This window comes from Apium graveolens, chromosome 5, assembly GCF_009905375.1.
Source record: "Apium graveolens cultivar Ventura chromosome 5, ASM990537v1, whole genome shotgun sequence".
NCBI classification, from domain to species: Eukaryota; Viridiplantae; Streptophyta; class Magnoliopsida; order Apiales; family Apiaceae; genus Apium; species Apium graveolens.
The window spans coordinates 207,923,316-207,993,128 of record NC_133651.1 but is presented as its reverse complement, the minus strand read 5'-3'; the positions used below and the strand labels follow the sequence as shown (position 1 = coordinate 207,993,128).

Genomic DNA, 69,813 nt, shown 5'->3' with positions numbered 1-69,813 from the left:
AATAGTAAAAGAAAGGTCACTAGAAAATGGACATTGGGCCGAAGAGGAGCAAAAATGAAATTCAGATATGCTGGTCTATTCTCAACTTCCATCATATGAATAAGTCCAATATCAGTATTAGCCAAACAGTCCAACAGAACTCAAACTCTTAACTTTCATCATATGGAAAATCCAATATCATATTAGCCAAACAGTCCAACAAAACTCAAACAGGCTTCAAGCCTGTTAACTTCAAAGTAAGGGTACCCAAACTGCTTAAACTAAATGATTGAGTTATAGTAATAGATTTTAGTTTCATACTTGTAATTATAAGAGATTATAAGTTGCAGAGAAGTTAGTTGTTTATTGATAGAATAGAACCCGTATATATACAACAGTTCTGTAGAGATAAGTGAGAATTGTTACAAACGATATTATCTAACTTTATCAGAAATAAGATATATACTACGTATTTGAATGTACAAACTGCCTTATCTAATCGTTAGGTCTTGATACGCCCCCGCAAGATGGAGGATCCATCAGAGACTCCAATCTTGGAAGCAATGATAAAAATTGACTTCGGCCAAGTGGTTTAGTCAGCATATCAGTAGCAATCTTTAGAGCTGACGTGAAACACATGTAAGAGACCACATGTTACTCTTCCCGAACAAAATGAAATCAAAAGCCAAATGCTTCATCTTGAATGATATAATAGATTTGCACATGAATAAACATCACCTGTATTATCACAGAACAGGGTAGGTGACCTGGGAATAAAAACTCGCAACTCATTCAGTATATTCTGGACCCACATGATTTCTGTTGCAGCATTGGCTAAGGCCTTGTATTCAGCTTCTGTTGATGAGCGAGAGACCGATTTTGACGGGCTGATCTCCATGAAATAATATTTGGACCTAGATATAACACATATGCTGTTGTAGAACGACCTTGATCATGAACACCACCCCAATCAGAATCTGAAAAAGCTGTTAGTGTCAATGGAGAATTGAGTGTCAGAAATAAGCCATGATGAAGCGTGCCTTTTAAATATCGCAATACTCTTTAACTGCTTGCCAATGAATTTCAGTAGGAGAGTGCATGGATTGAGATAATTTATTGATGGCAAAAAGAAACATCAGGACGGGTAATCGCCAAATATTGAAGTGAGCCAATTAACTTGTGATAAGGAGTGGCGTCAATAGGTCGTGAACCATCAACAAGAGTTAGAACTTCAGATATTAGAGGAGTACTAACTCTTTGGCCCTGTCATGTGAAATTGATCAAGTAGATCAATATATAACGATGCTGCGATAGGAGAAGTCCCATTTTAGTAGATATTACTTCAACTCCCAAAAAATGATGCAAGGAACCCAGATCCTTGATTGAAAATCGTCTAGCTAGCTGAGAAACAAAGTCATTAACAAAGATTGTTGTTACCAGTTAAAATATATCATCAACGTAAACCATGAAAAAAACCTGAACACCATCACGATCATAGATGAATAAACAAGTATCAGCAAGTGAAGTCGAAACCGATATCAAGCAGAAAAGCTTTTAATTCCTTGTACCAGGCACGTGATGCTTGCCTGAGACCATAAATTGCCTTTTTAAGTTGCAAATATAATGAGGATGTTGAGTATCAATATAACTGGAGGTTGTAGCATATAAACATCTCATGTAAAGTTCCGTGTAAAAATGCATTGTTGATGTCTAATTGGCGTAGTTGCCAATTACGAGATAGAGCAATACATAAGACAATACGAATGGTTGCTGGCTTTATCACAGGGCTGAAAGTATCAACAAAATCTCTACCTGGCTGTTGTAAAAATCCTTTTGTCACGAGACAAGCTTTATATTTTCTAGAGAACCATCTGGTTTTTTTTCACACGAAAAACCCATTTGCAACTAATAGGAACATGATTAGACCGCGGAATGAGTTCCCAAGTACCATTCTGAATTAGTGCATTATATTCATCATCCATAGCTTTCTCAGAGAGGGTCTTTCATAGCCTGGGCAACAGTGGAAGGTTCAAGGGCAACATGCATGGGGTGATTTGTGGTTACATTAATGAACTTATCATTATAGTATTTCGGATTGCGAGTGCGAACCGAGGGGGAAGAGAGTTAATAGCAGGTGGCGGTGATTTAGTAATCTGCGGAGAGGCGGAAAGTAATAGAAGGTGATGTAGGTGATGAAGTGGTGTTTGGTTGTAGTTTGTGGGGAAGTGAGTGGAGTGGATGGATGTTGTGACAGTGGAACATTTTGAGTAGCTGGTGGTAATGTAGGTAGGAGGTTGAACATGGGACTGCCGGTAATAATTGAGGAAGGAGCTAGTGGCAATGGATTCTTGGGAACTGGACAAGTACTTGAATCAAAATTAGTGGTTACACCTTGTGATGGACCTGCACAACAAGCATCTCGAACAAGGTTAGTGAACTCATGAGATTTATTGCGTAGCGAAGAGGAAAATTCTCTCAACAAACTAAACATGTCGAGACAAATAAAGACGATTTGATGTAGGATCATGTTAGGGCGAAAACACACGCTAATATTCACGCAAGTTTACGCTGTTCGCAATTAATATAGAATACTTTCTAGTTCGTTCCCACAGAGACTCAGACTAATTTATTGTCTAATAAACTCACTCACCAATGTATGATTACTTCTCAATGTTAAGACACTAACACTTAGAATTGTTGACTAAATATTAACTACAACTAACTACTTAATTAATCACTTAATTAACACTTCAATTTATCAATAATAAAACACTCATGAGATCACAACTTCATTACTACTTCCTTCAATAGTCATTGTTAATTCCTTTAGCATGTGACAGTGATGATATTAATCGAATAACACAAAACTGATAAAAGCCAACTTTCATTGTACTAATACCATTCTACCAAACATCCACAATTAAGATAGAAGTTGAATAGTCATTAATTATGTTGAGTTCCTATATGTCTACAGAAATTGACAACACAACGATTTAAGCACAAGTTATTCCTTTTGATTACATAAGGCAAATAAAACTGTTAGAGTTACCCACTAATCATGCACAACGTACATGAACCTATGCTAGCATGGCAAGTTCTAAATCTCAAGATCCACCGTCGCTTCACCAGAGATTAACACCCTATCTTATATGTTCGCGACGCACATAAGACGAATACGCACAACCAATACTAGATATCATACAATCATCACACACTAAAGTATTAAATAATTAACTAAAGAATTCCGTAGTAAATCCGTTGCAACCCCATGATCACGATTAGCCCATAATAGCACTTATCGTCATCATGGGTTCATATAAAATCATGATAAACAAACACAAGAAAATAATAACTAAACTAATTATATTAAATCAGAGTACGTCACAAGAGTAAATAGGTTTCAAAGTAAGAAAACTAGCATCCAACGTTACAACGAAACAAGAATCACAAGAAAATATGCTTCCTCTTCGTTGCTGTGTACTAAAACGGTCTTCTTTCTTATCTCCTTCGCTCCTTGCGTAATACCACAATCCTCTCTCTTAAAAACGTCTCCAAATCTACTTATATAATAGTCCCATAAAACTCAGATTACATAGAAGTGGAAGCCAAACAGAAATAGAAGTCCTAAAACAAATTATCTTTTTTTCCCGACCCTGCGCGGCCGCTCAGCATAGCTGAGCGGGCGCTCAGCATAGCTGAGCGGGCGCTCAGCTTTCTGCGCCGCTCAGCATTGCTGAGCGGGCGCTCAGGACCCTTCTGGAAAATTCCTGAGTTTGCTCCGTTCCTTCGCCGTAATCTGCCCATTTCTTCCCTCTCTCAATGATGAACACATGCCAAGGCTTATTCTTGATGATTACTCCTCCGAAATGCAACTAATACCCTGAAATGCATAAACACTATAAAAACGAATCAAATACACAAAATACTTAATTTCAATGCACCAATTTAAGCCATTTTAAGATGTTCTAAGTGGTATAAAATGCCACTTATCACACCCCCAAACTTAAATCGATGCTTGTCCTCAAGCATCACAGACTCAAAAACAAATAAAAACATGCATGAATGTAATCTATATGAAAATGCAGCGATCCCCCTTACTACGAACAAACCAACCAAATTGCAACATCTCAACAAATGCAGTTAGACGACTAAAGATCAATAAACTCATGCAAACGGACATACAGCCAGAAACGTGGTGTGTGCAAATGCTTAACAGATATGCTTCGGAACTAGACCAATTATTATGACTCGACTATCCTCAAGGCAATCACATGATTATACAAAGAATAAAAATTCTAGGCACAAAGTGATATACAACACTACAAGAATTCCTGGAGCTTATTACGGAATCATGCTTTTTATTCACAACACAAATGCTTATTTGACCGTGCAATGAGTGAGGTCCACAAAAGACTTATACAATGGTATCCATGTAACGAGCGTTAGGTTAGCGGATCCCAGACTCTAAAAGCCTTAGGTCACTAGGCACAAAGTCCCCTAAGAACTTAATAACTCGAATACCAAAGAGCCCACTCCTGATCAATTATGCATAAACACCATAATTTTTATTTATTTTTTTATAAAATTTCTGAGCAAGTGCGTTTCGCTCCATCTTGCTCAACCCTAGACTACTCGCACAACATGCGAGCCGGCTACTAGCCATTTGACACCTAGCCACAACTAGCAACAAATTCCATTATTTTACTCCAATTTTTTCTTTTTCATGCCTTTATCACTAAGAACCTATTATCGAATTCTAAGCATAATAAATAGATTAACCTCGAAAACAATCAAATCATAACAACAATCTAGCCCTTACGCATTCTCTAAGACTTAGTGGAATTACAAGTGCTTCTAGCATGCATATCAACCTACACGACTTAATATCACTTTAATGCTATCACTACACTCGCATCAATATCACAATTCAGTCGATAAATCATCGCAAAAGGGATCATGGTAAATGCATGAGCTACATGACATGATAAACAAATAAAGCTATATAAAAAAACTATATGGCATAAATTATGCAACTATATAAACTAAACTATCATGAATATGCAGCTATATGACCCACACACAGTATTCCTTAACTACCACCCCCAAACTTAAAATCTTCACTGTCCCCAGTGAAGGTAGTAGAAAGGAACACAGGGTATACCTACTCGGAGTCATCATCATCATCACCCTCAATGGGTGGAGTATCAAGCGGCGGGTATGCAGAGTCCTCACCAAAAACTGGCCACTGGATATCAGCTCCAAGGCCCCGAAAAGCAGTCCCTAACGCAAGGGTGAGCTCCTGAGCAAACCTGCTCTACGTCTCGTACATGGCATCCATCCGCCGTGAAAGCCTCCTATACTGGGTATCAGCCATCCCAGCACCCTCCTGAACTCTCGAAGAACCAGCCTCATCACGCCCAGGCCTAGCCATAGTAGCACCTCGTGCTGGACGCCCTCCTGGAAGACGATAACCCAGCCCATGCTCCTCGGGCTCACCACCGGTCCACTCCTGCATCCCATTCAGAGTCCCAGAATCAATTGGAGCTGCCGGCAACTGTAACTGCTCATGAGCCGGCCAGTTCACTCCTACTGCTTGGCACAGCTTCGTAACCGTGGATGCATAAGGGATGTTCATATGCTTAGCTCCCCTCAAAAACTTCAGAATTCCTTGGTAGATAAACTCACCAAGGTCCACATAGTACTCCTCATTAAGAATTCCCCACAACAACTGTGCTCTCTCAACTGTGACCTCGTGTGCATGCGAAGAAGGCAAAATATTAGCACAAATAAATGCATTCCATGCACGGGCATACCTGTTCATAGCGATCGCCGGGAAGTGACGATACTCATTAGTGCCGGTCTTGAAGGTCCAAACTGTGCCCGACCTACAGAGAGTCGCACAAATCAAATCCAAGTCAAAATCCTCAGCAGTCTTCTCATTCCAGTTCTCCTCCTCGGGCTTCCTCTCTCGCTGTCCAATCACACGGCGAATCGCCGCAGGGTGATAATCCACTGTCAGCCCTCGGACCACAGAAAACCCATTCTTTTCGGCCTTCGCGTTCGCATAGAACTCGCGAACCACGCTCATCGGCACTGCTTCGGGCGACTCACAAAAAGCTATCCACCCCTTCTCTGCAATCATGGGTAGCAACTCACCATCCCTCCCCGATGGTAAAAACCCTCTCTCCTTCAGAATCGGCTTCCCCAAAAGCCTAGTGTACTCCTCCTCCGCAGCTCTGTCAGTCAACCGAGGCCTTGCAGCAGTACCCCTTGATGAATCAACAGTAGGGACTGTGCTGCTGCTATCGATAGTTCGTGCTCTCTTGGGTGCCATTGATTCTCCAATAAAAGTGTTTAAGAACTGAGTTTTGGTGCTTGGGAGAGAGTTTAAGTGTAGAAAGTTTGTGGGAGATATGTAGGATATGTGTATGTATATATAGGGTGTGGAATAGGTTAAATTAGATTAGGGTTTGGGGATTAAGGGTTAAAATGATGGGGTAGTGGGAACAAATCGTGGGTTTATGGGCTAAAATTTGTTTTTTTTTATGAACTTAAAAAAAAAATTCTGGTAGTCGACCCCTGAGCGGTCGCTCAGCAAAGCTGAGCGGGCGCTCAGGGGGTCACTGGAAAAAAAAAATTCCAGCCCCGTTTTTCTGATTTTTTTGTGTTTTTGGATAGGTTATTAACTTCTAAGGGTTCCTGTAACAACAAATCATGGGTTGCCTCCCACGCAGCGCTTCTTTTTCGTCATTAGCTTGACGTTGCGTACCTTTCTAAAGTAGTCAACAAAATGGCACTAACCACTTCTCGGTTTGCCATGTCCCCATAGTAGTGCTTCAAATGCTGACCGTTAACCTTGAATGCTTGGTCCAGATCATTCTCAAAAATTTCCACCGCTCCATGTGGAAACACAGTTTTGACAATAAAAGGTCCAGACCACCTCGATTTCAACTTCCTAGGAAAAAGTCAGAGACGAGAGTTGAATAAGAGAACTTGTTGCCCCGACACGAATAACTTAGGATGTAGCTTCCTATCGTGCCACCTCTTCACCTTTTCCTTATACATTTTGTTATTCTCGTACTTGAAGTCGAAATTCATCAAGTTCATTAAGCTGAAGCATTCTTTTCTTACCAGCTGCATCTAAATCCAGGTTCAACTTTTTCAATGCCCAGTAGGCCTTATGCTCAAGCTCCGCAGGTAGATGACATCCCTTACCGTACACCAACTGAAACGGGGACATACCAAGTGGAGTTTTGTATGCTGTTCTGTAAGCCCAAACAGCTTCATCGAGCTTTAAAGACCAATCCTTCCTTGACGGACAAACAACCTTCTCTAGAATATGCTTGATCTCTCTGTTAGACACTTCCGCTTGACCATTTGTTTGCGGATGATAGGCAGTAGCCACTCGATGATTCACATTATAACGCTGCATCATAGAAGTGAACTTACGGTTGCAGAAATGCGACCCTTCATCACTTATGATTACCCGAGGTGTTCCAAACCTTGTGAAAATCTGCTTATGAAGAAAATTTAGCACTGCCTTTGCATCATTTGTCGGTAAAGCTTTGACTTCTACCCATTTTGATACATAATCGACTGCCAGCAAGATGTACTGATTATTGCAAGACGAGACAAAAGGCCCCATGAAATCGATTCCCCAAACATCAAAGACCTCGACTTCAAGCATCACATTTAACGACATCTCATCCTTTCTCGTCAAATTTCCCACTCTTTGGCAACGATCACACCTTAAAACAAACTGATGAGCATCCTTAAACAAAGTAGGCCAGAAAAAACCTGCTTGCAGAATACGAGCTGCCGTCTTCTCACCACCATAGTGTCCACTATAAACCGTGGAGTGGCAGTCTCGTAATATCCCCTCCGTCTCACAGAACGGGATACATCTCCTGATGATCTGGTCAGCTCCCTGTCTAAACAAATATGGATCATCCCACATATACCACTTCACCTCATGCAGAAACTTCTTCTTTTGAGCTGAGGTCAATTTAGGAGGCAGTACATTGCTGACGAGATAGTTTACAATATCTGCAAACCATGGTTCTTCCTCCTGAACTGCAAACAACTGCTCATCCGGAAAAGATTCATTGATTAATGTCCTATCTTGTGAAGTAGAATCGGGATTCTCCAACCTAGAGAGATGGCCAGCTACTTGATTCTCAGTACCTTTTCTATCCTTGATATCTAACTCAAATTCCTGAAGTAAAAGCACCCAACGAATGAGTCTCGGCTTCGAATCCTTCTTGGAAATCAGATAGCGAATGGCTGCATGATCAGTGAATACTGTTACTTTAGTACCAAGTAGATAAGATCGAAATTTCCTGAAACCAAAGACTATAGCCAAGAGCTCCTTCTCAGTAGTGGTGTAGTTCATTTGGGCCCCATTTAAAGTCTTACTCGCATAGTAGACCACATGGAAGAGATTTTTCTTGCGCTATCCCAGAACTGCACCTACCGTGTAATCACTCGCATCACACATCATCTCAAACGGTTCTTTCCAATCTGGTGCTGTAATAACTGGTGCAGTGATCAAACTCTTCTTGAGAGTCTCGAATGCTGCCAAACATTCATCATCAAATTTGAAAGGCACATCTTTCTCAAGCAAATTGCACAACGGCTTAGATATCTTTGAAAAGTCCTTGATGAATCGCCGATAAAAACCCGCATGACCAAGAAAACTACGGATTCCTTTCACAGAATTAGGTGGTGGAAGATTTTCAATGACTCCCACCTTGGCCTTGTCCACCTCCAGACCCTTGTTAGAGACCTTATGCCCAAGAATAATGCCTTCACGCACCATAAAATGACATTTCTCCCAATTGAGCACCAAATTAGTTTCCACGCACCTTTTGAGTACGGCGCGAGGATTATTCAAACATTCATCATATGAATGTCCAAAGACGGAGAAGTCGTCCATGAACACTTCGACATTATTTCCAATCATGTCAGAGAATATAGCCATCATACATCTCTGAAAAGTGGCCGGTGCGCCACATAACCCAAACGAAACTCTGTGAAAAGCAAACGTGCCAAATGGACAAGTGAAGGTAGTCTTTTCCTGATCCTCTGGTGTAATACAAATCTGATTATACCCTGAATAGCCATCCAGAAGACAAAAATACTCATGACCAGCCAACCTGTCAAGCATCTGATCAATAAACGGAAGAGGGAAGTGATCCTTCCTTGTGACTTTGTTCAATTTTCTATAATCCATGCATACTCTCCATCCTGTAACTGTTCGAGTGGGGATGAGCTCATTCTTTTCATTTGCTACCACAGTGATACCTCCTTTCTTAGGTACACATTGTAAGGGGCTCACCCACGAACTGTCAGAAATAGGATAAATGATGCCTGCATCCAGCCATTTCAGAATTTCTTTTTTCACCACCTCCTTCATGATGGGATTCAGTCTGCGCTGTTGTTCAACAGTCGGCTTACTACCTTCCTCTAGCAGAATTTTATGCATACAATATGAAGGACTTATCCCCTTGATGTCTGCTATGGTCCATCCAATAGCCGATTTGAATTCTCTCAAAATCCTTAAGAGCTTGTCTTCCTCACTACCTGAAAGGTCAGATGAAATAATAACAGGTAAAGTAGATGCATCACCTAAAAAAGCATACCTCAAGTGTTCAGGTAATGGCTTGAGCTCCAAGGTAGGTGATTCCTCTATTGATGGTTTGAGCTTTCCTTCAGCATTCTTGAGGTCAGAAGTACCAAGAGATTCAAACGGCATGTCCAGCTTTCGCTTCCAGGGAGAAGCATTCAGATATTGTAATTGCTCGTTGCCATCTTCATCATCGTTGTCAAAATCGCCCACTAAGGCCTTTTCCAATGCATCAGACATTAGCATGCGATCGAGTTTCGAAGTAACTGCAGAATCAATCACATCCACTTTTAAGCATTCCTCATCTTCTGTAGGGAATTTCATTGCCTTGAAGACGTTGAAGGTCACATCCTGATCTTGTACCCGCATAATAAGTTCACTTTTTGCACATCTATCAAGGTACGGCCAGTAGCCAAGAAAGGTCTTCCCAAGATTATGGGAATCTTCTTATCTTCCTCAAAATCCAGAATAACAAAATCTGCAGGAAAGAAGAGCTTATCCACCTTGACTAGCACATCCTCCACTATGCCCCTTGGGTAAGTAATGGAACGATCAGCCAATTGTAGAGACATGTATGTGGGTTTTGGATCAGGCAAATCCAGCTTTTTAAAGATCGACAACGGCATCAGATTAATGCTTGCTCCCAAATCACAAAGGCACTTGTCAAAAGTCAACTTGCCAATGGTGCAAGGAATGGTGAAGCTACCTGGATCTTTCAGTTTTGGCGGTAACTTTTGCTGCAGAACAGCGCTGCATTCTTCCGTGAGAGCAACGGTCTCAAGGTCATCCAGTTTCACCTTCCTTGAAAGAATACTCTTCATAAACTTCGCATAACTAGGCATTTGCTCCAGAGCCTCAGCGAAAGGTATATTGATGTGAAGTTTCTTGAACACCTCCAGAAACTTACCGAACTGACTATCCAGCTTTTGTTGCTGCAATCTCTTAGGAAAAGGTGGTGGAGGATAGAGCTGTTTCTCCCCTGTATTACCCTCAGGCAGAGTGTGTTCAACAGTAGTCTTCCTTGGTTCCGCCGCTTTCTCCTTTTGCTTAGCTTCTTCATCTCTAATTTCAGCTTCTCCTTCTTCAGCATCAGCAACTTTTCCAGACCTTAAGGTAATAGCCTTGACTTGCTCTTTAGCTTCCTTCCTGCCTGGTACTTCCGTGTCACTGGGAAGAGTGCCAGGTTGACGATTGAGCACTGCATTGGCTAATTGACCGATTTGATTTTCTAAGGTCTTGATAGAAACCGCCTGACTCTTGCATAACAGCTTAAGTTCCTCAAAATCAGCACTAGTAGGTGCAGCTGCACTTCCCTGTTGAGGATATGATTGCCTTTGAGCATACTGCTGTGGTTGCTGGAATCCAGGTGGGTTAAACTGTTTACTCACTCCTTGCTAATATGGTGGCTGAATAGCATTCTGATTATTCCCCCGGCTGAAATTTGGATGATTTCTGTTATTAGGATGATAGGTCGCTGGCATAGGCTGTTGTTGTCGCTGATAATTATTCACATACTGAACAGATTCGTTGACAAGAGAACACTGATCCGTAGCATGAGAACCTGCACAAAGCTCACAAACCATAGCTATTTGATTAACTCCATATGTAGCCAAAGAATCAACCTTCATTGACAGTGCTTGAAGCTGTGCTGCAATAGCGGTGGCTGCATCAACTTCCAGAATACCTGCTACCTTACCAGGCATCATCCTCTGAGTTGGGTTTTGATGCTCATTTGCAGCCATAGTCTCGATAAGATTATAAGCCTCAGTATAGCTTTTAGCCCATAAAGCGCCTCCAGCTGCTGCATCGAGCATGGGCCGAGATTGGGCCCCCAAACCATTATAGAAACCCGTGATCACCATCCAATCAGGCATTCCATGATGTGGACACTTTCTCAACATTTCCTTGTAGCGTTCCCAAGCTTCGCACATAGATTCTGTAGGTTGCTGCGCAAACTGTGTAAGAGCACACCTCATAGCAGCAGTCTTTGCCATTGGATAAAACTTCACCAGAAACTTTTGCGCAAGATCTTGCCACGTAGTGATGGACCCAGCTGGTTCAGAATGTAACCAGTCCTTAGCTTTGTCCCTTAGTGAGAATGGGAAAAGCCTCAGCTTGATAGCCTCATCAGTCACGCCATTATACTTAAAAGTGCTGCAGATCTCGACAAAATTCCTTATATGCATGTTGGGGTCTTCAGTCGCCGCTCCTCCAAAAGAAACAGAATTCTGCACCATCTGAATAGTGCCCGGCTTGATTTCAAAGGTGTTGGCTTGATTTCAAAGGTGTTAGCTTGAATGGCCGGATGAAGAATGCTTGACTGAATGTCATCAATTTTTGGCCGAGAAAAGTCCATGAGAGCTGGATCAGCTTGAACAATACGATCACCCATGTTTACTGGTTCTTTCTGCTCAGTTCCTGAATCCGAATCTTCAAAATCTAACTTCTCCGGAATATCAAGAACTTCGTCTGTCTCCTCAGCTGTATCTAAAGTCCTCTTGCGAGTACGAGAACGAGTTTGCATAAACGCTCGCTAAAGTACCTGAAACACAACCGAAAACAATAAGTAACTACTACGTCCTAATCACTGAGTCCTAATGACCAATGATGGTAAGTACATAAACTAAACAAATACGCCGAGTCCCCGGCAGCGACGCCAAAAACTTGTTAGGGCGAAAACACACGCTAATATTCACGCAAGTATACGCGTTCGCAAGTAATATAGAATACTTTCTAGTTCGTTCCCACAGAGACTCAGACTAATTTATTGTCTAATTAAACTCACTCACCAATGTATGATTACTTCTCAATGTTAAGACACTAACACTTAGACTACAACTAACTACTTAATTAATCACTTAATTAACACTTCAATTTATCAATAATAAAACACTCATGAGATCACAACTTCATTACTACTTCCTTCAATAGTCATTGTTAATTCCTTTAGCATGTGACAGTGGTGATATTAATCGAATAACACAAAACTGATAAAAGCCAACTTTCATTGTACTAATACCATTCTACCAAATATCCACAATTAAGATAGAAGTTGAATAGTCATCAATTATGTTGAGTTCCTATATGTCTACAGAAATTGACAACACAACGATTTAAGCACAAGTTATTCCTTTTGATTACATAAGGCAAATAAAACTGTTAGAGTTACCCACTAATCATGCACAACTTACATGAACCTATGCTAGCATGGCAAGTTCTAAATCTCAAGATCCACCGTCGCTTCACAAGAGATTAACACCCTATCTTATATGTTCGCGACGCACATAAGACGAATACGCACAACCAATACTAGATATCATACAATCATCACACACTAAAGTATTAAACAATTAACTAAAGAATTCCGTAGCAAATCCGTTGCAACCCCATGATCACGATTAGCCCATAATAGCACTTATCATCATCATGGGTTCATATAAAATCATGATAAACAAACACAAGAAAATAATAACTAAACTAATTATATTAAATCAGAGTACGTCACAAGAGTAAATAGGTTCAAAGTAAGAAAACTAGCATCCAACGTTACAACGAAACAAGAATCACAAGAAAATATGCTTCCTCTTCGTTGCTGTGTACTAAAACGGTCTTCTTCCTTATCTCCTTCGCTCCTTGCGTAATACCACGATCCTCTCTCTTAAAAACGTCTCCAAATCTACTTATATAATAGTCCCATATGTTAGGTCACACTTTCACTGTAGAGGGGGTGAATACAGTGTTTATTACAATCAAATCAAACTTCAAGAACTTATGTAACAGAAAACAAACTTTATTTAAACAATAAACTCTGTTACAATCTGGAACTGTTATCTCTCAGTGATGAACAAAATATCACGAGAGCTGCTAGGGTTATATTAAATAATATTCTCGATAATGATAACACTTATAGTGTAAACCCTATGTCTGTGTTTATATACTACACAGTTACAAGATAATCGCTAATTGATATGGAATATAATTCTGCTTCCTAAAATATATCAATCAGATATCTTCTATTCCAAGTATTCCATTCTTCACGGAATTCCTTCTTCATGCATATCTCTTCTTATTTTTATCTTGATCTTCTTAACTTTAATCAGCTACTGTCCTTATCTGATCGTCCTTCAGCACTTAAGTTCTGATATCTATCTCCTGATAACATAAGTACTGATATCCCTTAAGTTCTGACTTCCAGTATAAGTACTGATCAGTTAAGTACTGATTTGTTCTGTTCAAATAAGATCTGAAATCAATTCATAAAACATATTAGCCATGACATTATCAAATATATCTAACAATCTCCCCCAACTTGTAAATTAACAAAATATACAAGTTTAACAGATATTTGATGATGTCAAAAACATTAAGTACAAATGCATGAGAAATAGACAAGATAACTACAACTTACAGTCCTTAAAGTTTTTACCAATTCAACTTCTGATAACAACTTCAATCTGTATAAATATCAGAATTTAAGCAGTTGTAGATCTTCGACTTGGCTTCATCATTTTCTGATCTCTCTGATGTCAGGAGTTGTTCTGAGATAATTCTTCAACAAACATTTCTCAGCATATCTGAGTTCATCAATCATTCTCCGTTTGACATCTTTAAGCTCTGCAGTATCTTCACCAGTTTGAAATATTGCAGCTCTGAGATCATTAATCTTTGCTTTTCTCAACTCCCGATCTAGTCTTATGACATAAGCTTTATTAGACTCTAGATTGAATTCAAGCCCCTTAATACCAAGATATGTTCTGATCTGTGCAGTATTAGGCTTCATATCAACAATATCACCATTGTGATTTCTGTACTTTGGAACATATCTGCTGTCAGACTTAACAGAATAAAGTCTTTTCTGTCTCTGAATCTGTTCCTTTAAGTAGTTTGCAGCAGTCTCTGTTATTCTGTCATCCACTCGAAGTAAGAATAATACATGCTCCAATTCTTCAAAATACTTCAATGGAATGGCATTTTGTCTTATATGATAAACCCTACCATCTGTCATGAAATACAACATGATGTATTCTTTCAAGAAGGTATGGTAAACCATCTGTACAGATTCTAGTTGATTTAATCTCTCAGGAGTTGCTCCAATACCTGGTTCACTCAAGGAAGTTGGATCATCGGTAGTGTTGTGTACTCTTCTTTCATCAGCACTTCCCAATCCAGTTTTATCTCTAGCTTCCTTTCCAGTAACTACTCTTGCTTCAAAACCACTTGAAGTAGTCTTCAAAGATTGAGTCTGTTTTGCTTTAGTGAATCCTGGTAGGAGTGTTTTAGATTTATTTTCTGATATCAAGTTAACTTGAGCACTGTCAGAGGTTACTTGCTTCTTCTGAATATCAGAACTTACAATTTCTTGACTCTGAACAACTTGAGCCATGTCAGAGGTTGTTTTAAGAACTTTTCTTGAAGTCAGAGCAAGATTATCTTTTCCATCAGTAATTTCTTCTTCCTCAGGAGGTACATAAGGCTTGATAGGTTCACCAACCTTTTCTTTACCCTTGGATCTTGGATCTATCTGTGGTTGTGATCTAGCCAAAGTTTCTTCAGTATGTATCCTTTCTTTGATCACAATGCCTTTAGGTTTTGGAAGTAACTTTTTACCAGAAGCTTCAGATTTAGATGTGACTTTCTCTGATTTAAGTCTGGCTTCTTCTTCCTTTAAACTTTCCAAGTCCATCCCTGGATTTTCTTGAAGAAATAACTGTCTTGACATTTCCTCATCAAGATCTAGAAGTTCATCAGAACTTATCCTTTTACCAGCAGCAGAACTTATTCTTTTCCCAGTATCAGAACTTGTTCTGTGACTAGCTTGTCTTGATGTAAACCTTCTACCTTGACTATGACCACCACCCATTCCAGAGTTTCCTTGGTCATCTTTTCCATCATCCTTTCCTTGCAGTGACTCGTTGGTTTTGCATTTGGACTTAATTACCTTCTCCCCCTTTTTGGCATCAGCAGGTAATAAAAGAGAGATAAGTAGTTCCACTGAGGTCTGGATTTCAGTAAGTTGCGATTGCTGAGAAGCTTGATTTGTCAGAATTTGATCAATTTGAGCTTGTTGCTCCTCTTGAGTTTTCTCAATATAAGCAACCCTGTCAATGGTAGGTTGGAAGAACTTTTTCTTATCAAGTTTCCAAACTTGTTCCTGTTTAATAAAGTTCTCCTGAATCTTGTGTAGCTCTGCATGAGTGTTGGAATGAAGACCTTGTAGATGTTTAGTACTCAATGCAGTGACTCTAAGCTGGATTTTAAAATCATCAGAATGTAACATTTCATCAGCTTTAGTCAAGTGCTCAGCAAGATGTAAAGCATTTGGAACACATGAAACTGAGTTCCATTCCTTAGTCCACTCCTGACCTGCAGGAGTTTCACTCCAAGGTACTGGTGCATCCCTGATAACAAACTCCTTTAGCAGTTCAGACTTAGGAAGAGTCAGTGGAGGAGTATATCCTGAAGGACCTGCTTCATCAGCATCTACAGTTGTAGCAGCTTCACCAGTATCTCCAACATTTGCAGCATCAGAACTTAAAGAATCAGTATCTTCTGATAAGACAACTGTATGAGTAGCAATGGAGGCTTCAACATCCTCTAATTGCTGATCTGATACTAAGTTCTGATCAACAGCCATATCCTGATGCTCACCTAAAATCTGATCATCATCTTGATGCAGAGAAGGTGTTAGTGATAACTCAGGAGTTTGAACAGCATCAGTAACAGGTGTTGTGGAAGGATTATTTGTTGTTGGAGCTTCTAAGAAAAGTATTTCAGGCACAACCAAGTTCTGAATATCAATTTCAGCACTTGTGCCTGGATCAACAAGAGATATAGAAGGTGAATTAGCCTTGTCAGATACAGGTTCCTGAGATGGAGTTGATGGAGAAGAAGTGACTGGAGCAAATTCCTTGTCTTGTGAGATCAGAGATTCCTGATCCCCTTCCTTAGCTGCTTCCTCCTCATCATCTGAAACTGGCCTCTGTGCCCTCTGTTTCTTGTACTTCCTTGTTGATTTGGATTCCTTGGGAGTTGCAGGAACCGTCATACGTCTAAGCCTCTTGAGAAGCCTAGAACCCCCAATTGCAGAATCCTTCTGAGAAGTTGCCTTCTCAGCTTCATCTATCATAGGTTCTGAAGAGGGAATCTGATCCTCAGAATCTGATTCATCTCTCAAAGTAATCCTCCTCTTCTTCTGAGATGTTTGAGGAACAGTCTTTGTTCTCTTTGGCTTAGAGGATGTAGGCTTCACAGTAGGTGCTGAAGAAGAAGGTTGAGCAGTCTGTGAAGTGGAGAGATAGGATTTGAGATAAGTTCTGAGGGTAGGTTGAGTGGAATGAGAGGTAGGGACTGAGGTTGATGGATTTTGGTTATGGTGAGTTGGTTGAACATTTGAGTAAACAGATTTGTAAGTAGCAGGATCAGCATTTACCAGAATCTGTTTCACAGACTGAGGAATCTGTAATTGTCTCACCATTGATTTCTTTGTGTCAGCATTTATCAGGTCGTTAAAGTACCTTTTTGCAACCTTAAAAGGTGGGGTTTGAGTGCTGACTAACTGGGGTTCAGCAGTACAATACGTATAAATAAGTTGACAGAATCTAGCAAAATAAACAACATCTCGATCCTCTGTCATCCTATCCCCAATAAAACCAATTATTCCAGTTGCAAAATCAAAATGAGTTTGATGGATAATAGCATACCCTATGTGCTGACTCAGAATTGGGATGGCATCAAAATTTGAACACTTGTTGCCAAAAGCCTTGGTGATGCAATCGAAGAAGAAACTCCATTCTCTTCTGATATTAGCCCGTTTCAACTGTCCAAGTTTCGTCAGACTCTTTTCATATCCCAAATCAGTCATTAACCCCCGAAGTTCTGATTCCTCTGGTATAGAGAAGGTACAATCTTCTGGAAGATGTAATGCTCTTCGTACTGTACCAGGAGTGACTACATAGGATGAGTCACCCACTTGGAAGATAATACTGGGAGTTCCTCGTTTACCACCATCATCATAAACTCCAGTCCTCCAGAACCGCAGAACTTGTTGACTTGAAAATAATTCAGGCTGAGTTAAGGCGTACCCAACCTCACTATGTGCAAGAAGATCTTGCACAAAATGCAATTCAGATGGAGCTTCAGCATGATCAAGAATTGCAGCATAGTTGTTTGGAACAAACTTTGCTCCATCAATGATTAAATCCTTTGGTGCCATGTGAAAAAATATTGAAATTCAAGTATGCCTGTTAGGTGTGTGAGATAATGTCGTTGGACACCTGTCAGACATGCAGTAATAACGGATAGTTACTGGGCTCGAGAAAACAGGAATGATTACTTATCCAGTTGCCTTGATTCAAGGAAAAACCATTTCAGTTATCAAGAGACACTGGTTTAATTCAAAATTGAAACCGTTAGCACTGATTGAATTGTTTTTCACTGCAACATTAATATTCTGAAAATGAATCATGTTAAAAATGACCGAGATAATTTCGATGAATAAGTGCTGACAAAGAATCAGAACTTAAATAAAGACAAAATGTAAATGGTCATCAGAATATCAAGCAGGATTTAACAACACAGATAAAATAACTTAGAGACAAAATCTTGAAGTAAAAACAGTTTTTATTAATATATCAAGTCAATACATATATGAAATAGAAATTACATCAATACAAGATTTTCCCTAAGCTTCTAATCCTAACGTCAACAGCTTTAGTCTTAGCTAAGAAGCCTGACAAAGCTGAGGATGAGGAAGAACAGGAAGAAGACGAGATTAAGTCATCCTCCTCTTCCTATCTTCGACAAACAAGATAGCGAGTCGAATGATTCGCTCTTGCTGACGGATAGCTTCCCGCCTTTCCTCCTCCAGGCGCTCCAGATGGCGATGGTAATCCATCTCGAAGAATAGAAGGTGAGCCAGCACCTCCTGTGGGACAGAGTCCCAGATCTCCTCAGGAATGGCTGTTATATGCCACTCCTGCTGCCACTCGGCACAACTGAGCTCCATTGTGAAGGTTTGTGTGTTCAAAAACATGTTGTATCGAACCATTGTGTTTTTGACAGAAGAAGGAGGATAAGTGTGTGAGAAGAATGTGATGGAAAGACTGATGTGAAGTGGTTGCATATATAGGCAAGAGAATGCCAAGAGACACAAAGATATTGAATGCAGACAGGTAGAATTAATTCTACCTCGTCTCCCTAGACCTTGAAAAAGAATAACAGTCATTGGAAAAGGAATGTGCACATGTAACAAGAGTGAACTGTTCAAGGACGAGTGCCATTATGTTTTAACCATAGACTATTAATCTTCCACTTCAACATTTCGAAATTAATCTGAGACTGTTACCAAATTTTATTCACAGATAAGTCAAGTAAAGGGTTAGACTGAAAAATCAGAACTTAGACCTATACCAGAACTTAACAGTCATCAGAACATAATGTCTTAACTCGAACAAGGAATATCTATCTTAGTAAATACTCATACAAGTTCTTAGTTATGAACGTCAGAACTTAATCATCAGAACGTGTAACTAGAACTTGTCCTCAGAATTTGTGCAAAAGTGACACAATGACTGTTGATCTAAAATAACATAGACCACCACAGAAATTTCATCATTCATATGGAGTGATGTGTGTGTGCATTAAGCTAAATAACAGACAAAGAGTAAAGTCTGATCTACTTCAGTACATCTTAGAAATAAGTCATAATTAAAATTTTGCTAAAGAGCTGCCATTATCCTGAAACCTACTGATAAATGAGTTCATGCATGAGTTCACCTCTACTGTTTTTGTGCTAATTTTATGCATCTTTTGAAATTCTATTTTACAGAGGCTTCTCAGTGTAAGTGAGTCACGACTGTTTATCAGAATTTATGCTATTATCAGAGTATTTCTCCAGTAATCATAGAGTGTGAAAAGTCACCAAGAAAATATTTTGCTTTTCTAATGCATATTTACTTAATACCAGCAATGCACTTGGGTCGTCCCTTTCACATTTTTACTCTAGATCTCAAAGGAGTACCTGATATTATTCTTTGATTATTGTTCTTCTTCTTTTGATAAGTGAGGTTTATCAGCACTTAGTACATTCAGCAGTTTTACTAGAATCAGAACTTAAACAGATGAGTAGCATTATTCTAATTTGTGACTTAGTAATAAGATATACAAAGTAAACTTAACTAAGCTCAGTTATCAGAATTTGCTTGTGTCATAAGATTTCCACAGAAATAATTACTTCTTTCATGGGATCATTTGTTTATTGAAGACTAGTAGGTCAGTATCTAGCACAGTTATCCTCATAGGATTGAATAGTTACTGAAACAGACATATCACTTATCAGAGTTTAGAAACATATATCAGACAACAGTCAGTACTTAAAGACATTTATCAATTAATGCACAGAATATACAAAGAGATTAATTCTGTAAATACTGATCATAAAGTCTGATAACATAGAACAAGTTTAAGCAGATTTAGAGAAAGAACCTGAAATCATTCCAAGTTCATTTACCAATTTTGAAAAGGTAGCTTCACACAGTGGTTTTGTGAAGATATCTGCTACTTGTTGATCTGTGGGAACAAAATGCAATTCCACTGTACCTTCATCCATATATTCCCTGATGAAATGGTACCTGATGCTGATGTGCTTTGTCATAGAGTGTTGAACTGGATTACCTGTCATAGCAATAGCACTTTGATTATCACAGTAAATAGGGATTTTGAAATACGTTAACCCATAATCTAGTAACTGATTCTTCATCCAGAGAATCTGTGCACAGCAGCTTCCTGCAGCAATATACTCTGCTTCTGCAGTTGATGTGGAAATTGACTTTTGTTTCTTGCTATACCAAGAAACCAACCTGCCTCCAAGAAATTGGCAGCTACCACTTGTGCTTTTCCTGTCAATTTTGCAACCTGCAAAATCTGCATCTGAGTAACCTATTAATTTAAAATCTGATTCTCTAGGATACCATAATCCTAGATCAGCTGTTCCTTTAAGATACTTAAAGATTCTTTTTACAGCTGTTAAGTGAGGTTCTCTTGGATCTGCTTGAAATCTTGCACAAAGACAGGTAGCAAACATGATATCTGGTCTACTAGCAGTTAGATAGAGAAGTGAGCCAATCATACCTCTGTAATCAGTAATATCTACTGAATTACCAGTATCCTTATCCAGTTTTGTTGCAGTGGCCATGGGAGTGGATGCACTTGAACAGTCTTGCATTCCAAATTTTTTCAGCAAGTTTCTGGTGTACTTAGATTGACAAATAAAAGTTCCTTCTTCACTCTGCTTGACTTGAAGGCCCAGAAAATAACTAAGTTCTCCCATCATACTCATCTGATATCTTGACTGCATTAGGTTGGCAAACTTTTTGCAAAGTTTGTCATTTGGAGACCCAAAAATAATATCATCAACATAAATCTGGATCAAAAGTAAGTCCTTGCCATGGTTGAGATAGAACAATGTTTTGTCAATAGTTCCTCTGTTGAATCCACTTTCCAGAAGAAACTGAGCTAAAGTCTCATACCATGCTCTAGGAGCTTGCTTAAGTCCATAAAGTGCTTTATCAAGCCTGTAGACATAATCTGGATGTTTGGAATCTACAAAGCCTGGAGGTTGTTCAACATATACTTCCTCTTCCAATTCTCCATTGAGAAAAGCACTTTTCACATCCATTTGAAAGACAGTAAACTTTTTGTGAGCAGCATAAGCCATGAATATCCTTATGGCTTCTAACCTAGCAACTGGAGCAAATGTTTCATCATAGTCAATTCCCTCCTGTTGAGAATATCCTTTTGCAACCAGCCTTGCCTTGTTCCTTACAATTATGCCATCACTGTCAGTTTTGTTTCTGAATACCCACTTTGTACCAACAACCGATCTATTCTTGGGTCTTGGCACTAAGGTCCAGACTTTGTTTCTTTCAAATTCATTCAACTCTTCCTGCATTGCTTGCACCCAATCAGCATCTTGAAGAGCTTCTTCCACTTTCTTTGGCTCAGACTGAGAGAGAAAAGAATTGTAAAGACATTCATTCAAAGTACCTGTTCTAGTTCTGACACCTGCCTCAGGATTTCCAATTATTAAATCAAGTGTATGTGATTTTGTCCACTTCCTTGCAGATGGAAGATTTTCTCTAGAACTGGATGCTCCCCCATGATTCATGCTGTCTTCGGTTTCATTTTCTGATGCTCCCCCTGAAACTATGCTCTCTGAGTTGGATCCTTCAGTATTTAGATTTTCAGTACTGTCAGTACTTGGCTTATCAGAACTTGACGAATCAGAATTTGAAGAGCCAGATGTATGTTCTGATGCTTCTTGAGATGTGATAATATCTTGAGTATGCTCCCCCTGCATTGGTGCATCTTCCTTTGACGTAGTCACCACAGTTTCAATAACATCAGAGTTTAATCCATCAGAATTTACAGTATCAGGACTTAGACTGTCAGGACTTGAGGTATCAGAATATGAATCTTCATTTTCAAATCTCAGCTTATCATGATCAATGCAATCTTCAAGTCCAGTGATCTTCTTGTCATCAAAAGAGACATTGATAGATTCCATGACCACTTTTGTTCTCAAATTATAGACTCTGAAGGCTTTTGTAGAAAGTGGATATCCTACAAAGATTCCCTCATCAGCTTTTAGATCAAACTTGGATAGCTGTTCAGGATGAGTCTTGAGAACAAAACACTTACATCCAAATACATGAAAGTATTTGAGATTTGGCTTCTTGTTCTTCACCATCTCATATGGTGTTTTTCCATGCTTGTTAATGAGTGTTGCATTTTGAGTAAAACAAGCAGTCTGCACAGCTTCAGCCCAGAAATAGGTTGGAAGCTTTGCTTCTTCAAGCATTGTTCGTGCAGCTTCAATTAGAGTTCTATTCTTCCTTTCAACAACTCCATTTTGCTGTGGAGTTCCAGGAGCAGAAAATTCCTGCTTTATTCCATGATTTTTGCAGAACTCTTCCATTATCAAATTCTTGAATTCAGTGCCATTATCACTCCTCAAAATTTTCACAGAATCTTTGATCAATTTATCCAGATGTTTGACATGATCAATCAGGATAGATGCAGTTTCATTTTTTGTGTGCAAGAAATACACCCATGTGTATCTGGTGAACTCATCTACTATGACCAACGCATATTTCTTCTTTGCAATAGACATGACATTCACTGGACCAAATAGATCAACATGAAGTAGATAATAAGGCTCAAGAATTGATGATTCAGTCTTGCTCTTGAACGAAGATTTTCTTTGTTTAGCCTTCTGACATGAGTCACAAAGACCATCAGGAACAAACACTGATTTTGGCAGTCCTCTCACAAGATCTTTCTTGATCAGTTCATTTATCTTGTTGAAGTTTAAATGAGAGAGTTTCTTGTGCCAATTCCAGCTTTCTTCAGTTGAGGCTCTACTCACTAAACAGATTGCAGAACCATCAGAACTTGTTGAAAGCTTAGCTTCATAAATGTTACCACGCCTGAATCCCTTCAGAACAATTTTTCCTTTAGATTTACTAACTATTTCACAATGTTCTGCAAAGAAATCAACATGATAACCTCTGTCACAGATTTGACTTATACTCAGTAAGTTGTGTTTAAGTCCTGAGACCAGAGCTACATCTTTAATAATGACATTCCCAAGATTGATATTGCCATATCCCAAAGTTTTTCCAATGTTGCCATCTCCATAAGAAACACTTGGGCCAGCTTTCTCCACAAAGTCTGATAGCAGGGCCTTATTTCCAGTCATATGTCCTGAACATCCACTGTCCAGAACTAAAATATTTTTCCTGTTGCCCTGCAATCAAAAAGACCACTAATTATTAGTTTTAAGGACCCAGACTTGCTTGGATCCTTTGGCCTTTTTAGGTTTGTTAACATTTGCAGCGGATTTAACATCAGATTTTATGTTAACAGTTTTCTTATCAGAACTTATACTAGAAGGAACAACAGAAACTTTCTTTAAAGAAGGTTTTATTTGATAATAATCATAGTACAAACTATGATATTCCTTACAAGTATAAATGGAATGCCATAAACTACCACAATGAAAACAAGGATTTTGTGGTTTGTATCTAACAGACTGACTCTTAACTCCTGACTTTGTAGATAAGGAGTTAATATTCTTATTCTTCCTGCAAAAAGAAGCCAGATGGTTAGAACTTCCACAGTTATGACATGCTTTCCTAGGAGCATTAGGAACAGATTTATAGTTATTGCTTTTATTCACACCTTCCTTTCCATTCCTGTTTTTCCTAGGTGATTTTACCTTGTTTGCATTCTTAACATCTTTCAGCTTATGCTTAAGCTGCTTCTTTGTCATTAAGCCTATGTTAACTTCAGCTGTCTTTTCCTGTTTTAGTTTGTCAGAAGCTAATTCCTTTTTAACTTCTGATTTCTCATTTTCGGATTTTTCAGTTACAAACTTAACAGGTTTTAACTTCGGCTTTTGCTTATCAACAGGCTTAATTTCTACAGTTCCTTTTTTATTTTCTCCATAGCCTAAGCCCTCTTTCCAGTTTCCACTGCTTAGCAAATTTTGAGTTGTTTTGCCAGAGTTAGTCCAAGTTCTGATAATCTCTCTCTCCTTTTCTAACTCAGTTTTTAGAGATTCATTCATTTTTAGCACTTCATCCCTAACATAAAAAGCATCATCTCTATCCTGCTGAGTTTGATGAAACATGACTAACTCTTTTTCTAAGAAATCATTTCTTTTCCTAAAAGCAAGATTTTCAGAAGTTAATCTTTCACATGTTAAAGTTTGATCTCTATAACTAACAAACATGGTTTTAAGATATCTTCTCAACTCATTAATATCATCAGTATGAAAAGCATAAGTAGTCTGAGGTACCTTTGTTTCAGCAGCTTCAGAACTGCTCTCAGAACTTGATTTATCAGCATTTGCCATCAATGCATAGTTCTCCTCACTTTCAGAGTCTGAGGTGTCTGTCCAGCTTTTCTGCTTTGTGACAAGAGCTTTGCCTTTGTCATTCTTGGTCTTCTTGCAATCAGGAGATATGTGGCCTTTCTCACCACAATTATAACATTTAACATTAGCGTAATCTCCTCTGTCAGACTTTCCTCCTCTTCCTTCAGATCTTCTGAAATTCTTCTTATCAGAACTTATGCCTTTCCTGGAAAACTTCTTTCCCTTCCTGAACTTCCTGTATGCAATCTTTGTGATTCCTTTCACCATAAGAGCACACAGCTTCATCATCTCCTCATCAGCATCAGTTTCAGGCAAGCTTTCAGAATCTGAGTCATCATCACTCTCAGAACTTGATGACTCAGTATCAGATTTTATGATAAGAGCTTTACCCTTATCTTTCTTTGAGGAAGGTGGTTTGGGGGATTCCTCTTCAACCTTGAGAGCAACTGTCCTTGACTTTCCTCCTTTCCTCTTGCTTCTTTGTTCCATCTCAAGTTCATGAGTCTTGAGCATTCCATAGATTTCATCAAGAGTTGTTTCATCAAGATTGTAGTTGTCTCTTATTGTTGTTGCCTTCAAATCCCAACATTCAGGAAGAGCTAACAGGAATTTGAGGTTTGTATCTTCAAGATCATACTCCTTATTTACTAATGACAAGTCATTCAAGAGTTTGACAAATCTATCATATACATCAGTCAATGACTCATTAGTCCTAGAGTCAAAGTGTTCATACTCTTGAGTGAGTATTGTCTTCCTGTTCTTCTTAACTGTTTCAGTTCCTTGACACCTTGTCTCCAGTGCATCCCATATCTCCTTAGCAGTCTTGCAGTTGATTACCCTGTTTGACATTACATTATCAATGGCACTATGCAATAAGTGACGTACCTTGGCATCCTTAGCAATAGATGCTATATCTTCAGCAGTGTAATCATTCTTTTCCTTTGGTACGGTCATTGCTGCTTCACCTGCAACTACAACAGCGAGCTTGGTAGGTTTGTGAGGCCCTTCCTTGATTCTATCAAGGTATTCTGGATCTGTTGCTTCCAGAAACATGGTCATCCTTACCTTCCATATGGGATATTCAGATGGTCTCAATATGGGAACTCTGATAGTCTCATATCGACTCTGAGTTGATGTCTTTGATGATTCCTCAGTTTTGGTAGGCTTAGTTGGAGTTTCTGTGTCAGACATGATTGTGTTTGGATCTTTAACTGTATGTGTGTTAACAGAAAGCTCTGATACCACTTGTTAGGTCACACTTTCACTGTAGAGGGGGTGAATACAGTGTTTATTACAATCAAATCAAACTTCAAGAACTTATGTAACGGAAAACAAACTTTATTTAAACAATAAACTCTGTTACAATCTGGAACTGTTATCTCTCAGTGATGAACAAAATATCACGAGAGCTGCTAGGGTTATATTAAATAATATTCTCGATAATGATAACACTTATAGTGTAAACCCTATGTCTGTGTTTATATACTACACAGTTACAAGATAATCGCTAATTGATATGGAATATAATTCTGCTTCCTAAAATATATCAATCAGATATCTTCTATTCCAAGTATTCCATTCTTCACGGAATTCCTTCTTCATGCATATCTCTTCTTATGTTTATCTTGATCTTCTTAACTTTAATCAGCTACTGTCCTTATCTGATCGTCCTTCAGCACTTAAGTTCTGATATCTATCTCCTGATAACATAAGTACTGATATCCCTTAAGTTATGACTTCCAGTATAAGTACTGATCAGTTAAGTACTGATTTGTTCTGTTCAAATAAGATCTGAAATCAATTCATAAAACATATTAGCCATGACATTATCAAATATATCTAACACCATAAAACTCAGATTACATAGAAGTGGAAGCCAAACAGAAATAGAAGTCCTAAAACAAATTATCTTTTTTTCCCGACCCTGCGCGGCCGCTCAGCATAGCTGAGCGGGCGCTCAGCTTTCTGCGCGGCCGCTCAGCATTGCTGAGCGGGCGCTCAGGACCCTTCTGGAAAATTCCTGAGTTTGCTCCGTTCCTTCGCCGTAATCTGCCCATATCTTCCCTCTCTCAATGATGAACACATGCCAAGGCTTATTCTTGATGATTACTCCTCCGAAATGCAACTAATACCCTGAAATGCATAAACACTAGAAAAACGCATCAAATACACAAAATACTTGATTTCAATGCACCAATTTAAGCCATTTTAAGATGTTCTAAGTGGTATAAAATGCCACTTATCAGATCAAGACACTTATAAGCAGACTGGGAAGTTGAATACCCAACAAATATACAAGGAGATGACCGTGGCTGAAGTTTAGATGTAGTGTACGGACGCAACCAAGGATAACAAAGGCAGCCAAACGGTTTAAGTTTGACATAGGGCCTGTTTGGCTGATCACTTATAAGTCAGCTTATGACTTATAAGTTCAGAATAGCTTATCGTGATTGTTTGTCGACCCAACTTATAAGTTGAATTTACAACTTATAAGCTGATAAGTGGAATGTTAGTAACGACGTACTTTTTCTTAACTTATTTTGATTTTTTACCTTTTTATTATGTAATTTTAAAATATATGTTTTTAAATATTTTTCTAATTTAAAATTCAGGAATTAAGATAAAAATATTTAAAATTTGTTTATTTTAATTCATTTAAGAATTTTTTTTGACTTATAAGTAAATTTATCCAAACACTTATATAACTTATAAGTATTTATCCACTTATCACTTATAAGTCACTTATTCATTTTAAGTCATAATTTACTTATTTTAAGATTTCCCAAACGGCCACATAATTAGGAGACTTGCGAAACAACAATTCAAATGGACTGTGAAAGTTAATAATTGGCGTTGGAAGGAGATTTATTAGGTATACAGCAGTCTGAAATGAATAAGACCAGTACTGAGATGGAAGAGAGGCATAATGAAATAAAGAAAGGCCAGTTTCAACAATGTGGCGGTGACGTCGTTCAGCAGTCCCATTGTGTTCTGGTGTATGTGGAGGTGAAGTAAAGTGAGAGATGCCACATGATCTAAATGTGTGAATAAGTGCCTGATATTCCCCACCATTATCTGAAAAAATTGATCTTATTGATGCTTTAAAATAATTTTCGACAAGCCTTTTAAATTGAAGGAAAATTATTGAAGTGTCTGATTTCTTTTTCATGGGATAAAGCCAAACATATTTGGTAAAGTGATCAACAAATATAATATAGTATACATAACCATCAATAGATCTTTGAGTAGGTCCCCACACGTCAGTATATATTAGTTCAAAAGGTGCTGCACTAGACAAAGAATTTTCAGAGAATGACAATTTGTGACTTTTATTGATTGAACATGAAGTACAATGAAAATCAGCATTACATATAGAATGAGAAGCTAAAGAAGAATTCTTGATGAGAGAATGAAAAACTTTATAAGTAGGATGACCAAGCTTATGATACTAATCAGATGCAGAGAGTTTGTTGGTGACATTTATTTGAGGTCGACAAGGCAAGGCTAAGCAATAAATATCATTATTGTTCTCTCCCCGAAGTAGAGACGCCCCCGTGCGAAGATCCTTCACAATAAAATAAGAAGCAAAGAATTCAACAGAAACTTGGTTAGTTTTACATAACTTGGCTATGGAAATCAAATTATTATTTAACTTGGGGACACATAAAACATCATTTAAAGCAAGTGGTTGTTGTGGTGTGGGAAGTGTAGTGCAGCCAGTATGAGAGATTGAAAGACTTTTACCATCACCCAAAAAAATCTCATCTGGACCTCCATAGGTGGACAAGGATTGTAGTGATGATGGATTGTTTGTGACATGATGAGAGGATCCACTGTCAAACAACCAAGGTTGGTTATTGTTGCGCATAGACATCGTAACATTAGTGACAGGACTGGAAAGGGGAACAGATGTTGGAGAGCCAAATCCAGATATATTATTATCTCTCAGAAATTTAGCAAGTTTCCTGCAATCACGAGTGTCATGGCCTGCAATTTCACAAAAATGACAAAATAAGTGTGCTCTCTGAGATCTGTTAGTATATTGATTCTGCCAAGAAGGACGAGAATTGTGAAAACCACTTCCCTCATGATTTTTGCGTGAAAATGGACCATACCCAGTGTCACGATTTGAATTTCCAGTATGTGACTTTGAAAGGTGTGAGGCCTTGGAGTTAAATTTTTGAGTTGCATTGGCAGTAGCAATTGTAGAATGTTAAGTGGAGTCATTTTCTTGTAACATTCTCTCAAAATCAGTTAATTTATCAAGAAGTTCCGAGAATGAAATTGACGACTCACGGACCTTAATAGCAGCAACAATAGGATTGAAATCATCTCCAAGTTGAGTAATGATATGAACAATAAGATCATCTTCAAGGATTGGGCTTTGTGCTAAAACTAGTTCATCTGCAATGGAACGCATATCATGAAGATATTCAGTAACTGACCTTGTTCCTTTGGAATTTTTGATTAATTTGGCTTTCAGAGAAATAACTCTGGAGCGAGAGGAATTGGCATAGCTTGAAAGTAGACGTCGCCAAGCTTCACAAGATGTCGCAGCAGACGAAATATGTGGCTGAATGGTTTCTAAACAGCTGCCAAGAATGGCACTGAGGAGTATTTCGTCCTGGCGGTACCAAACAGTGTATGCCGGGTTAAGCTCCTTGCATTCAGAGTCAAGAAATATTGTCGGTGGCTTAAAAGTTTCATCAATGTAGTCTACAAGATCAAGACCAATAATTGTGGACTAAATCTGCCTCCTCCAAACGGGAAAATTGGAATTCGTGAGTTTGATGGGAAAATGAGTAGGTGCGTTTAGGTGCACGATTTGAGTATCAACCGTAATTGTCATGTTGAAAGTGGAGGAGAAGAAACATAGGATCTAATATTCGTTAGAGCGTGAGAGGCTCTGATACCATATAAGAGATTATAAGTTGCAGAGAAGTTAGTTGTTTATTGATAGAATAGAACCCGTATATATACAACAGTTCTATAGAGATAAGTGAGAATTGTTACAACGATATTATCTAACTTTATCAGATTTATAAGATATATACTACGTATTTGAATGTACAACTACCTTATCTAATTGTTAGGACTTGATAGTAATTCATCGAATTATTCATGCTGATCCGTAAATGGGAAAGAAAGTGATAAATAACATGAGAAATAAATGAATTCGGATGTCATTTTTACTTTGTTTTATGAATAATGAATTTCTGTATATTTTGTCAAAAAATTACCTTAACATCCACAGTAACGTATTTTTGTTTGGTATATGATTTCAACGTGTAAAAGTTACAATTCAAATTATAGATTATAGTCTTTTATGTAGTTTTAAGTTATATTCTATCACTTTATTCTATCCAAAAAACAATGTCCACTTCAATTTTTCTATACGTATTTCATAACGCAAAACTCAAAAAAATCTCTTAACATAGAGGAATTCTTCTTGTAGATACGACCATTTGAAGGGGAAGAGAGAATTCAAATCGAATTTACAAACTTAATAAGTTAAATGTGTTATTTGAAGGGGAAGGGAGAATTTAAATCGAATTTACAACTTATAAACTGATAAGTTAAATATTAGTAATAACGTACTTTTTTCACTTAATTTGATCTTTCGCTTTTTAATTAACTTTAGCTTTAAAATATATGTTTTTAAATGTTAATTTTATATAAAATTTAAGAATTAAAATAATTATATTTTAAACTATTTATTTTAATTTGTTAAAGTAAAAAAAATTCTAACTTATAAGTAAAATTATCAAACACTTATAAATATCCATCTGCTAATCACTTATAAGTCACTTATTTGTTTTAAATCATATATTACTTATTTTAAGATTTCCAAACAGGCACCATGTTTAAATTGCTTAAGAAATCAATTTAAGGTGAACTTTTTAATTAAAGAAATGGTTATGAAGATGTTGAAGACATGGCATCTTGTTCAAATTATTAATTTTGAAATTAAGACAACTAAGAGGTTAGGGGAAGTGCATGCTTTAGAAAAGGAATTTAGCCTAATCAGCGAATTTTTAACGAAATAACCATGTCAAAACCAGTTTTAACATGGCCCAGCAATTGTATATATCCGGGACTAATCCACAATGTCTCTTTTTTCTTTGAGATCTTGCCATCTCTAGTGCTACTCAAAATAAATGTTCATTCTGAGATTAAACACTCAACTAAGACTAAGATCCTAAAACCCTGCCACACTTATCCAAAATCATGACATCTACCTAAACTAGCACAGCAAAGTACATGGGCCATGGTGAGCTATAATAATACCTGGTGAGTTTTTTCCTACTTCGTGCCTACAAACCGATTTTTTAAAAGCATGGCAACTTGCATTTTCTTATAGTATGATGTCTACCAAAACTAGAAGGTGGACAGCCTTCTGGAAGCTGTAAATGTTTTTCGTTGTATTTAATGTTTACAAGGCAGAGACCATGAGGTGGAGCAGCCAAGGCATACTTTGCAAGCTCTCTGCGATCACAAGAAGCCAAAATCTTGGGAACAATATCAGGCGGAATTGCTTCCCGTCCTATCTGAAGCAACAGAGCAACCTAGGATAGCAAAATATTACATATATTATTTCCTAGGGCTTAGTCAACAATGACTATTGTTGAAAACATTATGGGAGTTTGAAGGAAATATGTTACAGAGGACAATAATATATAAATTTAGACTTGCTGAAAGATAAGATTGTATACCATGTTCCGAACTTGTCTGTAGAGGAATCCAGAGCCTTCAACTTCAAGCTGCAAAAGAGGTCCCTGAACAACATGCAACAAAATTATATATCATCATGCCCCTCGTAAAATTTTAGATACATTTTGTTCAAAAGCAAGATGGATATACACCCTAGATGGTTACCATCTCTATTACATCAAAGCGGAGGATATTCTTCACAGGATTTGGTGAATAGCTAGTGCGTGACGTATTCACAAAAGAAGAGAAGTTGTGCTCCCCAACAAAAAATTGTGCAGCCTCCTTTATGGCAGCTGTGTTGAGCTTATAAGTACTATGATAAGCATAATGCCGTTGAAATGGGTCCATAGTTGCATCATTATATATCTTGTAGGTATAAATCTTGCTGCTTACTGAAAACCGAGCATGAAATTCCGGCAATGCTGCACTAAACTCTCTAACTCGGATATCAGGAGGAAGAAGACCATTCATTGCTGCATGAGCACTTTCCAGGCTATCATAGTTAAAAGGTGTAGAAAAGTGTGCCACCTAAATTCTGAAATTACTTTAATTCGTATATAGAGTTGATATATGGTTGGTCAATGAACAAGAAGAAGTCACACCTGACCCCAAGCATGAACTCCTGCATCAGTCCTACTTGCACCGACTACACAAAGATCCTTCCTTTCCAGTTTTGTAACTTGAGTTAAGGCTTGCTCGATAAGGCATTGTATTGTTGGGGGTGACTTCTGATACTGCCAGCCTAATCACAACAATGCAAAACCTCAGTACAAGCCCAGAAATTAAAAGGTAGTTTAGCATAACAATTTGATTTAGAAGTAGAAATGCTAATCACGGCAATTTTTGTAACAATAGAACTAAAACAGAAAGACAATTGTTCTAATCAACACAATATGGCACAAATTAGGGCTTTTGTCCTAAATGGCTACCACCCTTGCCATGATAGCTGGAAAAGAAACGTGAATGATGGAAATAGTATGCCATATAAAACAATCCAAAAAGATTGCGTCCATTTAATAAAAACTCAGATTTATTAATATTCATTAATTCAATCCACTCCATGTGTTGTCTCTGAATCCTTAAACCCTGTTATTACATATATGATATATCTCTTGCATCACACCAATGTAGCAATATATAAACTTAATAAGTAGGAAAAATAATAATGAATGGCGTTGCTTTCCCATTGACAGTTTTGCACAGCTAGCAAACACACTACAATGCACATTGTAACACTGCTGGGCTCAATGTGCTAGGTTGCGGTAAATATCTCATTCACATTTAACTCATATTGGACGAATATAGTTGAAAAGGGAAAGAGACTAATGCCCACAGTTTGATTAGAGGTGAACGAAATACTAATTTGCGGGGTAACTATCTATAGTTTTCATCCCTTTGTAATCGAAATTAATCCATACTATCTATCTATCGAAATTACAATACAAAACCATCAATTCCAAGAGAAACAGGGGGGGGGGGGCAATAAACAAGTTTGGGGTAGCTGAAATGAACCTGAAAAGCGAGTGCCGTCGTAAGAAATAAGCAATCTCCATTTATGAGAATGCCCACTTTGCCCTTGTTGTTCTTCTTCACTACCATTCCCTTGTTGTAATTTCTGCAAAATTAGTGTGTGTATATATATTATTATTAATAGAATATAAATGTAGAAAAGTTAATAAATGGGAGAGAAAAGTAACTCACAGAAGGCCAATTATTCGGATGAAAAGGGAGATTAATCGGAACTACCACCGACGACGCCAACGCCAACGCCGTCCACACTACCATATCCCCCTTGCTTTGCCAATCCCACCTTCCCTATTATATTAATACATTGAAAATTTTTTTAGTTTCTAGTAAAATGAATAAATTATATTTTTAAGTTTAAAAAATACTACATTTTGTAACAAAATTAATCGCGGTGTACTATTTAAATAATAAAATTGTATTATTATTTGTATATTTATAAATATATTTTTTAAGTATAATTTTACAGTTTTAGATTCGGGTTAAACAGATTGACTCTTGATCCACTTTTTTTTTTAAAAGTCTATATTAAATTTGACCTATTTTGATCAGACCCGTAAGGCTGCACAAAGATCAAAACCAGGACCGGCCTGCACCGGACCGAATACCATAATTTTTTAAAATTAAGAACCGAGGACCGGACCGGCTCTATCCGGTTTTGGGACCGGACCGAACCGGACCGGAAAAACCCGATTTGGACCGGTTTAATTAATATATATATAAAAAAAATTATTTATATAATTTTATTTTATTTTTTCTTTCAAATTTATAGACATTAAAAATTTTGTTACTTGATACTTCAATAAAAATTTAAAAGTAAGTATATATCTTATTATTTTAAAAGTAAATATTAATTTTTAAGTATATGAATATCAATATTTTATCACATGAAGTACGAAATTTAGTAATTTAAATTATAGTATCGATCTATTTAATTTTATTAATTTATTATCAATTAATTTGGATCAATAAAATATGATATGGGTTAATATTTTATATATATATATATATATTTCTTATAATAAATAAAGTAAAGATAAATAATTATATATATGAATTAGGTCCATTCAGGTCTGGAGCATATTTTTTCAGGTCTTTGACCCGATCAAACCGAATACCGGATTTTTTGAATTATAAGTATCAGGGACCGAACCAGGTATATTCAGTACGGTCCAAATCTTGAACCGGTAGATCCGGAATTACAGGCCCAGACCGGAATTCCAGCCCTTGCTTATAAGAACAAACCGTAAAATTTCTTGTTGCGTGGGCGGGTAGTGTCTAAGATGCTAATACTAAACATGAAATAATCCATCTGGATAATCAGTTTTTTTTTATAAAAATGTTTAAGGGAAAAAAAAGCGCTGAAGATTAGGCAAACACAAGCCCAGGCAATATAAACATACAGCCCAACAGAAGGATCAAGTCCAGGCAAACACAAACCCGGCACAAAGACACCAACTAGTCAACTACTATAGCAAACACAGACAGCGAGAAATTAAATTCATAGGTACTCAAACTAATACCTGCAGGGAGCAAGAAAAGCCCACAAATGATGTGCATGTATCATGTATGAATATGACAATATTAAAAAATTGATAGACGTGAAAAATGGCATATAATCGAAAGACAAAATAGTAATGGGGACGAATTTCATTAAATGTAAACGACGTCACTTGTGGTTGTGGGAACAAGAGCTTGAGACAGAACGTGACATACAGCCCCCGCCCCGCGATAATTTGGAAATTTGGATGATTAGCAATCTTTCTTCTCCTCACCAATCACAACCCCTTCAAATGACCACCTTCCAATTTTTAATTTCCCTCTTCTCCGAGTTAATATTGATATACTTGGTGAATATAAATCTTTCACATGATCAAACATTAAATATAAGGAGCACCGTTAGAAACAAGTGGTAAATAATTTATCTTCTATTGTGAGTTCGATTTTCGCTCAATGGAACAAACATATACTTATTTGTAAAGTTATATTATCAAAAAAAATGAAATATAAGATACCTATAACTAATAAATTATCTCCTAATTGAATTTACATTACCATGATCAATTAAGACAACAAGTCATGAAATAGTGTCATCGCATTGTACTTGTTCTGTTAAATAATTATACTACATTAACAAGTTCCTTTAATTTAGATTTTTATGTTGATTGAAACTGATAAGTCACGCCACAGATTGCTGTGACGATTACCCATCCGCTTCTGTCAACAAGGTAGGGTTGGGTTCGTCAACAAGGCTTGTCAACATTAAATACTTGAGCCACTTACGATCGCATTTTATAAACGTTATATTTTTAAGAATCACACATTACAAATATCTTAATTCAACCATATATGACAATTATCTCTGATTTAGACATGTAATGATAATTGGCTTTGTCTTGACAAAAACAATAGGCTTTGTGATTTTCAGCTAGCTTCATAATTTCTAGATCTAGGTATATGTCAATCATAACCGATATACATTTAAAAGTCGATGAACTGACAATCGATGAACTAACAATCGATAAGATAATAACCCTCATTAAAATAATATTTTTTTTGGTTCCAACATAATAGACACTTTACTCTCGGTAAACCAATAAACTCACTAAATTAATATTTTTTTTGGTCGCGACCCTATTATTTTAAAGAGGTTTAACTGTAATTTATATTTACAGTTACCACACAATAAATATACTTTATATTACCGACTACATGGATTGATCATGCACGTATGATCAATATTATACTTTACGTGAAAATGAAATATTGTGATAATTTATAATATTATCATAAAATATTAACAAGTGAACTAGAATATAACTGATAGGCCATAATATTATTAGGCCCAAATAACATTATAAAAGTCTAAGAAAATAGCACCCCAGGCACAAACTAGTATGGTCCCGGACACATGACAGCCAACGAGGATGTCAACGGTCCCATATTACCCGAAATGGAATGACAGCATCTCAACCATCCATGTGTCTAAATCTCAAGACATCGCAATAATAAGGGGACTGCTGGGCCCTGTTAGTAATCTGGACCATTCGTTCATCCACCAACCAAGATTCATGAATGACTAGGATAAAGAGGTACAAATCCCCAAAACCCTAAAATTGGGAGCCTATAAAAGACCCCAAAAAGAGAGTTTTGGGGGTTACAAATTATTACTTGCTCTCTACACATATACACACACCACTGCAATATATTTGAATAGCTTTTTTTTTTTTCTTCTTCATCAAGAAACTCCCTTCTTATTCTTACACCGGAGTTACTCGAGGACGCCGCCCCCTCCGGTTCTATTTTACAGAAACCCCAAATCGCAGCTTAACCAAACATTGTCCTTGCCGCATAAACGGAACTATAGCTTGTGTAAGGAAATGAGAAGATTCAGGGAAGAAACAGGGTTATCATTGGCTCTAGAAGGAGAGGACGAACCTCCGATTCAGTGGTACCGACAATTCCAGCCATTCCATTCCACCAACGAGGCTAGTTCTTTACACCCCGGTAAGGTTAATGTCTCGACTATCTTAGAACTACTTTGCTCATTATCCGTACTTTGAAAAAACCTGTAGTATTGTGTTTGTGGTAGTTTGTCTGTTTTATCTTGAAAAAAAATGACCACAAGGAAGACTAAAACAGCTTTTCCGGTCCAGTTCACCCTACCGTCGTCCCACCCAGGGATGTAGACATCGAAAAAATAGACGAGAGGTTCTCCCTAATCCGTATCTCATCCCAACAACTCCAACCAGGAGACCAAAGGATAACCATAGAGAAGGCAACTCATAAAGATGCAGAAACCTCTAGAACTCCCTGGGGAAGCTTGGCCCCAAAGCAGATTCAAGCAGCCTTGAACCTTTGGAAAGAGAAAAACCATCCCGAAACTGAAACCCGCCCAGAGGATCAGGAAGAACACTCCGGAGAAACCCGCGGTTCGGTCCTCGACCGGATTACAAAAAATATGAAAAGGCCAACGAATGATGCCCGAGATGAATTACGAAGAGCCTCACTCCAGGACCGAATTTGGAAAGAGGAGGAAGCTAAGACCAAGGTAAACATTGAGAAGACAATCGAGGAAGAAGAGGCTAAGATGAAAAAGAAAACCCACATATTACACGTCTCCTCAGACTCCAAGCCCGAGAAAGAATCCAAACAAGAGTAGTGGCACGGGCTCTCCGTGACCTCAAGAGGAAAGTCGAGGGGGACGGGGAATTCGGAGCAGCAACCACCCCCTTTACCAGAAAAATAGTATACTCCTAGAGAATCTGGTATCAAGCACTTCAATTTCGACTCCTTCGATGGACTGGCGGATCCTGAGGACCATCTGAACTACTTTGAGCAGATCTCGAATATCTACGACTATCCTGATCTCATAAGGTGTCATTTTTTCACATCCACACTGAAGGGAGGGGCCCAAAAATGGTTTAGCAGAATCCCGTCCCGTAGCATAGACTCGTGGAAAGATTTTTGAGAGATATTTCTAAAAAGATTCCGGGCAAATCGTATGAATGAGCTGCAGATGTGCCATCTGGAAACCATCCAACAAAGAAGCAAAGAATCACTCCCGGACTTTATCAAAAGATTTCAAGAAGTAATCAACCAACTTTCCAATCTGGAAGCAAAGAAAGCCGTTAATATCTTCCAGAGGAACCTCCACCCGGTTTCTTGTGAGGGCTATGTCAAAGACCTGATCCACAGGGAGCCCTAGAGCCTTGTCTCAGCCTATGCACTGGCTTCGAAATTCATAAAGGAGAATAACTTCCTAAAATCGATGAAAATGAACAAAAGAATCCACGATGAGGATGAGCCCCTGGAGAGACGCTCATCGTACATAAGAGATAAAAAATTCAAAGTGGATAGACAGAACAACTACATTTAGCAGTCCCAGGGAACCCCACCCCGGAACGATTATTCAGCTCCAGAAAAGAATCAAAAGAAACCCAAATATAATAGAGAGCCGAAACTTGAGCCCAAATGGACTCCCCTCAACAGGTCTCAGGCCGACATCTTAAGAAAAAATAAGGGTAAGCCATTCTACTATCCACCAAAGCCCCTTCCTGCCCCTCCGAAGAATAGGGCGAGAGACAAGCACCGTGGGTATCATGAAAACCATAAACACACCTTTTCCTTGAAAATGTTTATAAAAGATCATATCAAAAAAGGAAACATGAACCAGTACCTGTAGAGAAAGCCAACAGATAAGAACTGTTATTCCCAAACAATCTAACAACTAGAATTACAGAAGGGGGGTTGAATGTAATTTTTGGTTTCTTTTCAATTTTAAGAACTTCTCACAAATATAAATATATCAGTGTTTGAATATACAAAAGTGCGGAATGAAAATATAGATGTATTCAAACACAAAGTAATTAAATACAAGGATTAAAAACTTTCTGGTGGACTGAACTTACCCCCCAGAGATACATATATTTATGAGAACTCTGTGATGCAAACATGCACACAGCTTCTTACAAGTATTGATACACTTAAAACAAAGAAATTCTTAACAGATACAGATTTTTCTATTTCTCAGTTCTTGCTTGCATTCTTTTCAACTTGCTACTCTTGGTTTATATCACCAAGTTACATGATAAAAAGACAAACTAATAAGATAAAAGTGTCTTAGTCTAATTACATGCTACTCCATTTCTCCATCCAGCATCTTTAAATATCTTCAAGTAAGCATGGAAGTGAAAATACTTCTTTGTTCTCTAAAACCTGTTAATAGGCTACTACATTCCATTTGCATACAATCAATCCATGTGACTATCAAGTCACTATCAACTGCCTTTTGAATTTGATCATCCATTAAAACTCTGTTGGATCATCCGTTGAGACTTTGTTGGATCATCCGTTGAGAGTCCGGTTGATCATCCATTGAAACTCTAGTTGATCATCCGTTAAAACCTTGTGGAACATCCGTTGGGAGTATTTTCATAGCAGTTAACTCTATTTCACTCATGCAAGATTACAAGGCATCTAATATTTACAATTAGCCAACCTATTTTACATATCAGTCTAGTAGTCAACATGACTTAGAATATCCTACAAATTCTAGTTCTTTAAGGTATTATAATATGTAGGCATGTGCTACCAAAACTTATTTAAACATAAGCTACTCTTTCAACGAATGACAGAGTACATTATCCGTTGAAAGATACAATTACACTTAATCAAATCTACTAAGGTGTTTTTATAGCATATCATCAAATCTACAACATATTCCTAATAATCTCCCCCAATTTATGTCTACTAGAATTATAGGCATAAATTTAGAGGGACTTGATGATAATAAAACACCTTTTTAAATAGAGATTATTCAACAGTAGATAAAACTGATAAGTGCTGCAAGTTATTGAAAGTTGACAGAAGAAAGTTCACAAGTCTTACAAGCTTTGTTCAAGGTGCTCCTCTAGTCTCAGCAAATTAATCTTTTCTCCTTGAATGTCTAGTCTTCTTTCCCAGCCTTTCATTGTTCTCTTCAATATGGTATTGGAGTTGTCTGTAGAACTCAGATTCATCTTCATTTGATTAATCCAGTATCTCCTGTATTTCCTTGAGATTTTCATTGTTTGATATCTTTAGCTGGAAATCTAATATGAAGAATCTTATTATGTTCTTTTAATCCTTGAACTCCATTAGCCAATATGGCCTCAAGTGCACTGTATCCCCAGTGTAAGGATTAGTTAAGACTTTTGGGAGTGAATTTGGGTCTTGTTAAGTCCCGAATTATCATAGAAGAGGGGTTGAATACGATAATCACTAAATAAAAAAATTCTTTCGAATCTTTTGCCGATATAAAATTTAGTGCTCAGTTAGTGGTTCCGTGTTCTTGAGAGGAATAGTATTTGGAACAATAAAACGAGGAACACAAGATATTCGGGGAAATAAATATTCGTATATAAATCCGCGAGGGGTGTTGCTACACTCCGGTAAATAAATTAACTGACTACAATCTAAGAACAACAAAGTTTCTAGCTTCTACAAAGATCAACAAATTAAATCCTATACAATGATCTAGCTTTTGTTTGTACAAGGATTTAATTACCGGGTAACATTTATAATGCCCCTATAAATATACAAGAGTTAAACCGGACATTATAACGTTACTCCGGTGAGAAGAATAACTGATATGGATCTGTGTGTATATCTCCTCTGTATCTCTTTGCTTCTAATTTCACCAGCTCTTTGGGAGATAAGATGAACATAACAATCCGATTGCTGAATGATCTGCTGCTGTTGTGTAGACTTTATATCAATAATGTGTGGCTGAGGAGAGAGCTGAGATCAGGGGATATATTCTATAACCCGCGACTAACAAAAAACAAGTAACTGTCGACTAACAAATCAGGTCCTAAATTGCGACTAACAACAAACCAACTACAACCTGCGACTAATTAATAAATATGTACTTGAATGAAATGAAGCTAACGTGCGACCATTTCATTTGGTTGCCTGGTTTTGTTTTATACATTTGTTTTTGATTTTCTTTCTTTTTTCTTTTTTTCTTTTTTGTTTTCTTTTTTGTTTTCTTTTTGTTTTCCTTTTTTTTTGTTTTCCTTTTCTTTTTGTTTTCTTTTGATTTTATTTTTCTATTTATTTAAGTTTAAATTGTAACTAAATTAATTTATAAAATAAACTTAAATACTCCCTCCGTCCCCTCCCAATTATTATCGTTTCTGGAAGAGTGCCCGACACGTATTTTAAGATGAAGATAAAGTATAGTTCTTTAACTTTTTTAAAAAAAAATATTTTTCTGAATAAAAGTTTAAACATTCTATTTATTCAGAAAAAGAATTTTTTTTATAAAAGTTAAAGAACTATACTTTCTATTCATCTTAAAATGCGTGTCGGACACTCTCCCAGAAACGATAACAATTGGGAGGGACGGGGGGAGTATAACTTATATAAATAAACTAATTTAGATTTATAGAATAAAATTATTTAAAGTTTATAAAATAAATCATTTTAAGTTTATTAAATAAATTATATTAAAGTCCATTAAATAAATTTATTTAATTTAACAATTAAACTTTGAGTTTCACCAGTCCCTCGAGCAGTTTAGCTGAATACCCCGCGCACCTCTTCTTGTACTTTAACAGATAAACGTTCAATCCAAGTACGTTCCTCAACTTAAAAATTCTTCTAAAAATAATACCCAGATTCCTTTCACGAGCTGTTGACATCTAGTGCAACTGGTCTGGTTCACAGATGACTAACTCCGATTCAGGTTTTCGTATTATAGCCTTGATTACATTGTTAAGCTTGCAACAACTTTATTGCTTCAAACACTGATTGTTAATAAATAAATGTACTTTTACTGGAATCCTTTCTGGTACTTTAGACAACGTCTTCATTACTACTACAATCTTGAATACTTCATTCACTGTTGTTATTCCCTAACAATACGACAAGAATTACAGAAGGGGGGGTTGAATGTAATTCTGGCTTCTTTTTGAGATTTATGAAAAATGGTTCTAACTCAATTTATATCTAACTGTTTGATTTGCAAAGTGCGGAATACAGAGTTAAGTTATTCAAACATAAAGTAATAAAAACTCAGGTCTTTAAAACTTTCTGGTGGATTTGAATGTATCCACCAGACATATATATATATATATATATATATTAAGAGAACCCTGTGAAGCTTGAATAGCTTACAGTTGCTTTACAAGTAAACAAACAAACTACAGAGAAATTCTACAGAATACAGCTTACAAATATTTCTCTGCTAAAAATGTGTTTGCTTAGTTAGTTTGTTCTACTAGCTACACTTGGTTTATATATCACCAAGTTTACACGATAATAAGACAAGATAGTAAAACAAAACCTATCAAGTCCAACTCCATGCTGCTTCACTACTCTATTCTAGCATCTTTGAATATCTTCATAATAGCATGGAAATGGTAATGCTCCTTCTTCTCAAAACCCTGCTAAAAAGACTGCCACATTCCTTTTGCAAACACTCGACGCATGCGACTGTGTTGTCACTGTTAACAGATATTTGAATTGATCATCCGTCGGGTACATGCTTGTTATCCGTCAGGTAGCCTTGTTGATCATCCGTCTGGTAGCTTTGTTGATCATCCGTCGGGTAGCCATTTATCACTTGACTCCATTTCATTTGTGCAGAATTACAAGACATCTTATATTTACATTTAATCAACCTATTCTGTACATCTACTAGCAGTCTACATGATTCATAAGCTACTACAGAATCTATACAAAGTTGTTTGCAGAAATGTGCTACAGTACTTATTGTTACATAAGCTACTCACCCGGTGGATATCAATTAGTCATCTGTCGGGACTATATTGAATCATCCGTCGGGACTATAATTGATCATCCGTCGGGTGCTACAAAATTCACTAAGTTAAATCTACTAAGGTGTTTTGTTTAGCTTATCATCAAGTACACAACATATTGTTAACAATCTCCCCCAATTTATGTCTACTGGAATTGTAGCCATAAATTAAGAGAACCTTGATGATAACAAAACATCCTAAAGATACAGATTAAAAATAGTAGATAAAACTGATAAGTGCTACAAATTGCTGAAAGTTGAACAATGTAAAGTACACAAAGAAATTGCTCACAGTTGTTATCAAGATGCTCCTCTAGTCTGAGCAGATAGATCTATTTCCTTGATTGTCTGGATTTCTTCCCAAGCCTTCTGTTGTTTTCTTCAATTTGATTCTGAAGTTGTCTGTGGAATTCAAGTTCATCAGCTTCTGAGAGATTTAGCATTTCCTGCATTTTCAAAAGAGTCTCAGTGCTAGAGATACTCAATTGGTCCTCTAATTTGAAGAATCTTCTAACACCTTTGTCATCCATGAATTCTATCAGCCAATAGGGCCTTAGATGCACTCTTTTTTCTGTAAAGGGAATAGATAGAGTTTTTGAAAGTGCATCTTTGGCTCTAGTACTCCTTAGTTCCTCAATCATCTTTAGAACTATTCTTCTTGCAGTCACATTGTATCCAAAGTTCTTTTTGAAGGATGAGTAGACTTTAATCAGAACATATTGGATTTCGTGGAGAATCCTGTGAAGAGGCCATGTCATCTCTTTCCCTCCCTTGTATCTAAATACCAGTTTTTCAGGACGATGTCTGTAAGCATCAATTCCTCTTACTTCTTCCAGTTCATCCAAGTAGAGATTCAAGTCTGAAAATTCTTTGATATCATAAATGTACATGAGATCTCTCTTGTTGACTGTGGGTTGGGATTTGGTTAGAGCTTTGGATCTGAGAGATAGATGCTTCACTTTCTTGCTAGCTCTAGTCTTTGTCTTCTTTGTCTTGAAGATGGGTAAATTTAGCTCAGGAATTGGTAAACTATCCCAGTCTACTGGCTCATCCTTAGGAACAATTGGTTCACCATGAATATTTCTTGTTGGATCAACCACTTTGAATTCTTCAAATACCACTGAGGGTTTTGATGTCTGAGTTGTAGTTGTAGGCTTTTTGGGAAATTGGTCTTCCAATTCCTCATCATTAAAGTTCACTTTCCTCTTGGAATGGAGTTTGTATCTAAATCTTCTTTTCTGCTGTGATTCTTCTTGTATTTTCAGATCCTTAGGTTCAGTAATTACAGTTGGTTGTACAGGAAGTTCTGTTATGGTTTTTATAACTTGAAGCTTGGACAAGATAGCAGCTTGTTCTTTCTTTTGCTTTTGCTTCTTAGCATCCAAAGTAGCTTGCTTCTTTTTTAGCCTGATTCTTTCTTTCTCTTCCTTCTTAGCTTCCACAAACAGTGGGTGTTCAACCACCACACAAATCTCCTTACCATTTCTGTAAATTTTAGAAATTCTCCTTTTAAGCACTGAATCAGTTGGATCCTTGTAGAATACAATAGACCTAGCCAACGGCTTCTTCTCATCTGGCCTAGGTGTTTCAAACACTGTATCCATAGGATTCTTGTCTGAAAACTTAGAGTAGTTCCATTTGGCCTTCATAATGAGATCTTTCTTTGGAGATTTGATGCAGGAAGTTTGACCTCTTTCCAGATAGTTCATACTTATGTCATTCACAGAAATTTTCATGACTTTAGAGTGATGATTGAAGACTTTGTCTGGGTTCTGAATTGGCCCAAACTTTTGTTGGATATCTACATCTATCTTTCTATGTTTTTCTTTTATTTCCTTCTCTAAGGCTCTAGCATCAATCATCTTAGAATTTGATTTCAATTCAAGCTTTTCAGCTGCTCTTTGGATTAGATCAATGCTATCCAACACTGGTGGCTTTGTGAAAGCAATTATTGGCACAATCACTTTGTTGACTTGTATGTTTAGCACTTTTTGCTCCCCCTCACTTCTTGATTCCCCTTGACTGAATAAGACAATTGAGCTTGTTTTCTCCCCCTTAGAAGAGGTTTCTTTCTCCCCCTTTTTGTTATTAGCAAGTTGAGTAGAAGAAGGGGTTTGTGATGCCACTAGCCTTTGAAATAAGTCTGTTTGTTGTGCCTGATGTAGATATATAGCTGTTAGAGAGGCTTCCATTGCTGTCATTCTGGTATCCAAGGAATCTATCTTTGTGGCAAGATCAGAATTTTTCCTGAGTTATCTTTTAATGTCAAGCATTGTAGCTTCTGGAAGTTTAGAATCCAACCTTTCAAAAATGTCCTTTTTCATTTGATCAATTTCACCTTTGATAGAGGTGACATCCTGAGTATGTTGAAAACCTTGGATTTGTTGTAATTGAAGAGAAGCAAGGTGTGCTTGTAGGAGCTTCTTGGTGCTGGCATTTGTTGTGGATTGAAGAGCGGAGTGTGTCTGACTTATAAGTTAAATCAGGGTAGTCTTGAAATAGTGTTCATCACACTGCTTTGAAAATGTCTAAGATGGCATACTAGATCTGGAACTAGGGCCTACTTTTCCCCTATGTCGAGTGACCCCTCTTCACTTACATCACCAAAGAAATCAGCAGATTCCCCAGTCCCATAGTCAACATCATCATCAGCTCTAGGTGGCATACACTACGCCATTAGTGGGCTACTGTAATGCATGTGTTACAAGGAACGTTACATTAGGTCAGAGATTTTTGGCCTATTATAACACCTCTCTCGCAGTGTTACAATAGCTATAAAACTAGTGTTGCGGAGAATTTATAGTGTTGCACAGCATGTAACACCAACAACTGGTGTTACATTAGATACTTTTTTTATTTTTAAAAATATTAAAATAGAAATATAATCATAAATTAGTATTAAATTATATTATGATTTATTAGTGAATGATAAATGTAACATATAATATGATTTAAATCTAAAATTTCTTATACATAAATTCAACGAATTATTTTTTATTTTCCTATTTAATCAATAATAATTAAATAATTAAAAAAATAAAATTAAAAAATAAAATTAAAAAATATGCACAATTTTACTAAGTGAAATATTTGGGCGGTATTTTTGCCCCCAAATGAAAACACAGACTTCGACAAACCCTCACTCTCAGCCCCCTCTCTTGGCCTGTCTCTCTCCAAATTACACACAATCTCTGCTCCTTGCGAGTTTGATGTCGTCTTCATCTCAGCCGCCAACGTCCCTCTATCTCAGCCGCGATCCTTCGGAAACCCTAACTCGAGGTTATTTACTTCAATAAGCTCTAATATTTATTTTATGTGCTTAAATTTCATATATATTGTCTTTTCTTTGCTACTTTAAAGGTCATAGGATACTTGTGTGGTGGGACATAGAGAACTGTCAAGTTCCAAAAGGCTGCGATCCTGTGACGACTGAGAATTTTGCGACGTAATTAAGTCAATAAAGTATGTGTTATGTGATATGATTATAATTATGTGACTAAGTGTTGATTAGTTGTCTTTCTGTATATTAGAATATAGGAGCGTAGATAAAAACGTTCCAATTTAAAGAGTCAGCTTAGGAGTTAAGCTGTGTCTTTGGGCCGTCAGGTAGAACGGAACCCGTCCTAATAAGGAGTTAAAGAATATAAAATGTGAATTATGTGTGATTGAATGAAATGAATGTTTAAATAAAGTATTCGTCCTAAGTGACGTGTTGATTGGTAAAGATAATGAGAAGCGTAATCAAAACGCTGAGCGTCGGGCCGTCAGACTGAACGTGACCCGGTACGCGTAGAAAAGGATAAAGATTAAAGAAGGATAAATTCTATGATTAGACCTGAGTCGTTATGTGATTATATATATGAGATTGTTGTCTGTGTGCATGACTATGTGATCTGTGACGTTTTTTATGAATTTAAAAGGAATTATGTGATTTAAATAAAGGTTTAATTAACCTTTGCGCATTTTTATAAAATCATCCGAGTACGATAAAAACATGGGATTTGTTTTGATATCTTCTTAGTAGTCCTAGAGACTTTTTAAAAATGATGAGTGGATTTATTTGGTGGTCTTTGCATTTTTAAATTGTTTTTATGTGGAAAAATGTTATTATTAAGGCAAGCTTGCGAAATTCATATAAAATCAACCGTCTGCTCAAAAATCTATTATGAGTAATGGTTAAAAAGCTAATTTCGAGATCTACGTATTAAAATTGTCACTTGCAATAATTTCCAAATTTCCGAGAGAGATATATTTTATATCTATTTTTGTTTCATTTGAGTAAAAAGAAAAGGGACATATAAGCATAAAAAGAATGAGTAAAGTACAAGTTTGCCCTTGTTTTGGTGGTATAAAAATCCATTTCCCCCTTTTTCTTTTTCCTCCCCGTGCACCCACTCTCCCCTTCTCTTTTCTTTCTCATCTCTCTCTCTCTCGGCTATACTCTCACTCTCTCTCTCGGCTCTCTCCATCTCTCATCTCTCTCGCTTGCATGCAACACTCAAACCTCACTCAAACTCAAAGATATTGCTTCCTTTAGTCTTTATTTTCGGTATACTTCTCGATTCCCATTTGCATGTAAGTGTTTGTAAGAGTTTTAATGATTAATCACTATGGTGGTGTTCAAGGAAAATGATTTCTTGATACATAACTATAAGAGTGAATTCAAGAGATTTTTGGGTCATAAACTCGAGAGGAGACCCGGTATGGGCTCTCTCAAGTTCGACCACCACCGGCTATGATCCAAGGAGAGCCGATGGAGTTTCTATGATATGATAATTTGATTCTAAAACTTTGCATGTTTGGTTTTCGAAAAGATCAAAAGAGTTTTTGATAAATTCTTTTAAAACTTGATTATGTGATTAGAAAATGGATACGTCTTGATTGTTGATGTGTGTATAAGTTGTTTGATGATTAGGAGATTAAAATTTAAGGTTGCATGTGAGTTTTTAATTCGGCTTTATGCTAATTAAAAAGAGGAATTTGATTTGATGAGTTGATCTTAGTGAACACTAAGCTTATTTAGCATAAAAAGTGATTGCATGTTAGTTTTAGAGAAAAACAAGTAGTGCATGTAATTGTTGGATCCTTGAAGTTGTAAATCATGTTTTTTCCGAATGGAAAATGGATTTGCTTGTTGATTAAGTGGATGCATGTTGATTGAATGAGTTAATTAAAGTTAGAATCACTAGGTGATGCATGGTTTAGTGTTTAAATGAATGGAATGGCTTAGTAAAGGATTAAAACAAGTGGGAAATGTGATATATAACCTTGCATGTCAAAATTGATTCTTGCATGTTTGATTTATGGAAAAACCCGAATGGGTCTTAGGAGTAAAAAGATGAATTAAGTTGGTTTTTGTCAATTATCTTAATGGCTAGTGAGAACTTGATTGCATGACAAAGATTGGGGTGGTGTTTATGTTCGAATTTTGATGATTAAAAGAAGGTGCTGATTTTGATCCTTAATGTGTTTGTGATTCGGATTTTTGATTAAAAAGGATGAAGTTTAAGTCCGTAAATGACTCTTGTGATTTGCATTAGTTGTGTTTGATTATATGAGGTTGAAATTGAATATACTTGGTTGTGTTTTGTATGTATGGTTCGAATTAAGGAATAAAAGAAAAAGGGAATTAAATCGTTTGTTATTAAGAGCTTAAGTGATAGCTATGGTCGTAAAAGAGTTATATTAGTGTGATTTGAGAAATAGCTAAGGTTAAGCAAGTACGCTTTGATTGTTAAGTATATAAGGATATAAAAGTTACGAGAAAGGGATATGCTATGTGCTTATGTGTATAAGCTATAATCGTATACTCGAGTCAAGGATATAATCGAGTTATCGTATAGAGTGATCGTTCCGGGAACGAGAGTTGAGAAACTGATTGAGATTTTGATTCTTATTGTAGATTCGGAGCGTGAGGGAATTCAGGCTAGGAAAGGAAAGGATATACTAGGTGACAGTAGTTCAACCTTCAGGAAAGCAAATTCAGGCAAGTAACTCTGATTACATGTGTAAATGGTTCTAAAGAGAATGTTGTTCATACCATGTAGAGTATTGAACTATTTAATTATGAAACCCTGATATTGATTTGAGATACCCTGCCTTTGTTCTTGATAAACTGTTATTGATAAGCTTAATGATTCAACCCTTTGATAATCTGTCCTTTCTATTCAAGTTATTTATTAAGCCAAGAATTGTATTGAACCCTATGATTATCCTTGTTAACCCTGTTTAATGATACCTTATTTCCTTATCTTCCTATTGATCCCTAAACAGATGTTGATCCTTCTAACTTAAGTGCCTTGTTATCCCTGATACAGAATCCTTATGAATCGTTCCTTGCTTATCTTTAAATCACTCCCTGAACTTTGTTTCCTTAAAATCTGAATTAAGAATGAGTTTCGACTTGAAAGAGTCTGAATGATTTCAAATTCTTGGTAATGACAAAATGAATTTTAGAAAACCTATTTGTTTTTCCAACTCAAGGTTTTCCAAATGAATTCCTGATGGATTGGATTGGGACGTAAGAGGCTAGTGGGACTAGTCCAGTCATGGTAAGAGGCTAGCGGGGCTAGTCCAACTTAAGGCTGAAATTATGCCGATTGGTACCTTAAAGACCGGAATGGAGGTCGGTACAGGCTGATCACCCGTATATAATGAAATGGAAAGATAAAGTGATCCAATCAAGGTATCTAAATGATTATTTAAAAAGGGAACTGAAACTTTCTGTTCAGTAAATTGATTGTTGAAAATGAAAATGGTTTATATTGTTTTGAAAAGAGTTGATTATGTCAATGTGAAGCTTAAAGCTCGAGAACCCTGATTCTTGAATTTGTTGATCATATGATTGATTCCATATATTGAAATAATGTTGCTTTCCTCTTTTGAAAGATCTATTCTGATCCTTTAATGATTTGTGATGAATGTCGGCTTTCGTCCTGCATTGAGCCTTGTTCTTTGAAAGCCCCACGTTATCCTTCAAAACCTTTCTTTAATCTAAAAGCTGGAAATCTGCCACCTAGATCAAATAAAGTAGAATGCCCTGAGTTTGGTAAAGTATATTGTGAATTGATATTGTAGAACTGCTATATAGTTACTTGCTGAGTTTTATACTCATATGTTTTGTTTTAATCTAACCATGACAGTTAAGCAAGAAGATGGCCAGGCTTAGGCGCACTGCTCATAAGAGCGTACCTGGTGGTCCCTACCGTGTTGAGGGCTTCCGGTTGCCAGAGCAGGTAGTGGTATTTATGAGTGAGCTCGTGCCTAGAAGGAAATGTTTAAAGATACAATGGGTTATCTGTCGGTTCCCAGCCGGAATCGATATTATTTATTTAATAATATTTTGGGTTTGTAAATTATTTATTTTATGATTGGTAGTTGTAATCTTGTCTCATACTTTATCCTGTTGATCCTTTTAGTAGTTAATCGGGGTTTATGCTTATTTAATTATTAGATTAGAGGTGTGTGAGTCCTCATTTCCTAACCCCGAGATTGAGGGCGTCACAGATCCACACTCGATCGCTCAAAACATCACATCGGTGTTGGTCAAAATGAATTACGGCGGCGCTGCTTCCATTTCTGCTTACGGCGATACTAATCGGATTCCGGCTTATGTTCAACAGGCTCTTAATAGCACTGTCATCGCTTTAAATCACGTTTGTAACACCCCCAAATCCGGGGTCGGGGATCCGGGTTGTCACGAGTTCCATTTCCCTTAATAACACCCAATCTTAATAAATAATCAACTACTCTGTACTGTGACCCCACCATTAAACACACACACCACAAGTTATAGCCTCAGAGATGAATATCCAAAAAAATAATCACAAGTCGTTTTATTCCACAATTATATGCCAATGCACCTTAAACAGGTTTCTGAATAAATTTAAATTTCTTTGCCATTATTACAATTCATAATATACATAAGTCTGGTACATTATTAGTTGAAAACTTAGCCTATTGGTAATTTCTACCTCAGCTATAGCGGCCTCAACGCTTCCAGAAAGCTGCGGAATGTTTCCTATCCGCTTGCGAATTGGGAGCTTGGTCCTGTTCATCTTATTTATCTGATGTTGTGTGATGAAAGAAGAAAGTAAGGGTGAGCAGCAAGCCCACCAAAATAACATGTATAATGATTAACAATATATGAGCCTTCTCATAGTACTCATGAAAGTCTTGGTCAAAAGAAATGAACCAAGTTGATATCTTAATGCGATGAAGTCGCAAAATATTCAGTATATATATACATATATACTTTTCAAAATATGGGAAGTCCTCTTCCATGCATAATATACACAAAGTTCCAGTTTATAACTGTATAAAAAATATCGTTGCAAGGTGATCTCATATATCTAACCTTGTCTCAACGTTTTCTGAAAGTCTTTGTCATTCATAAGACAACCATTAACTAGATATAAGTTTAAAAGATGAAGTTACAAGATACTCCAATATACTTATATCTTTTCCAAATACTACTTGAACTACCACCGTTCAAGTTATAATTAGTTTCAAAAGTTCATCACACTGATGAGACTACAAGATAAGACTTGAATAGATTCAATCTTTGAAATATTTTGAAGGAAATGAAGTTATGATATACTTCATTAAGTCCCGATATATATATACACCTATATATATACATACGTTTCCTGAAAACCTCTGTCATGTAAAGTATGAACAGAATTGCAATATCCAATAAATTTGGAAAGGAAAATTTTTTGGCATAAACCTGATATCTTGCTGATCAGGCAAAGATACCAATAAGTAACCTTTTCTACTAGTAGATGGATGAATTCCCCACTGGTCATCACCCTGGTCGCAATAGGACCTTATGATGAACTGCCACTCAGCCACTTATGCATTTGATGGACTCCCACTGAGCCACTTACACTATCATGGACGCCCACTGAGCCCATGTTGCTTATGCCAACTCGATAGATGGACTTACTTCCCGAACGTTGGGTAAGTAATCAATTCATTTACCAAAACTGCAACCTTGTTGCGAATATAAAATACACCATAGAGCCGGATCCCTCAGGTTTTGAGCGAGTATTTAAATCCCCTTTTTAAAAGGAAGATCTTAAATATAAAAATGAGTTTTGGGATCCGCTCTAACTTTTAAAAAATCATTTTGAAGACTCGAAAACACTTTAAAGAGTGTTTGGAGTAATGCTGATTTAATGAAGTAAATCAGTCCCAATATATTTAGAAAATGTCTGAATATTATTATTTAAATAATATTCCCATAAAGAATAATCTTTATACAAATAATTCAAGTAGAAGTTGTAAGACTTATACTTGAAATGAGTATTAAATAACCAAAGATATACTTATACGAAAGTACTATCTTTATTTGAATAATCGAAAATAAGTTTGATTATCGAAATATTATTCTTTAATAAAATAAAGAATATTATTAAATAACAAGCGGAGTCATAATACCTCGAATGAATATTATAAATAATATTCATTAAATAAAATAACGGAGTCGTACATCCTCAAATGAATATTCAATTAATAATCATTAATAATATAACTGAGTCATAAGCCCTCGAATGAATATTCGAAATAATATTCAATAATAAAATAAAGGAGTCATAAGTCCTCGGATGAATATTCGAAATAATATTCAATAATAAAATAAAGGAGTCATAATTCCTCGGATGAATATTCGAAGTAATATTCAATAATAAAATAAAGTTAAAGTTATCGAATAAACCTTATTCGATTAATAGTTTTGAAAACTATAACCATATATATATATAAAAATATATATATTTTACTCGGGAACATCGACTCCCGGTTTAGAAATATGTTCACCTTTTGATCCCCTATACTAAGGGTAAACTCAATACCGCTTATCTCTAGCATAGGTATTATGCAACTGTAAGCATTTTAACCAACAGATATATAATCCAAGAATATGAAACAGGCATGCATATATACCATATCACATGCTACAATATATCACAAGAATTTGCTAATAACAAATATGCATTTATCGCAAGATCATGCATATACACATATACATCACAACAACAGTATAACGGGTAGAAAACTTGCCTGAGGGACTGGGGGTGATAAAAGGCTCGGGACGAGTCTGGTAACCTATAAACAACAAGTAAGTTGGAATTAAACCAAAGTCACTTGCAAATCTATACTTTAACTAACTTAGACTCTAACGCTTGTTTTGCGCTTACTGATTCTCTTAAGTCACTCGAGTACCCTCGGCTCCACCATTTTTAATAAATTAACCATTACGAGTTTTAAGGCGATTCTTTTGCGACTGTCTTACCAACTGCCTAACACTCTTACCATAATTGTTTCATACACTAATTAACCCTTTTTGGTCTTTAACCAATGTTTCAAAGTAAGGCGAGGGGAAAAGTTTCGTTCGCGAAATGCCGTTACTTAAAACGGTCGTTTCTCCTAAACCGTACATCGGAATCAAACGAACTACATATCAAAACGAAGCTCGTAACATGAGCTATCTAAAAATGGCAATGGTCAACATCTAGCAGGGGGTTCTCGGGTCCTAATGTTATGAACAAAAGCAGTCTAAAGTAAATCATACATTACGACGGCTATGTTTACGCGATTTCCCAAATTTAAACCATTCCAAAACCATCACAATTCAACCCAATCCATTCATACAACCAAAGTCCATCCTTATCACATCATAACATCCCCAATAAATCCAATATTAACATTTATACTTATGCTTAAGCTTGAATTTAACTATACTTAAGTTCTTTTAACCAAAACAATAAGATTCACCATTCCATTTCACTACCACTCCAACCCAAACTCTAAACCACAAGCATTAAGCTACTATATCACCATAACAATCAAAATCATCTTATTATACAAAGGAATCTAGGGTTTGGAGATGATATACCTTCCTTGAAGTGGTGGGAGTAGCTAGGAAGCCTTAAGAAGCCTTGAGAAGTTTTAGGGATGCTTGGATCTTAAAGGAAAACAAGAAAAAATCAAGTTAAAAACTTTGAAATCACTATTCATTTTCTTCTTCATTGATTTCTTGAAGAAGATTGAGAAAGAATTGAAGGCTTAAACTCATAATATAGCCATATCTATGCATAAGGAACACTAGGGAATTATCTTACCAATTTAGGAGGCTTGGATCTTGGATTTTGAAAATTCTCCCTTTGAAATTGAAAAAAAGCCGAGAGCAACCTTGGTGAAGAGAAATATTTTGTGTTTTGTTTGATGAAAATGAAATGATTGGCTTGGTGGATGAAATTTTGTTTTTGTTTTGGTTAATTACCTTTTTAGCCTTAACTTTGTGTGGTTCTACATCAACCACATCTCCTTCCTTCCCATGTCATGCTTATGTCATGCTATGATGTCATCTTCCCCTCCTTGTCCTCTTCTCATTGGTTGGGTGACATCATCCTCTCTAATCCCTTTGATTAACTTCCTAATTGTTTGCCTAATGACCGCTGATCTGTTATACGGTTCGCTTAACTTTTGTTTTCGTTTATCGTTTGAGGGATCATACCCGGGATCTTATTACTTAGGTTCCTTTAACCTTTCTCAATATATTATATTCCTTTTATGATCCTCTCTTATAATCCTTTAATTTAAATCCTTTTTATCCTGTTACCTTATACTCAATTCTTTCCGTATCTAGTGGATTTCCGGAAAAATCAAAGTGTTCGGAATTTGGATTCTGACGATCTTTACATACACTTATATCCCATATAAAGTACTAATAAAATCTCAGAATATCCATACCAGAACCCCTACATAGTGTGGCATGAAAAGTTTTCTCATTCAGCATAATCTGTAAAATCACTATTCATAAGGGTTTCAAAAATTTCCAAAAATTGGGGTTATTACAGTCTCCCCTCCTTAAAAGGATTCCGTCCCGGAATCAGATAGAAAATGAATAGGGATACTCTCTTAGCATTGCACTTTCTAACTCTCGAGTAAATTTTCCCACATTGTGGTCCTACCACCAACTTTGCCTAGTTTAATAACCCTTCTCCTAAGCACTTGTTCCTTTTCACTCTCTAACCCTTCCTGGTTGCTCCATATAGGTTACGTCGGGTTGCGTGTCTATGTGCTCATATGCCCCTATTTGTCTGGCATCCGAATTACACTTCCTTAACATTGATACGTGAAACACGTTATGACTTGCTACATGTTCTGGGGTAAGGCTAGCTCATATGCTAACCTCCCAATACTTCTTAATATATCCAAGGGTCCAACAATTGGTGGACTTAGCTTTCCTTTCTTTTCGAATCTCATTAACCCCTTCCAAGGGAATACCTATAACAACACTAGGTCCCCTACTTCCCATTCCTTGTCCTTTCGTGTCAAATCAACATACTTTTTATGTCTATCTTGGGCTACTACCAGCCATCCTCTGATTAGATCTATTATATCCTTGGTCCTTTGGACTACTGCGGGTCCGAGCATCTTGCGCTCTACAACTTCATCCTAACATAAGGGGGATCGACATTGTCTTCCCTCAAAAATCTCATAAGACGACATCTCGATACCTGACATACGATTTATTATCGTGAGAAAACTCAGTCCGTGTTAAGTGATCATTCCAATTTCTTTCAAGTCTATTGCACAGACTCTCATCATAGCTTTTAGCATTAGAGCTTTTTCTTCTCAATACCCATTCTTTTCCAGTTCGTAATCGCTACTACCTTCCGTTTCTAATATTATACTGGTTATACTTTTGCTTGTTTAGCGTTCTATAACCTTTTAATAACCTCGTCAACCTTAGTATCACGAATGTGTTTCCATTCCGAATACTACCACAACTTTATTACTCCCTTTTTTTTTCAGCTGTTTCTATTTTCCAAAATTTGATCAATCATATAGAAGTAAAGGAATTTGTTGAGAGATCACTATGATCATGAACACTTGTTATATCGCATAGTTAGTACAGAAGGTGGCCAGCCTTTAGTACTTGACAAGCAATTAAACAACACGTGGTATCCTACTAGGCTTCTATCACAAAGATAGATAGTCATTCGGCAATACCTCCCCTTCTGGAAGGGTTGTTTTTCTCAGCTTACATGAAATGAAAAGAAGAGAAAAGAACGAACTGAAGAGAATTGTATATATATATAAAAAAAATATACTGCCACAAAATATCTGGCTCAGAACCTACCTCTGAACTATAGAGGTTTGTCATAGGAGAACAAAACATATATGTATTTATAATAACATCAAGTATTATAGCATCGTATTTCACATGCCTAAATATTTTTGCTATTCCGTCCATCATTCTATGGACCCATGCTCTTCCTCGAGCTTATACACAATCACCTTTGAAACTCCCTCGATATCGAAAATCAAATCTGGGATCTCATTCTAGACATCATCGTTACTAGAATTTTATGCTTGCACCGCAACCTTCCTCATATAGTAATACGACTCTCTTTTCATAAGAGGGAATAAATATTCAATAGGTAGATACTCTACTTAATTAGTCTATCAATGATAACTTATACACTACCACGACCCGATTAGTGGTACTCAATCTCAACATCCATTCCAATACAACTCTCACGGTTGTAATCAACTCATTACTCGCAGAATCATTGCTGCATTACTATGGTCCACCACTGACCTACTGTCGTCATTCACTTTCCATGAAATCTTAATATCTAACCATACGGAGTCCATACATGTCGTATAGAATACTTCTAAGGAGTTAACATAATCACCAATCATAATTCATGAAGAACACTCCAAACTCTGACGTACTTTCATGACATGAAGTAGATAAAATTGCAGAAGAGTTTCAGTGAAAGTAACGATAGCAGGTTAATACCATTCTTAATCGTATGCCCTAAATAGAAGACTTAACTCAAGGGTTCGTCTAGTCCTTTTTGAAACATGGTCCTGGCTTATCTCAAGATAGTATCATCTGAGATAGATAGCCCGCTCGTGGCGATTACACGAATTAAACCTTTACCAACTACTATTACGGTTGGGTATTGCACAGTCATCAGAAGGAATGTCAATCTTCCAAACCATAATACAACCTTCAGAGCTTTAACCATCATCACTGTATTCCTTTGGCACAAGCGCCTATAATTATCCTCTTACCTTTAAAGTGTCGGCCACCTCTTTGGCCTTTCCTGATAGTAAAATTTCCTTACAGACAATGTCATTTTAACCACCTCCAAATAAATTTTCTACCTCATTTCAATCACAGCTTATGTGAAGATGTTTTCCTTAAAATCTGATGAGTAAAAAAAATATCACCATTTTTCCATAAGTTATTGCCTCAGTCTTTAGAGGTTAATCACTGTCACGACTGACTCTCAATCATACTTAGAACATCTTTTATCTTAAGTCCTAATTGCCCTGAACAATTTCGACCATTACTGGTTCGATCCATACTTTCTCGTGGTTTAAGACGTGCCCCACTTGGCATCATTATAATTACGTCATATTTCCTTTATCAACATTTCTATTCTTGAGAATTTTGAATATTACCTTTCTCCTTGTAAAACCTCTAAGGTTATCCTTGAATCGTTCCTCCTGTATTCTCTAGATACAGGGCATATCAAGATACCATTTATTAATACCAGAATCATTGTCTATATACTTCTGAAAAAAATTTCTCCACTGATTCTTAAAGGTTGTTATTACCTTAATCCTTTCCAATTCATACTGTCAAAACTCATACTATCCCTATTAAGGGTGAAATGCCAACCTTTATGCATTCCCCTAGGATTCGTTTTAAGTTACCGATGTTCTATCCTTAATTCCACCTTTAAAAAGGTACATGCATCCTTCCATGGATAAATCAAGTCATATATCCCTGATAAGGGTGTCTTATTCAATCATTCCCACCTCGATAGTATATGCCTAATTTCACAATAACATCTGTATTCAAAATGAGGTCAATCAATATGGCCTTCAAAAGATAACAACGGTTATCCGCTTTTCTTGCCTAATTTGGTAACGATAACAAGGATGTTCTGGAAGATATTGGTCGTGTTCAACGTGAACCTCTTCTTAATAATTCCTTATTTACTTTTGTTGTTTATCTCAACAGTCACCTCAATGTTGGGATATCTTTCATACCTGGTGTCTCCCTTTCTGGGTATCGAGCCACCGGTCTTACACTTCACATTCTTGAAGGTCACTTCCTTCATCCAATTTTCCTAATTTCTTACTTCCTTGTCTCCCCAGTCTATCCGCGTCTCATTATTTATCCTTCAAATTATCTCAAGGTTTCCTCGAATCCTCCCAACTTACAGGGGATAAAATATATGTATCTCTTATGCCTTCAACCATCAATTTTAACTCATGGTGAATCACCCTCATCCTGACGAATGCATACTTTTCTATTTCTATTGCTACGAGTCTTTAGGGTTTCCTCATACCCAACTCCCTTATCATACCTCAAACTCTATTGCCTTTATATTCCTTTCCACTTCAGTTTCTTTTTATTTTCCTTTCTCTTATCATTACTTCATGAACCAATACAACGTAAGCATTGATTTCAAACATCCCGTCATTCTGGATTCGTGCCCTCAGAACGAATCTTGATAAATTTTACAACTTAGATTTATAATTCATCATACTCGTCTGCCTTTGTTCTGGCTCTAAAGCTTTTACACTATCTCCATAACCTTGGGAAGTACTTTCCTAAAAACAATTGACTGAACTTAAATCAGTTTATTATAATCTCTTGCTCCGTGCCTTCCTTGGTCTTTCACCAGTGGGTGGTCTCTCTCTTAGGAGGGTAAGTGACAAAAACACTCTTTTGTGATTCGTCAATCATTTAGAATCTCAAATGATTCCTGTATTTCCTTTAGCCAGGCTCTTGCCTCGACTGGGTCAACTTGTTCCTTGGAACACTGAGAGCTTAGCGATTTAAAGGTCCTGAAAGAATTTCCCACTACATTGTTTCCCTCAAGGTGGTGGTTGGGAATAAAGTATAAGTTCAGTTTAGACAGGTCCATGAATTTCCGTATAGGAGTACCGTCTCGGGTCTCCTTATATCTTAATTGCGACCTCCCTGATTATCACATTCAAGGTTTGACCCTAATCTTATTCCTTGTGGGGGCATATTACTTGGAAAATTTTTTTTTGAGAATCTCTGGATATTTGTCTTACTTACTTTGCTTAAGTCTTTCCCTCGTTTAGTCCTTGCACGATTGCAAATTATGAATTCTTAAGTTCGATAAACTTCATGACACTCTCTTAAGTGTTAATAGTGCATTTAACAATGTGATCTTATCACAAACAAACTGATCTGAACTGAAATTAACAGATATATACATAACCATTTGTTCGAGGGTACAACAACTGAACATATTAAAGAGAATTACATCATTTGATCTGATCGCTTATAACCCAAAAGTACTACCATAGATAATCATCTAGTCATTAAAACTAATCATCCATAACTTAGGCTAATCCTCCAAAAGTGGTGCTGCATGAAATTCTTGTCTGATTGCTCTAGCTCTGCACACTACCATGGATCAAGAAATGCGAGCACGCACGACATCCCTAACCTGCTCCATCACAAGGTGATGAGGTCTAAGATTGTTGCAAGTAGAGCCGGATCAATCTGACCCTCGAGATGGCCTCTAGCTGTAACACGGGTGGTAGCCTCAATCCTTTCCATGTTATGAGCTAATCCTGCCGAAAGTACCCCACCCTCAATCCTCGGTGCAGTAAGTCAATCCAACAGATCACTCCTAACATTACGGGCCTCAGACAGGCCACTCAAAGTCATATGATAATTGGCGATAAGAGAAGCCTGAGTGGTAGCATCTAGCAGTCCATGGGGTGCAGGTGGCGCAGACCCAGGAGATCCAAATGGATAACCAAGCACGGTATCAGGTGACAATGGTGCAGGAGATAAAGGTGGCATTTCCTCAGTAGGTGCTGGGCTCTGTACTGGGGATGGAACATGAATTGGTGGAACCTCATGGATGTCTACAGGAACCTCTGGAAGAGAGTCTGATACTAGTATAATTGGGGTCGTGGAAGGCCCCACTCCTTCTGCCCTCATTAAACTTTGTGCCCTTGGTAACTCTTCATCCTCTAGTGCCACCCTCGCGGCCATTCTTGCTCTGGTAGTCGCCCTGACTACGGTCATCAATTCCTCAGCGGTCCTCTCTTCATTCTCATCAGGATCCTCCATGAGATCCTCCTCCGCCACAATCCTTTCCGGAATAACATCCTCAACCACAACATTCTCAATATAAATCTCATCTGGTCCCTCATTAGGGTACTCCATCGGATTCACAATTTGATCTCCAGCTTGTAATAAAACATCCTCATTCTGATGCTCCTGAACCTCAGGGTTCGGTGCCCCGCTGCCCTATACGAGAACGAACTATGTTACTATCACGATATTTATAAGGGTTCCCGTAAGGGTTTTAACTGTCAGTACTACGTTAGGTAGCCCGACTATGAACTTGGCAAGAGTTCTTATTTATCTTAGTGTACTTATTATCTTAACGTCACTTCATCTCTGAGGTTTATAACGCTTAGCTCTGATACCACTTCTGTAACACCCCCAAATCTGGGGTCGGGGATCCGGGTTGTCACGAGTTCCATTTCCCTTAATAACACCCAATCTTAATAAATAATCAACTACTCTGTACTGTGACCCCACCATTAAACACACACACCACAAGTTATAGCCTCAGAGATGAATATCCAAAAAAATAATCACAAGTCGTTTTATTCCACAATTATATGCCAATGCACTTTAAACAGGTTTCTGAATAAATTTACATTTCTTTGCCATTATTACAATTCATAATATACATAAGTCTGGTACATTATTAGTTGAAAACTTAGCCTATTGGTAATTTCTACCTCAGCTACAGCGGCCTCAACGCTTCCAGAAAGCTGCGGAATGTTTCCTATCCGCTTGCGAATTGGGAGCTTGGTCCTGTTCATCTTATTTATCTGATGTTATGTGATGAAAGAAGAAAGCAAGGGTGAGCAGCAAGCCCACCAAAATAACATGCATAATGATTAACAATATATGAGCCTTCTCATAGTACTCATGAAAGTCTTGGTCAAAAGAAATGAACCAAGTTGATATCTTAATGCGATGAAGTCGCAAAATATTCAGTATATATATATACATATATACTTTTCAAAATATGGGAAGTCCTCTTCCATGCATAATATACACAAAGTTCAAGTTTATAACTGTATAAAAAATATCGTTGCAAGGTGATCTCATATATCTAACCTTGTCTCAACGTTTTCTGAAAGTCTTTGTCATTCATAAGACAACCATTAACTAGATATAAGTTTAAAAGATGAAGTTACAAGATACTCCAATATACTTATATCTTTTCCAAATACTACTTGAACTACCACCGTTCAAGTTATAATTAGTTTCAAAAGTTCATCATACTGATGAGACTACAAGATAAGACTTGAATAGATTCAATCTTTGAAATATTTTGAAGGAAATGAAGTTATGATATACTTCATTAAGTCCCGATATATATATACACCTATATATACATACGTTTCCTGAAAACCTCTGTCATGTAAAGTATGAACAAAATTGCAATATCCAATAAATTTGGAAAGGAAAGAATTTTGGCATAAACCTGATATCTTGCTGATCAGGCAAAGATACCAATAAGTAATCTTTTCTACTAGTAGATGGACGAATTCTCCACTGGTCATCACCCTGGTCGCAATAGGACCTTATGCTGGACTGCCACTCAGCCACTTATGCATTTGATGGACTCCCACTGAGCCACTTACACTATCATGGACGCCCACTGAGCCCATGTTGCTTATGCCGACTCGATAGATGGACTTACTTCCCGAACGTTGGGTAAGTAATCAATTCATTTACCAAAACTGCAACCTTGTTGCGAATATAAAATACACCATAGAGCCGGATCCCTCAGGTTTTGAGCGAGTATTTAAATCCCCTTTTTAAAAGGAAGATCTTAAATATAAAAATGAGTTTTGTGACCCGCTCTAACTTTTAAAAAATCATTTTGAAGAGTCGAAAACACTTTAAAGAGTGTTTGGAGTAATGCTGATTTAATGAAGTAAATCAGTCCCAATATATTTAGAAAATGTCTGAATATTATTATTTAAATAATATTCCCATAAAGAATAATCTTTATACAAATAATTGAAGTAGAAGTTGTTAGACTTATACTTGAAATGAGTATTAAATAATCAAAGATATACTTATACGAAAGTACTATCTTTATTTGAATAATCGAAAATAAGTTTGATTATCGAAACATTATTCTTTAATAAAATAAAGAATATTATTAAATAACAAGCGGAGTCATAATACCTCGAATGAATATTATAAATAATATTCATTAAATAAAATAACGGAGTCATACATCCTCAAATGAATATTCAATTAATAATCATTAATAATATAACTGAGTCATAAGCCCTCGAATGAATATTCGAAATAATATTCAATAATAAAATAAAGGAGTCATAAGTCCTCGGATGAATATTCAAAATAATATTCAATAATAAAGTAAAGGAGTCATAATTCCTCGGATGAATATTCGAAGTAATATTCAATAATAAAATAAAGTTAAAGTTATCGAATAAACCTTATTCGATTAATAGTTTTGAAAACTATAACCATATATATATAAAAATATATATATTATACTCGGGAACATCGACTCCCGGTTTAGAAATATGTTCACCTTTTGATCCCCTATACTAAGGGTAAACTCAATACCGCTTATCTCTAGCATAGGTATTATGCAACTGTAAGCATTTTAACCAACAGATATATAATCCAAGAATATGAAACAGGCATGCATATATACCATATCACATGGTAAAATATATTGCAAGAATTTGCTAATAACAAATATGCATTTATCGCAAGATCATGCATATACACATATACATCACAACAACAGTATAACGGGTAGAAAACTTGCCTGAGCGACTGGGGGTGATAAAAGGCTCGGGACGAGTATGGTAACCTATAAACAACAAGTAAGTTGGAATTAAACCAAAGTCACTTGCAAATCTATACTTTAACTAACTTAGACTCTAACACTTGTTTTGCCCTTACTGATTCTCTTAAGTCACTCGAGTACCCTCGGCTCCACTATTTTTAATAAATTAACCATTACGAGTTTTAAGGCAATTCTTTCGCGAGTGTCTTACCAACTGCCTAACACTCTTACCATAATTGTTTCATACATTAATTAACCCTTTTTGGTCTTTAACCTATGTTTCAAAGTAAGGCGAGGGGAAAAGTTTCGTTCGCGAAACGCCGTTACTTAAAACGATTGTTTCTCCTAAACCGTACATCGGAATCAAACGAACTACATATAAAAACGAAGCTCGTAACATGAGCTATCTAATCATGGCAATAGTCAACATCTAGCAGGGGGTTCTCGGGTCCTAATGTTATGAACAAAAGCAGTCTAAAGTAAATCGGACATTACGACGGCTATGTTTACGCGATTTCCCAAATTTAAACCATTCCAAAACCATCACAATTCAACCCCAATCCATTCATACAACCAAAGTCCATCCTTATCACATCATAACATCCCCAATAAATCCAATATTAACATTTATACTTATGCTTAAGCTTGAATTTAACTATACTTAAGTTCTTTTAACCAAAACAATAAGATTCACCATTCCATTTCACTACCACTCCAACCCAAACTCTAAACCACAAGCATTAAGCTACTATATCACCATAACAATCAAAATCATCTTATTATACAAAGGAATCTAGGGTTTGGAGATGATATACCTTCCTTGAAGTGGTGGGAGTAGCTAGGAAGCCTTAAGAAGCCTTGAGAAGTCTTAGGGATGCTTGGATCTTAAAGGAAAACAAGAAAAAATCAAGTTAAAAACTTTGAAATCACTATTCATTATCTTCTTCTTTGATTTCTTGAAGAAGATTGAGAAAGAATTGAAGGCTTAAACTCATAATATAGCCATATCTATGCATAAGGAACACTAGGGAATTATCTTACCAATTTAGGAGGCTTGGATCTTGGATTTTGAAAATTCTCCCTTTGAAATTGAAAAAAAGCCGAGAGCAACCTTGGTGAAGAGAAATATTTTGTGTTTTGTTTGATGAAAATGAAATGATTGGCTTGGTGGATGAAATTTTGTTTTTGTTTTGGTTAATTACCTTTTTAGCCTTAACTTTGTGTGGTTCTACTTCAACCACATCTCCATCCTTCCCATGTCATGCTTATGTCATGCTATGATGTCATCTTCCCCTCATTGTCCTCTTCTCATTGGTTGGGTGACATCATCCTCTCTAATCCCTTTGATTAACTTCCTAATTGTTTGTCTAATGACCGCTGATTTGTTATACGGTTCGCTTAACTTTCGTTTTCGTTTATCGTTTGAGGGATCATACCCGGGATCTTATTACTTAGGTTCCTTTAACCTTTCTCAATATATTATATTCCTTTTATGATCCTCTCTTATAATCCTTTAATTTAAATCCTTTTTATCCTGTTACCTTATACTCAATTCTTTCCGTATCTAGTGGATTTCCGGAAAAATCAAAGTGTTCGGAATTTGGATTCTGACGATCTTTACATACACTTATATCCCATATAAAGTACTAATAAAATCTCAGAATATCCATACCAGAACCCCTACATAGTGTGGCATGAAAAGTTTTCTCATTCAGCATAATCTGCAAAATCACTATTCATAAGGGTTTCAAAATTTTCCAAAAATTGGGGTTATTACAACGTTCCTGCAGGTATAATATATTGCCTTGTGTTTGAATTTTGTTCTGATTGGTTAAGATTTTGATCTGCGAGTTTGTTAAGTTTTAAATAAATTTGAAACACTGGATCTATGTGGTTAGACTTCGTTGACTGATACTATCGGATAATTTTATTCATTTATCGAAATTAAAATACACTGTATGTTGGAAAGATATTGAATTCATGTATAAATATCTATGTTTATGTATTGATATCTGGATCTATGTATGTGTGTATATTCACTAGATTCATTTCTTAATTATGTCAAAGTTTTTAGAATTTTACGAAATTTAGTAGCTGACTCGGTTGTCTTTGGTGCTTTATTGACAAGGTCTGATTTTGTTATGAAGTGATGAATATATTTCGTAGGCAATATTTAAAACTGGTTTTTATATGTGAATCTGTAATTTTTTATCTTGTTACTTGTATATTATTTGTTTTGAATAGGTTAGATTGGATCCAAAGGAAATTAAAATAAGAATTCGGACTTCGACGTGATACTTTGTTGACATGTGTTCATGTTTCTATATAGAGGTTAAAGGAATACAATTTATAACTGTCGGTGAACGTGGGATTGTACGACTTCTTTGTCTCTATGTTGTTATGTTGCCCTCTGGTCAAGATTTAATCACAGTCACAGCAGATCAAGAGTTTCTATTTTATTCCCCGACAGAAACTCCTGATGGTCTGAATTTGATCCTCAGCAAAACATGTTTGCGTCCAAAACATTACCAACATTTTTGTAAATGTCCTGAATTACTAACATTTTTGTAACTAAAATACAGAGAATTGAGATGCGTCTGGTTTACATTCCATTTTCCTTTGTCTATTATGTATAGGAACTTGAAAATAACTGTTTGATGATGTCTTTAAGGTCAATTTATGCACTTTGACCTAGGATAGGAACATTGACCTGGGATAGGAACTCTGTGCCGGAATGTTTACGACTTTTGATATTAGATGTTTGACTTTTACTATTTGGCAGGTAAAGAAGAATTTACGGAGCAGAATCAGCAGTTCTACAAGGCACCTTGGGCCTTTAGCTCAACTACACAGCTGGCAGTTCAGTGAACGGTTTCCATGGAGCAGCCTCGTTATGCATTCAGTCACCAGCACAAAGAAGGCTTCAAGAGGGAACTTTAATTTTTTTGAAAGGTATAATGGGTTATGTATTTTTGAATTGTCTGTTCATGCTATTTCTGGAGAATAGTTAGTTATCATTTTATAACCATTTTTATCTGAAACTCTGTACAAAAAGATTGTGCCAGAAGCATACAATAGACAAGATTAGAGAGATTCTTGCCTTTTCTTTTCAAGTTTAATAAGGTACACAATTATTCTAGTACTCTTTACCAAGATGCAGATGCATATCTGTTTGATGATCCATTTAGCACTGTGGATGCTCATACATGATCTAAGCTATTCAAGGTGCACTATATTTTTTTATCTGTAATGAAATATGTACCTTAATGCAATTCTTTGATAACATGCCTGATAATCTGACTGGTTTCTTCTTAACTCTCATATATGTGTTCTGTTTTATTGTTTTATTTTTGATTTGTCATTAAATCATTTGTCATTAACTCTCATTTGATTTATGTAACTCATCAAGTTGAGTTTCTACCTGCTGCAGACCTTATCCTGGTGATATATGCATTGAACGGTTGGGACATATTATACAAAAAGATATCTGCATAATTTACTTTCTTTTTTGAGGCATCTACAGACCAAAGCACAATTGATTTAAACATGCCAAATCAAGTTGGTACTTTTGTGTTTTCAGTTATACAACTCCTTGGGATTATTGTTGTAATGTCGCAGGTGGCATGGCAGGTCTTCCTAATTTTTCTTCCCTTCATTGCAACAGTAACGATATATAAGTTTGTCCTTTTTAATCAAAGTTTTACTCAATTATGGAAGCTGGTAAGTGATTTGTGTGGACAGTACAAGAATTGAAATGTGGACCTCAAATTTTAACAGTTCTACAACAACATTATAGATTGGTCCAAGTTTGTAAGAAGATGATAAAGAAAAACAATACACTTTAAATCAATAATACTGGGGACGTCCGATAAGGAGTACTCTTTACAGAAGTCGTAGACAAAGACTTGTCAAGGCCTAGTGAAGTGAAGACTGAGACTAAAAGAGTACTAGATAAAATGAGGCGCCTTACCAGAGATGATTCAGGTGAGTTTCCAGGCTCAATACATTTTTGTGTCTGCGTTGCTTTTGTTGCTGGAGGATGTGTCGTTCTGATGTGTCTTCCTTGCACAGTGGTTGGCTACACTTTGATGTGTCTATACAATTGTACCCAAATTTTTTGTTGTGAGGCCGTCTAGAGCTCAAAAAGTATGTTCTTCTTTGATGATTTCGAGTCTACTTATTATTTTTCATCTGGTTGCATTTTTCATTGTAGATATAGATTTTAATTTATTTGTCAAATAAAACCGCTTGTTATCTTTGTAAGTTTTTTGTTATTTGATATTGTTGTCTATTCAATCATTATGCGTTAACACCCAACATTTCATGTTCTGATTTCAAAGCTTTATACAGTATGATCTTTAGTTTTGAATAATAGTTTTGATTATAACTGTATAAATCACAGATCTCCTGTGAACAATTAAAGTTTGCATGCTTAGTATATTACAGAAATAGATATATACCAAGCTAGAAATGTTTATATTTTACTGAAAATTATCAAAGATCTGTGCTCAAAGTATAATATACTAATGATTGTAGATGAGATACAAAGGGGTATAACACGGTCAGGAATAGTAGTATCTAGTATTAAGGTGTTGCAGTTTTGCACAATACCAGAGAGCCGTCCCCATCTCCTTCAGGTTCTTGATACTACCAAGTATGCGCAAATAGTCTGATTACTCCCTAACCTACTAAGTATGTGCAATTAGTCTGATTACTCCCTAACCTAATTTGATCTGTTTTTGCTATGAATCAGATTTCTCCCAAGGAGATATATTTATAAGAAAAGGTGGTGAAGCAGAGAAAAATGATTATTGGGAGAAACAAAAGCCAAGAATTTGTTATGGGAAGAAGGGGATCAACATAGCTGCAAAGTATTAATAACCTTTGTCGTAGTTTGGATATGCTTGGAGTATGGTTAATTGATCGATCGTATTATTGTAATTTTATGTGGTGTTTGTAATATTTTGGATATGTATTGTAGATTTTAAACATAACATGTATTTCAAATTTTAAAATTAAATGTTATATATGCCTATTATAGTGTAATGTATGTTTTAATTTAGTTTTAGATTACAAATGCTACTATTACTTAATTAAAAAGATTGATGTTACAATTGATATAACAGACTGTTACAATAAGTTATATGGGACCCACAGGTGGTCCCACTTATGCAATCTTGATCAAGCTATTGTATCACTCATTTTGTGTTACATTTGGGCCTGTTAGTGTTACAGTAGGTGCCTATTGTAACATTTTCCTCTCTGTTACAATAGATCAGTGAAGTGTTACATTAGGGTGTCTATTTTAATGCTCGTATACGTAACGCCCCCTGGTGTTACATCCTTAGCTCTCTGCATTGACTGGGTGGTGTGCACCAAGTTCAGTATCCTTTCTGCATCTTCATTGCCCTGCCCAACCAAAATTTGATATGCTGGAATAGGATGAGTAAATGCCTCAGCATCCAAAGAGATGGAACTTATAACAACTTGAGTATGCTGAGATAGTCTCTCAATGTCTGCATTATTGGCATTCATTGGCTCACTAGCAATAATATCCAGCCTTATCCGTCCTGTACCTGCATTTCTCTGATTTTCTCTCTCTCTTTTTGCATCAAGGGCTCCCCTTGGCTCCCCACCCTCACACCCGCACCTTCACCATCTAAGGTGGGACTCCTTTCACTCATTTTTTCCAGTCCTGAAGAAATGGACTGCATTTGATCACTCTTTTTCTCTCCTTTTTCCTGGGAGCAACCCAGACTCTCACTCACTGCACTCCCTTCCCTCAGTCCTAAGAGTGATTGCACTACTACTAAGTCCTCTGCACTTGTAAGAATTGATGAAATTTGAAGCTGTGCAGAGACACCTGACGGATGAGGAATATCCATCGGGTTAGCAGTTTGACTATCCGACGGATGACTGCTGTTAAGCTTATTCGTCGGGATACAATAACTACTCGACGGATGATAAATATCCATCGGGATAGAAGAAATAATTGAGTTTGGAGTGGAGACTATTGTAGACTCTGTGCAGATTGATGAAAATTTTGGCACATATGTCTCAACAGTCTCAGAAAGGAAAGGTAAATGAGCCAACAAATTATCTAAAAAATGATGCTCACTTACTTGGATTTTTGGCTTCTCCAAGAGAGTTAAAGATGGAGAATTTGGAAGTGATGTATTGATCATGTCAATATTCAGTGAGTGTGTGGGAGAATTTGGTGTATCAGGTGCTTCAATTATAAGAGATTTTGGCTGTGACTCCACATTTATTGGAGCCACATCAACCTGACTTTGAGAAGGTGCAGTGATTGGGTCTTTTGCACTAGTTTGCACAGTGTGTGAGCCCTGTGCATCCCCAAGGGTTTTTGATCTTTTCTTTATAACATAAGTTTGTGGTGAGCTAGTGTCCCTACCCCTCTTGGCCTGTGCTCCTGGTTGGGAGTTTGTTTCAATGGTAACATCCTTTTGGGAGGATGAAACCAGTATTGAGCTAATATCCTTATTAACAACCACATATTGTTGGAAAACTGTGGTGTGGCTAGGTTTGGGTACACTCTTCTCACCAGCCTTATCCTTAGGGCTTCTTTGATTTTCACCCTGTCCCTCACCTTTCTTGCCCACCTTCACACTCCCCTCTTTAGGTTTGGTGGATTTTACAACTGATTTCTTTTGAAAGAAATCAGAGGGGGCTTTCTTAGCTTTGGATTTAGGAACTTTTGTTGGTTTGGTAGCTTGGGTAGGCAGCTGTTGGGTCATTGACACAGTTGCCATAACTACACTAGAAAGCAAAGAAATTTTTGAGGTTGGAAGAGTGGAGACAGAAGAAATTACCTCACTTACCTGAGGTCCCTCCATTACTGGAAAGTAGTATAAGGGAACCTCCTTGTGATGGTTTGCTCTGTTTAAATCTGCAATGATCCTTCTTTCTTGAACCCAACAATTTAACTTGTTGGTTGGGTTCTCAATGACAATATCTTCAATAAGATGGTTAGCAAGCATCATGAAGAATCTAGCATAATAGACACTTTTACCTCTCTTATTGATCTCTCCTAACTTAAAGCCTAACTCAAACAAAACCAAATCACTGAAATTAAAGTACTTATCAGTAACTAGCATGTAAAGTATATTAAGCATAGAAATGTTTATAGAGTCAAAGTTACTAATTTTACCAGAAAACACCTTAGTTACTACATCACACAGATAATTCCATTCTTTCCTAAGACTCAACCTCCTAATTTTACTTAATTTAGAAGTAGTGAGTGCATAGCCCATGGAATTAAGCATATTAACAATGTCAGTGTCTGTGTGTGGAGCAGTTACAGTATTATCAGGAATCTTGAAGCGTGCTTTAACAATATCACTATTTATGCAAAACTGCTTACCTTTCAGAGTGAATATGATGGTCTTGTCTGTCGAGTTGTACACTGCAGTTGTCCATATCTCTTCAACAACCTCACAGTAAATGGTGGGTGATTCCAACATGGTATAGTTGAGTTTGCATTTCTTCACAAAATCCATCATTTTGTGATAGTCACCAGACTGTTGAATCTCTTTGTTCACCAAAGCTGAGAAGTTGATTTTCTTATAGATTTAACTGGTTTGAGACATAATTTTCACTACATGTGCCATTGTTAGAAATTTAGAATTTGCAGAGAGAGAGTTTGCTTTTGAGAAGAAAGAAATTAGAGCAATTAAATCTTGAGAATGATAAAAGAAATGAATAAAAGTGAATTTGCTTTTATACTATCTCAGAAATTAACTGACAAAAATAATAAAGTAAAATAAAGTAA

General features: G+C 36.7%; 1 protein-coding gene, 1 long non-coding RNA gene and 2 other non-coding genes across 4 annotated transcripts; 1 reads left to right on the top strand and 3 right to left on the bottom strand.

Annotated features, from left to right (window-relative positions):
- Positions 1-11,476: 11,476 nt before the first annotated feature.
- Positions 11,477-11,583, top strand: LOC141662920 (small nucleolar RNA R71). Its single transcript, XR_012551021.1, has one exon. It is a non-coding gene; the product is annotated as a small nucleolar RNA R71 (small nucleolar RNA).
- A 16,258-nt stretch (positions 11,584-27,841) lies between these two features.
- LOC141724746 (uncharacterized) lies at positions 27,842-29,572 on the bottom strand. Its single transcript, XR_012576887.1, has 2 exons — positions 28,284-29,572; positions 27,842-28,104 (listed from the first exon to the last, which is right to left on the bottom strand). It is a non-coding gene; the product is annotated as an uncharacterized LOC141724746 (long non-coding RNA).
- LOC141663013 (small nucleolar RNA Z247) lies at positions 28,782-28,917 on the bottom strand. The gene has a single exon (XR_012551107.1). It is a non-coding gene; the product is annotated as a small nucleolar RNA Z247 (small nucleolar RNA).
- Positions 29,573-30,549: 977 nt separating the features above from the next.
- Positions 30,550-33,106, bottom strand: LOC141724745 (uncharacterized). The gene is made up of 6 exons (XM_074526992.1): positions 32,952-33,106; positions 32,763-32,865; positions 31,853-31,992; positions 31,416-31,778; positions 31,253-31,315; positions 30,550-31,105 (listed from the first exon to the last, which is right to left on the bottom strand). The coding sequence occupies exons 1-6, from the start codon at positions 33,033-33,035 to the stop codon at positions 30,869-30,871; spliced, it is 990 nt and encodes a 329-aa protein (XP_074383093.1). The 5' UTR covers positions 33,036-33,106; the 3' UTR covers positions 30,550-30,868.
- Positions 33,107-69,813: the final 36,707 nt, after the last annotated feature.

Coding starts and splice junctions, on each gene's coding strand:
- LOC141724745 (XM_074526992.1), bottom strand. CDS start 33,035: ATGGTAGTGTGGACGGCGTTGGCGTTGGCGTCGTCGGTGGTAGTTCCG. Junction 32,866..32,951: donor ATCCGAATAATTGGCCTTCT/GTGAGTTACTTT, acceptor CTAATTTTGCAG/AAATTACAACAAGGGAATGG. Junction 31,779..31,852: donor GAGTTCATGCTTGGGGTCAG/GTGTGACTTCTT, acceptor TTCAGAATTTAG/GTGGCACACTTTTCTACACC.